Source organism: Hesperophylax consimilis, chromosome 18, assembly GCF_061612785.1.
Source record: "Hesperophylax consimilis isolate HC1 chromosome 18, BYU_Hcon_1.0, whole genome shotgun sequence".
Classification (NCBI taxonomy): domain Eukaryota; kingdom Metazoa; phylum Arthropoda; class Insecta; order Trichoptera; family Limnephilidae; genus Hesperophylax; species Hesperophylax consimilis.
In genome coordinates, this window is record NC_142853.1 from 20,820,804 (window position 1) to 20,892,892 (window position 72,089).

The 72,089-nt window shown below is 34.1% G+C and overlaps 1 protein-coding gene across 1 annotated transcript; it reads right to left on the reverse strand.

Moving 5' to 3' along the window:
- Positions 1 to 16,932: 16,932 nt before the first annotated feature.
- LOC149415477 (uncharacterized) lies at positions 16,933 to 46,753 on the reverse strand. Its single transcript, XM_089642407.1, has 2 exons — positions 46,195 to 46,753; positions 16,933 to 19,665 (listed from the first exon to the last, which is right to left on the reverse strand). Exons 1-2 carry the CDS (start codon positions 46,210 to 46,212, stop codon positions 17,356 to 17,358), a joined length of 2,328 nt encoding a protein of 775 aa, XP_089498533.1. The 5' UTR covers positions 46,213 to 46,753; the 3' UTR covers positions 16,933 to 17,355.
- Between the last annotated feature and the right edge of the window lie 25,336 nt (positions 46,754 to 72,089).

Here is a 72,089-nt window from a genome sequence, read left to right on the forward strand (position 1 = left end):
AGGAGGTCCTGTCCTCGTTTGTTGATGTCCGTACTCCCCCACACAGTGTGGTGCGAGTTAGCATCTGCTCCGAGTATCAGTTCCCTACCCTTCTCCCTGCAGTCCTGGACGAGTCTCGTTATTTCCCTTGAGGGTGGTGGTTCCACAGAGTCATAGGGCATGTATGCTGATGCCACAACTACTTCCCTGCTTCTTTGGTCCAGCGTGAGCTGTAGCTTCACAGCCACTAAGTCCCTACTGCAGTGTTCGGGTAGCAGTGTGCCAGGTATCCCTCTGATGAGAATACAGGCCCTGGGTCTGTCCCCCGACTCGTTATAATAGAGTAGACCTTGGTTCATGTTTAGTCCTCTGACCTTCCCCCTATAAGTCCAGGGTTCTTGGATCAGCGTAAGTTTTTAGCCATTACTGCCTAATCCTTAGGTCATTCCTCCTGTTTACGCTCCTCGGTATTAGGAGGGCGCACCGTGAAAGTGGCCTTCCTTATCCCGACATGCGCTATTTTCCAGGTCCCCTGATGGTCCCTGCATTTCCACGTCTGGATCCCCTGGGGGATCCCGCCGCGTTGCGTCCGTCGGAGGTCCTTCTTTACGGTTCCCAGAGGGCCCCTCAAGGGAAGAGTCCACCAGGGTGGTCCCATCTCTCCTCTCCACTTCCTCTTGGTTCCTCAAAGGCCCCAAGAGGGATGAGTCCACCGAGGCGGCCTCAACTCCTCCTTCCACTCCCCCTAGGTTCCTTAAAGGTCCCTCGTCAGTGTTGTCTTTGTTTTTGCAGTCCATATTTGGTCCCACGAGTATCTAGGGAAATAAAAGGTCCACCCCAGCAGAGCCCCAAATGCCGGGGTAAGGTCTGTATACTCCGAGATGCGACCTTGTGTCTCAGAGGAACCGTTCGTGACACTGTTCCCCAGTGTCATTCAGCCCTGGGCACGGTATCCCACACCTTAGCTTGGGATGGCTATTGCAGGTCGTGTTTCCACTCCCTGAGCGATGGGTTCGCCACACTCCCTACGACTTCTACTTAACTTCTTCCCATTCAAGTGAAACGATGCCTTTTTCGTTTTATTGCGCTTTACTTTCAATAATATCATTAAGTTGTAAATTTGTTTAGACAAGTAGTTTTTTATTAACAATTCAGTAGAGATTGCGGTTACAGAAATTTGCAAATTTCTGTAAGTAGGTACGAACTTTTGTTTTCTGATTAGATCTCGATTCAGTAAAAAAATATTTATGATGACTGTAAACGGGATTTTAACAGGAGTTGCTAAGATTAGATTAGAAAAGTAACGCAATAATATATCTTTGGTTTGTAATAAGTATAAAAAGTTTCGATTTATGGAGTATATTTTCAATTAAAATCGAATTGGCAATATGTACTAGAATTTAGTTGGTATCGTAGAAATCCGTTAATGCAAATGCATTTATTTAAAAACATATTTTTTCTAATTAATTAAACCATAAAAAATCCAGCGAGCAGCTCACCCATGACCGGCATTTTGTATGTGAGTACCGTACAAGAGTCCCAACTACTCCCAACCTTCTGGAACCAGTGAGACTATGGCATCCCCAATTTGGGTACGTTGTGAGGATGAAGGTAGTGGGGTAGGAAAGAAGATTTTTTTTTTTTTTTTAAAAAGAAAGACAAACATTCCCGGGTTACGAATAACCAAACAATGTTTGAAAATCTCCTACTACCACCACAGAAAGCCGAAAATGTTGCTTGTGTTGTGATGGAGGACTTAGCCAGCCGAGGAATCGAACACGCGACGCTCGGGTGAGACCCAAGCGCTATGCCCACTCAACCACTGACCGGTCCAGATGGTTGTGAAGTACCTGGCTAAAGATCTGGTGGCTAAAATAATTCTATGGTCTTTCATCACGACAATACTGATCTACGTTATATATACTACTCTGGAATCACACCAGGATTTTGAACCTGCGATCTCCGGATTCACACCAAGGATCATAACTACTAAGCCAAGGAGACCGTCATTGCAAGGTACGCGCACCTAACTAATCAGATGTACCAAATTAGCGTCCATACGAGAGTAAAGACGATTTCATTTCATTGTAATACTTACCTGAGTCCATATAAATGGGTTTTAGTCACGAAATCATTACACTGGGCACTAAAGAAATCTCATCAATTCACATTGCCACTTTTTTACACACTATTCGTGTGAAGCAATACGTACAGAATGTTTAATTGGTAATTGGTACACATGTCATTGAGAAGTTGTCACAAGGTGTCAAGTACTCGCAATAGCGTAATACAATCTGACAGTTACTGTAGACATGATGGGAAAATTAATTTATGGAAATACAATACTACATACAACCCAAATAATTTTTTTAAATTTTTTTTTAAAGAACCTTCTTATAACACTTATAGGATTCCATAAAGTAGAAATCTAATGCATGAGATAGATAAAATCTGGAACGGAAACATTGTTCCCTTGAAACAGGTACAAAAATCTAATGTGTAAACTTATATTACCCACGCACAGGCTGCGCCTTAGTAGGTTCCCTTTCCTATTATTATTAAACTGTAATGTCAAATATATAAATTGGGAAAAAATAAAGGAAATAAAAAAAATAAAATAAAAAAAAACTGGGTTAATTATTTTCAGCTAGCAACGTCATTTCTTTCAATATCAAGAATTATGGAGTTTCATATTTATGTAGTCAAAAAACAAACCGTCTATGGTTTGTTATTTAAGTTTATTTATTTTTATTTTTTTACTAAATACTTTTGACATTTAAAATGGTATGGTAATCTGTAAATATACAAACAGAAATTTTCTTATTTCTCCTCACTAGGAGATTCTGTTCTGAGGCGAAATAGATTTTGGACAGCAACGACTTGTGTGGTTCAACTTCAAAGGTTTGGGCAAGGTATTTTCAGTAAGTTTTATGACGAAATTTTTTAAATTACTACTTATTCTGATAATTCTTTAAGCCAAGATTTGTGGGACTTGTCTAAATTATTAATCGATTTAAAGTTTCTGATACTAGATGGGAGTTTGTTGCACAATTTTTCAATTTGAAATAAGTAAAAAAAAAAAAGTGAGTGTGTCAAGCCTACGCAAGACAGAAGTGAAACTTCTTTTGTTAAACCGTATGAACCACAATCAATTACGTATTTCACTCGTATTACACTCACGACGCAGTATACTAACCAAGCAGCTGATGCTTGGCGTGGCGCAGTTCGCTGGTGTCTGAGAGAGAGGAAAGAAGAGAAGAGAGAGAACGTTCGTGAGCGGCTCCCCCACCTCAACAAGCGCATATGGTGAGAGAGGGACAGTGAACGGTGAGCGGTGGTGCGGGTACCCGCATTTTCGTGTCGATCCTGACTCGGTTTTACTCCGTCCCCGAATTACGCGCCTAAAGAAGTTTCACTTCAAAAAAATAGCTGAACTCTCAACTCTCGAGCAGATATTATCGATTTTCTGAGAAATAACAGTGGTCCGAGAACCGTGCCTTGAGGGATTCCAAAATTTATTAGAGCTAGGTCAGTGTAATTTCAATTATTCATAGGCATTTTACCTTCAATTGGCAAAAAGTGCCTTCCCATATTGTAGGTTAACTAACATCAGGGCAATTCACCCTGCATGCTGCAGCTAGGAACAATTGCACTCGTACCAGTTGCGTACATTCTACACTTTCCATCCAATATTCCCGCGGATTATAAATTTCATAATTTTCTATCTTTTGTTCCTCGAAGAGTCATACCTCCTCTTTTTACTCTGACAATTGGAATTTCTTGGCGAATTTGGCTTTTCTTAAACCTCTATAGTCGACTAATTAGGTGAATCGTTTGATTTTCCTAACGAAATTCAAATTGTTTTATCGAACATCAATCACAGCGTAATATTATATCAAAACACTTAAAATCAGAAAGAGGAACACATTCGTTAATTCAATTTCGCTTTTATGAATTAAGATTCATTTTAATACCAAATTACTACTCACTACAGTTATTAGAAAATATTCATAAATTGAGAGAACCTTTCTGTGGTCTTTACAGCGTAACAAATGCGTGGGCATCTCGTGCTTTACTTTAATGTATTAAATTCTCTGATGGTCAGACCGTTATTTTTTTATGTTTAACGGAAGGGAATAATAACGAAGAAATGTAGAACTTTTTGCGTGTGAAATACTGGACAAAATCTAAAATATATCAACTATTCTTAATAAGGTTTTCTTACTCTTCAATGCCTTGAAGTTTCCTTTGAATTTTCGCCAAATTCAACTGCTGATCGAATAACTTCAGATACTTTACTGTAATGAAATCAAATACCCATGAAATTCAATGTTATTATCGGAATTTTCCATATCCAATTTATCAGTGATAGTACAAAAATATATGAGAAAGCATGCCTAGAAGTGTCGATAAACGATTTTTTCTGTTAGAATTGTAGTAATTTGAACAATGACTGTGACGAATCTCTGAACACCGATGTTTTAAATATTATTTTCTCTATTTTTTGTTTCCAGAGTGGTAAATTCTTTCAGTTTCGCCCCAGTGTGAAGGACCACCATTTATAATAATTCAGAAATGATTTTAACCCTATTCGGTGAATAGCTACACTCCCTACTGGCTCCAGAAGGTAGGAAGCAATTGGGACTCTTGAGCGGTATTCACATTTTTTTAAACAAATGAATGTGTCTTATCGACATTCAGCAAAAAATATTAAAAATTGTTTGTTGTCCAGAGATACAAGTACCGTCCAGCGTAACATTATCAGTATCAATTGGAAGGGTGTATTGTTTCTTTAGACGAAAAAGATTGTTTCGAGTTCGTAGATTTCTTAAACGGCAAAATAATATTTATATATCTAATAAAAATCAGAATGTAAAAGATCATTTTTCGGCGTTCCAAACAATATAAACAGACATTCAAGAATGTTTGCAGTATATTTTTAACTAAAAATAATTATTGTCACAGCTGTGAAGTGTCCAGAGAAACATAACCTGCCGCTAATATGTTTTTCTCCAACATTCCATAGTTTTAACCTTCCAAGGTTCTAACGACCTAATTCTAATGTGCCCAAGATTTAACTTTCCTTATTTGTTCTATCTTTACAAAGATCTATCAACTCAAAGATCTAACGTTTCAATGTTACAAAGTTCCAACGTTTGAAATTTTTTTCACTGTTCCAAGGTTTTAAATTCCAAAGAGTAATGTTTTAAATCTTAAGTACTAACATTTCAAAACCATTCCAAAGTTCTACTGAAAAATCTAAAATTTCAAAGTGCTAACATTCCAAATATCTAACATTCCTATCGTTTCAAAATTCTAGCATTCTACAGATTTAACATTCCATGTCTCTAACATTCTAATGTTCTACCGTTCCAAAGTTCCAACGTTTCAAAATCGTTTTACTGTTCCAAGATTTTTAGTTCCAAAGAGCTAACGTTCAAATAACTAACATTTCAAAGATCTAGATCTAAAGTACTAACATTCCAAAGTTCTACCATCCCAAAAATCTAACATTTCACAGATCGAACATTCCAAGTATCTAACATTCCTGCCGTTTCAAAATTCTAGCATTCCTCACATTTAACATTCCAAATGCCTAACATTCAAATGTTCTACCGTTCCAAAGTTCGAACGTTCTAAGGTGCCGATGTTTAACGTTTAAATAGTGGTAATTAGGCATATACTTTGTTGTAATTATGATAAACACATGGTATAAATCTAATACGATCGGCCTCTCAACCCTGCTATGCGAACACGACACAGCCGAGCGCAGCGTGCAGAGAAAGGAACACATGCAACGTATCAATTATCTCCGTTACTCTTCGTAGGTCTGCTAAACTATCTTCGATTTCTACACCATCATGTACCACAAGTAAATAATAAGAAGACTTATTATTATTTATTACTCTTCTTCTCAATCATTCAGAAATTTCAGTTTTGAGAAGTTTGTCGGAAAACCATCGATAATTAATAAATATTATATATATATTTTTTAAACATTCTTTTTAATAATTGAAAACGTAAACATATCAATAGCTTCATAAATAGGTTCTTAAACTATTCTCAATTTTCGACCTGGTCGCGCCATTTCTTGGGCCGGCTGGCAGCCAATTTTAAAGATGTATTTTTTTTTTGTTTTAGCTGAGAATTGAACCTTCCTCCCTAAGCCAAATCCTAATTGGATAAATATAATGCCAACCAATTTAAGAAAACGAAGATGTGTGCGGGCGTGTGTGTGTACGAGGGCAACCAACAGTTGATAGCCCTTCAGGTCGATCAGATGTCGGGAAGTGTGTTAATTTCCACTTCCAATTAATTTGTTAACCAATTCATTTAATCGAGAAAACAAAATTGAGATTCAAATAGAAGTGTTTAAAATAAGTGTGCTACTTATATAGCTACAAATATTTAATAACAAAACTAAACATAAGTAGGTAAGAAAATAAATATTATTAAGGAATACCTTGTTGAAGATATAGCATTACCAATGTCGGCGAAGGTTAGTACCAGTGATAACTCAGGTAACGGACCCGTTGTGCTATATCCGTAGAGTAAAGAATAAGAAGCCCGTTGTGGGTATATTTCATAACTGTGTTTGGGAAATTCAAATGGGATATAGACCTGCAATGTCAGGCGAATGTAAGTAAGACGGAGCGCTGGGCTATAGGGCTAAATAGAACATTTGTTTCCATTCAAATTTGTTTGGAAAGCACTTCTAGTGTTATTATTTATTCTATGTCCATCTCCCAATTGATCACAATTCTCTGAGTTTCTTTGCGGGTCCCGTGAGGGTCCCTGTTTTCCCATTAGAAGTTCCACTTTCTTTAGATTTCATGAAGGCCTCAAGAGGGAAGATTCCACCGAGTTGGTCTTAACAAATCTCTCTTCTCTACTCCCCATAAGTTCCCCAAAGCAAAGGCCCCCAGTTATTTTGTTCGAATGGTTCTTGGTCCTACGAGTATTTAGGGAAATAGAAAGTTCACGACGGCAGATCCCCGAGTGCTGAGATAGGGTATAAATCAGAGGTAACGCCTGCAAATTGCATACCTGAAGATGACGCTAGTACTTATTCCCTGAATACTACTTATTCCGTAATTAATTATATCGCAATGCAAAATATAGCTGTGTTTGAACTGGTTTTTTCCGGAAACAGGATGGCAAGACGAACAGGTGCTGGAAAAATAGCGACTTTTCACTTTCTTAGCGGTCACTGCCGCGGGTCACCTGCCCATCTTGGCTCGTGGGTTCCTTCACCGGAGGCCGTATAAAAATATAAACAGTAGACAAAATGGGGGGCGCTGCGATCATTTTAATAGTTTTAAATGTCAACACCGAGACGCTTTAAAGCTAAAATAATGTAACTTAACAAAAAACACATCAATATACTGTGTCCAGAAATTAGTAGATATGGTCTAAATTCTCAAAAAATCAGTTCCACTATTGAAAATAACACTTAAATTCAAAGCAAATTCGAGTTTATTGAACCAGAGTTACACAGACAGACATACAACCGTAATTAGTATGTTTGTATTTAGTATTCTATATCATATAATATATTGCTTCCATGATAACTCAACGCAGTGACAATTCAACACACTTTTAAAAAGTGATATAAAGTCATTAAACGTGAAAAAAAATTTAAACCTAACCTAACCTAATCTAACCTACTTAACCCAGTTAATAAAGTTTTCAGGTCATACTCCAAAAAAGCATGAAAACGATATACATAGAATGGTTCCATGATAACTCAACACAATGATTATTCAACACACATTTAAAAAGTGATATAAAGTCATTAAAAACGATGAAAAAAAATCTTTTTGTAACCTAACCTAACCCTAACCTACTTAACCCAGTTAATAAAGTTTTTGTTTCATCACTTTCCATGACTTTATATAACTTTTTAAAGATGTGATGATTGATCATTTTGATGAGTTTTTCGGTCACCAATATATTAAAGGTTAATTTAACTTTCTAACTTATTGTTATTTTTTAAAACCAAGCTAGACAATAATTGCACGCAAAAATTTTTTGTACTTTTTATTTACTTTATATATTACGCTTGTCAAGTGCTCGGCCCAGACAATCGCTTCGTTACTCGTCCGAGCAAATTATTGGAGAATAGAGGTGATCACATGTAGAAAATGTAAACAGTGGTATAGTCAGTCCATTGAGATTAGTTTAAGTTAGTTAAGAAAATAAAAAGATTTTTCTTGAAGAAAACAACAAACGTCAAACAATCATACAAGTCATGCATTTGCGCCCGTAAAAATGATCAATTTTTCACAAATGCCTTAATACCAAATTTTTTATACTGATTTCACTTCAGAAAATAATTTCTAGTACGAATCCGAAATTTCAGTCCGATCGGCACCATAGATCCCGAGAAAACGGCTTTCAAAGTTCGAACCCAAGTCTCGCATTTGCGCCCGTAAAACTGATGATTTTTTCACAAGTGCCTCAATACCGAAAAATACTAAATATTTAAATTTTAAATCTTTTCACTTTCAATGACTGACTCGGCTGATTGCACTTACCGAGTGGAGATCGAGATGATTATGCAGGTGGAGGGAGTACTTACTCGACCTAGTCATTCGGCCTTGCTTCTATACACTGTCTCGCCTGAATCACTCACCCGCTACTAGGCCGAGTACTGACTGCACCGATCACATCAGCCGAGCACTTGGCCGAATAAATTTCCTAAGCCGAGCACTGTGTGGCCGATTTGACGTAAAGCCAGCATAGTTATTATCAGTATTTTTATTAAAATCGGGTTATGTAATCTTTCTTGTCGTTTCAAGCACATTCAATCTCAAATTTTACACAATTTTCTTTTTAAGTTTATAAAAACGGTGTTTATTATAACATAAGTTATTGTTTTACTTTAAAATATAAATAAAAACTTATATTCTCAAATAAATTTTGCCATAATAAGGTTCTTATTTAAAGCGAGTTTAATACATTATCGCTGCACGCATATATCCTTCACACTGCACCATAGTAATGAAAGTTTTAATTTCCATTTTATTAAATTTCTAGATTTTGTTGACAGTCTGTACACGTACACTGCGATGTGTGCACCGTGCAGTGTGCAGTGTGTGCAGGTTAGGTACGCTGTCTTATTTGCAACGTGCAGATGCGCAGTCAGGAAGTAACCTCTCCATATTATATTATTTCCTATGTCAAGATGTGGTAAGCATCGGATGCGAGCCGCCATCATGGTCAGATGACGTAGTAAAAATATTAAGAAAGTTCTGACTGTTGTAAGAGTCGTTTTTAGGTAAGAGATTTGTTTTTTTATGTAATATTTATTTCGCCCCTTTTAAAGGAATGTCGTGAGGTTAAAAAAAATGAGGAGGTGAAGTTGATGTACAAAATGATTGGAAAGCACTAAACTATTTAATATCAACTAAAAAGAAAAACCAATGTTCCTGGGTTACGAATAACCTCGCAGTGTTCGAATTGCTCCTACTTCCATTATTATAAGCGGAAAATTTTGCAATGAGGACTTAGATGGCAAAGGATTAAAGGAGTGGGAACCTGACGTTTCTATCTAGTCAGCTACACCTAAGTATTTGTGCATAAAAGTTATACCAATTCTTATAAATTAATAACATGTAAAAATGAGAAAATACTGCAGCTACCTACGTTTAAATTGTTAACAAGAACGGATAACATAGGCATGAAATACATAGTTTAATATCTACTTGCGTAGATTACAGTGCTTTAAAATAGTACCATTTGAAAAAGCCACCCAAATGCCATGACACTAGTCGACAATTAGTCAAAAAAAAAAAAATTCCAATGTACATTTGTTACTTAAATTTTGTTTAGTTTTCTACCGGTTTCGACACAACCGTGTCATTAACTAGCAATCTTAAAACTATATAAGTTCATGATATAATTGGCTAGTTTTAATGACACGGTTTTGTCGAAACCAGTAGCAAAGTAAACAAAATTTAAGTAACAAATATACATTGGAAAATAAAACAAAAATGTTACATTTACCAAGAAATACAAAAAACCATATTATTTACGACATTGGACATGTGTTTTTAAACGAAAATTATAATGGGTTGGCGTTGCGATTTTTAATTGGTTATGGATGTAATTTTTTTTAAAATTATTACTTTAATTTTCTTTACATTGTTCTTCTTATATTGAAACTACACGCAGTTATGAATATGTTACAACGTTTATCTAAACTCAAGAAATATGCAAATAAATACAGTTGTTCTCAGAGTTCAACCCTTCACCTGCAACGTTACGACGTAGTAAGTTATTTACACGTAGTTGGTTAGAAGTGTAACCGACAATAAATATTGGATTTATAATTTGTTAAGGCTGTACCATTGCACATTTTCTTAAGTAAAGATTCATCGTATAACAAAACACGTTCATAATACTTTTAGCTAACTACCTATGGTTTATTTTTCTTTTCCATGATAATGAGGTGTACAGGAATAGGAAATATTTGATGCGATAATTTCTAAGGTCAATGTCATTCACAGATTGTACCGTAACGCTGAATTTGTGTTTTTTTTTTAATTGAGACCACTAAGACCTTTCTTCGCTCTTTATATGTTTATTTAAACACTAGATAAACATTAAACGTCAAAGTATTTTAGTATACTAGGGTGAGTCCGTGGGTCTTGTGTAAGATCAATTTTATCCTACTTTCTTCTCTGTTCTTTAACAGTTGATCAAATTCAAAGAACATGGCGACATCAGTTTTCATTAACACAGTGTAGATTGCACATGAAATTATTTATGTTTTGTTATTCCCACTGTAAATATGTAATGTACCATTTTTTTCCTTTTAATTTTATTAATATTTATTTTCTTTCATATTTTGTTAAAATTTTTGACGCATGACGTGCTAATATGGATGACATTGCATTGCACAATTCCTGCAGGTTTTTGGAGTAAAATTATTGTTTAATTTAAATAAATGTGTATTTTTTTTCGACTTTATGTCCGGGTTAAATCTTCCCCACAGGAAAAACTAAACCCTTCCACACACTTTTCCACAAATGATCATCTAGTCAATCCACATTATGCAAGTGCATTATATAAGCATAATAAATACAAAACAATACAAAAACAACACGTCAAGAAATCAAATGGGAAAATAATTCGCCGACTCCAGATATTTTCATATCACAGGGTTCGGCTCGGTAGAACTCCTTACTGGACCTATAAATCCTACTCATCCCTCAATATAAATATTTTAAAAAATCTTTCGTAAACCTACATGTATTTGAAATGACTGTCTTTTGCATTTTTATAGTAAATTAGTAAATATTATTGTATAATTATCATCAGAATAATTATTAATTATTACAATTATTATTTTTTTTTATATTTATAAATTGAGAAGATTGGCAAAAGCCGGTATTCAGTAATTATAAACGCGAGATCGGCGACACCTATCGACAAGTCGGACTAAAACAAGGCGCAGCTCAAAGCTTAGAACCAATAACAGATGTAGCTTGGTCAGGCCTTACTCCAGCAGGGAACAAACGACAACTCTGATGGTGATTGATGATGAAGGATAACCCCACATTTACGGCTTCATCAACTTCGATACCCTAAAAAAGTATAGTTTCCAGATCTGCTTAATAACCTTCAATACATTGCAAGGAATGGCGCCAGTCCATACATCGGAAGTATATATCCGACAAGACTTTAGCGATCGACAATTTAGCAGATCTAGTATTGCTAATCATAATTAAACTTTCTTGGTCAAATAAAGCCGTCTACTAAGATGAATAAACTTCCCTTAGCTCTTACTAATATCTGAAACTATTTAAGCGGGCCATAAAACCTAAATTGTTTCAAAAATCCTTTTGTATCCTGCTATTTTTTTAATACTTTCAGCTTCACAAATCCTAAAATCATAATATTCCGTGACTTTCTCGGGTCTGCGCTAGTAATACAATGAAACATAATAGTACCTATGTATGCAATATGCATCACCTCATCATTTTCATCATTATCTTAAGCCTTTGCATACCCAATTTCTAACTGTTTTAAAACAAGTTTCTCGTTAACTATTTCAGTTTTTACGTTCGAAAAAAATATATATTATTTTTGAAGACAATATCTATACATTTGTTATACCGAAACGTTAATTATATGGAATTCCCTCGAAAGAAAAAAATCGCTCCGAAAATTATTAAAAAGACATTTCTTCTGTTATTAAATATGTTATAGGAATGAAAAAATGACAGTATTTAAATTTAAATTTATTTTTAAATTTAAATACAACTAAAGCATCTGTGAAGAGATGTTTGCTCTATTTCAAACGAGTCAGTTTTATGATATATTTTTACCATTTTCGTATAATTATCATCATTTTTTGATATTAGCGTGCTCCCTCTAACATTCGTATTTAGATATCTCCCTTTCATACGAACCTTGAACGCTTACTACGGGGTCTTAAGCGTAGAATTATTGTATTTTTTTCTCGCCCTCGACTCTTGACATGACTTTTACTATCTATTATTTTTTCTCACCCTCGACTTTTGACATAACTTTAAGTATCTATTATTTTTTCTCACCCTCGACTCTTGACATGACTTTAACAATCTATTATTTTTGCTCACTTTCGACTCATGACATGACTTTTACAGTCTATTATTTTTTTTCACCCTCGACTTTGACACGACTTTTATTATCTATTATTTTTTCTCAACCTCGACTTTTGACATGACTTTTAAGGTCTATTATTTTTTTTCACTCAATTATATCTACGAATTCTCCCAACCATTTGGACATCACATACACTCCACGCTAAAGAAATTTAACTTTCATCAATGAGGTATTTTTTCCCTCTCCGTAAAATCCAGTCTTCCCATTATTTATAGCGTTGTAAACGATCGTGGATGTTTTCTTATTATTATTCTGTGACATGTATCACACAACTTGTGAGGCACTCTCCACCTCTCGTGGCTTCTGCTGAATAACTCGGAGGCTGTCATCCGTGATTTGATTATGACAGCATCTTCGGTTCGCACGCAATACTTTTTCTTATTCGCCGTGAACCTAAAAACGCGCAATTTTCTTTATTAACCACTTTTTTCGCAAGTTGTATAAATTTTTTGGTCTCTAGCGATTATCACACTAGGCTGAATGATAGTCGCAGTAATTTTGACATGTTTTTGCTGCGATGACCGCTTGAATTCTGTAAGTGTAAGTCGTTGATTTTTCAAACATTAAACAGCAGCATTTAGATTCTAGATAGGAAATCCACCGTTTGAGGTAGATATGTTGTGAGGCTGAACATAGTGGACAGGTGGTATAGAGAAGTAGCTGTCTGTTCAGATCTTGGAAATTACTAAACATCTCTAAATCCATTTATCATTTCGATTCTCAATTAAAACACATAATATTCTTTATATGAAAGTTTAAAAAATATTCTTTGTATCTCTAATTTAACCAACACCTCTGACAAAGGTCACTCCAAGTGGTTTGTATTTTTGGTGACAGCAGGGGTGGCCGGGTCATCGGGTGGAAGTTTGTCCGGCTCCGAACTGCTCTCCAATTGCGTGGCTAGCATGAACAAGAGAGACATTTAAGGGAGACTTATGACCTCTCCAGCAGGACTTTAAGGACATCGCCTTGCGCCGCAGTTGGAGGGATGGATTCATACATCCGTCACTCCTGGACCCCTTCCCCTTCCTTTCGTAAAAAGACCATCCACATCCCCAAAGACGTAGGCATAGGCGCTGAGGGGTATGTTAGAATCTATAATAACAATAATAATGCACGGAATCATCAAAATTGCCTGTAATCTTTTATTCTTTTGAGTTGATATTTAAGGTTAAACGCAACGCTCGTTGTATTCTACGTGTTCACAGATGGCGTTAATTAATTAATTTCGTTTAAATACGCTTTTGCAAGGTATTGCTTTACACTCTTTACAGTACTAAGACAAATTGTTTGTTTGCGCCCTCATATACACAATATGTATATGAATAAATAGTTTTGTCCATATAAAAACTCAATTCTATCGAGAAAGGCATACAAATACAATATTGGATTGAATCATCGGTAAAATATTGTATTTGTGTGCCTTTCTCGAAAGAATTAAGTCTTTAAACGAACAAAACTATTGATTCATATTCATATTGCGTATATACGGGCGCAAACAAATGATTTGTCTTAATATTGTAAAGATTTTAAGATGAATATTGTAAAGATGATTTATAAATCTTTTTTTTTTCAGTTGTTCTACTTTTGTTTCATTGTTTATAATGATCTACCTTTTTTCGGGGATGACCTGTATGTAATGCGACAGTATAAATCTATTTCGCAATTTTCTTGCAATTTTCTTCTTTTATTGTGTTTTGTATTATTGTTTTTACAGAGTTAAGTGCTTGCTGGTAGCGGTACTGAACTAATTTCTTTCTGTCCGGTGTACCCCGACTCTGGGGTGGCATAAGACCTAGTCCGTGCATACCCATCTTGGACGACCATTTCACGATAAGGGATTAGTACCGTCACCTGTCTTCAGCGCCTCCCCTGAGGTAAGGAACGGGACTGAGGATGGGCTGATCGTGAATTGGTCACCTTCCGCCCTGCCTCCAGGTACTCCGACACTTTCTCCTCACGGTCTTCGGGATCTTCCCAACCCCAACTTACATCTTTCGTCGAGGCACAACTGGTTTCCTGGCTTAGGGGCGTTAAACCTATCCAATGCTCTGCTTTCTCCCCCTAGGACTGCCTGGGAGCGGGTGACGACATCCCCCCACCACAATGAGCTGCACATTTCACCATTTTCTTTTGTCTCATGATTTTTCATTTTCGCAGGTGGCTGTAAATTATTATTTTTACCTGTTATTGTTGATACCTTGTACATATGACCTGTTAAACCAGGGGTTCCCAACCTTTTTTTACTCTAGAGCACATTCTAAAATATCGGTAGGGTGGCGGGCACCACCTATTTTTAATCGACAAACTCGGGGCAGCAATCGCAATCAAAATGATGACAAAGCGGTTCTAGGCGGGGAATGCTATTTGCACATCACTCCTTGTACACGCCGAAAACCCATGATGTGCAAATAGAACTCTCCGTTCCAGGCTAGCGTGAAGAGTGCAGTATGGCTCGCTGCTAGACAGGTTGCGACAAGTACTGTCAGCAAAGAAACCACTCATACATACAATATCGCAAACATACGAACGTATTTAATAAACCTAGGCACTCAAAAAAATTATAACTAACAAATAAATAAAAATAATTCACATTTTTAATTAATGTTTATGAAAAAATTATTTCACTGTCGAATAGTGGCGGGCACATATGAATCGGGGACCATAGCGCCCGCGGGCACGGGTTTGGGAACCCCTGTGTTAAACTAACCAAATATAATAGATCTTACTAACAAGTTACTAATACGCAGCACTTGCATACTGTGAATAACATTGTATGCATGGACATTTTGGATGTCTTGTTTTGAAACTTTAAATGTAGACTCGTTGTATCAAAAAAATTTGCGTCCTTGCGAGAACTCTGAAGGGGTACTATCAGTACCTAAAACAGGGCGGGGCCTTATTCAGAATGTACTATCCATAAAAAACCTTGACTTATAAACATTAGTTTATTATTAGAAAACTATTTTTTTACATTGTATCTTGTTTGGTTATTTTACATACCTGCTTATTGTTTTATTCTTACATATTATTTTGCACCGTTATTGGAGGTTAATATTTATTCCTTGTTTTTTCTTTGTAATTTTTTAATGCTAACTCTCTGTTTATTTCTTATAAATATATATATATATATATATATATATATATATATATATTTATATAAAAAAGAGAGGCTGGTTTGGGTTGTTTTTTATGAAAATCTACAGTTTATTGAGAGTTTGATGAAATATTGCAAACTTGACCTCCAAAAAATCATCCATCACCTTTTCCCATCCCTTAAATAAGGGTTTTGATTATTCTCGGTTAAATTTCACATTAGATATGACGTTTGGAAAAAGAGCAAATTATCTTAATTTGAAAAACTCTAAACAAAAGCCCAATCATAATAGTTTTCCATTCTTCTACCCCTCTCTGTTCTTTCTTCATCACAATTTAAACAAAATAGGATTGTCTTACCGGCTTCGGACGGTTTAAAATATTGTGTCATTTCAATTTGGTTTCATAAAATTCATACTTTTACCCCTAATTAATTTAATAACTAACTTGCAAAGATGACCTCTATTTTTTACTTTGCTACAAACGGACATTTTTACCATTAAAAATGAAGCTAGAGCAACAGTTACGGTGAATGGATTGCGCTATCGAGAGATGATTAATGATTTTTATGGCCGGAATTGGATGGTATTGATCTGGACAACGTTTACTTTCAATATGACGGCGCTACGTGCCACACAAGCAACGAAACCATTGATCTTTTACGATTGAATATCAAAATAACACCTCTTATTGTATTTTTCTTCCCAGAACATCCTCTTCCTTAAAAAGACCCTCAATAAATCATTTCCAGAGATGGCGTTTTCCTCAGGGCGTCCTGTGTGGAGTCAATGTAATAAATAGTGTTTTATGAAATTTTTATAAATATGCATTAAAATATATAGTAAATATTTAGTTAGTAAATTTCTCCTTTAAAATTTAAGTAAAACCCACAACATAAACGTGTCTCAGCGAGAGCGCGTACAGATGTCATCGACGTTCGTCTTCTTCCTTCTCACGCGTCTTGTTCGAAAACGAAACACACAGAAGATACTAGATCGATGACGTCATGTACGATCTCTCGCTGGGACTAATTCATCTTTAAAATTTAAAACGTTCCTGATAATAAAAAGCTATCTGCTAATACTTATCTACTATAAGCACCCATTATAATAAAAATTATTAAATCGAGTTATTTTTAAAACATTTTATTACGTTTTTTAAGTAAATAAGTAAAAAATAAAACATTAAAAATTTTAGGTTTGAAATATTGCACATCGATAAGTTCACGGGAATGAACAGTGTTTTTTTTACAAAATATACTATAATAACATAAACATAGTATTACAATATTTTACATTATTTGGTAATTTATTAGGTATTACGCATTTTTATTGTTCAGTAGCTGGTAAAGGATATTATTTAATAAAAAAATATGTTTTATGAGGAATACCTTAAACACGTTAGCTTACGAAATACTTAAAAATAATATTTACAATGGATTTTTTTAATATGTGATAATAGTAGCACGCTTCTTGATTGCTTTTGAAGTAATGGCTTATAGCCATATTTTATTTTCCATATCTTAATTTCTTGACCATCTCCATATAAATAAATTGTAAATAAGTTCAGAAAAGTTACAACAATTTTTAAATGCATGCGTTGACCTTACCATGTTAAAAACAAAGTTTAAATATTAGTGTCTTCTCCTGATCTCATTCTTCGACTACGACTAGCTACCTTCCTCGTGGCCAGTACTACCTTCCTGTCTCCATAATTTTGTCTACTTCTGCTGGTTGGAATGACGTCCTTTCTTGGCTTGTCGGACACTTTGATTTGTCTTTTAGGATAAGGGTGTGCGTGGTAATTGTAAAGGTTTTGAGGAGCTACCTTGGTTTGCTCTGGGGCATCATATTTGGCTTCAGCCTCTTCAACGGCAGCTGGAGTTTGTGGTGCGTGGGCATGAGCTTGAGCTTGAACCTGTGCTTGAGCTTGGGCATGAGCTTGAGCTTGAACGTGTGCTTGAGCTTGGGACTGAGCTTGCGCTTGGGCCTGAGCGTGTTGTTCTTGCTGAGCACGAGCTTCTTCGGAATATGAAGGTTCTTCATGGATTATCTGAACGGATTGTTGGGGCTGGGTAAAGTACCCATAAGGATTTTTTCTAACAAGAAGTTGGGACTGAGAAAGGGCTGCTGAGACGGGGGTGGCAGTTGCGTAATCGCTTTCACCTTGTCCACTCTTGATCGAATTTTGTTCTTGCTGCGCGATCTGTTGTTCGTGTTGATAACGAGGATTTACAATCACTCGAGTGTGAGCTGAATCCGGGTAATTTTCTGAGATCGCTAAGTTCTGAGAGCCATCGGAGGTGTCATAGCCATGTTCTTGTTGACCTTGAGAAATTCCACGGTATGCTTGGGAGAAGGTCATCTGCGAAGAAGGAACTCCGCCCCCGGTTTGAACGTATTGATAGGATTGTCCAGATTGATCATCGCTGAACTGCTGTTGTTCATAAGTGGAATGCCCTTGTTGGACATACTGCTCTTCAGGTGATTGGCTTACTGAGTATTGGGGTGCCGGTGTCACAGAGAATTGTAGACCCGCGTAACTTGATTCCTCAGGGGGAGCTTGTGTAACGGAATATTGCAGTCTTGAATCTTGTGGGGCTTGAGTGACATATTGAATCCGCCCTAAATTTGCGGGCTCCGGGGCCTGAGTAGAGTGAGAATATTGCAACCTTGCTAAATCAGCTTGAGAGTACTGCAGTCTACCTAAATCTGGATGTACTGAAGATTGTTGTGAAATATAATATTGCTGTCTTGCCAAGTACTGTTGCCTGGCTAAATCTGCTGCAGAATACTGAGGCCTCCTTGGTTGAACGTACGAAACGGTATGTTGAGGAGCCAAGTACTGCTGTTGAGTCTGAGGTGGTACGTACTGCTGCTGTTGATGTGGAGATGTCACATACTGTTGTTGGAAGTTGGCAAGGTACTGACTCACGAGAGATTGGAGGTTCATGTGATTCAAATTATTGGCGTAAGGGTTGCTATGCGGTAACTTGGGATATAATTCCGCTACAGGATTTTGGATTTGAGAACTTGGTATTCTCAAAATAATAACTGGAATAACCCTTCTTGGAGAGAATCGTTCCTCTTCTTGGTTTTGCTGTACACCAAATGACTGGTATTGCGGATGGTTCAAAAACTTTGATGGACTAACGTAGTAGTTTGGCATGACGCTGGGGAAGTTTCCACTGAACCCAGATAACTGTCCACCATTGTATGTGGAGTAGAGAACTTTCGGAGATTCAGATTGGGTTTGTTGGTAAAGGTCTTCGTTGGCATACTGCGGCGGTGGTGGTGTTTCAACAGATTGCACGTGTTCGTATTGAGATCGAATGTTAGAAACGACATCACTTGGAGAATAGCTACTCTGCGTTTCCTCCTGTTGTTCATTATCAATGGGAACCAACTGGTAGGCTTTCGATGGCTGTATTTCAACAAATGTTTTTTCTCCTTTTAGTTTATTGGTGTACACTCCCTTGGTGTGATAATTGACCCTATCAGCTGGCACGCCACCCGGTGCTGGTGGAATATCCTGCTGGGAATATGGGTAAATCATGAATTTTCCTGTATTGGCATTATTCTTCTTTCCGAACTGACTGTAGAAATAACCATTATTGGTTCTATATCCATACCCTAAATTAGCGTCGATTGTTCGTTTTTCTTTTCCATCGATCAGGGTATCGTTTACTATTTCGATTGCGATTACAGCCGGGAATGGAACTTCCACAATACTGTCGGAGGCATCTTTTTCAGTTTTCTCGTCACTCGCGGAAGTAATGTTGTACTTCTCTTCAATTGCCTTGATGAATTCTTTTTCTTCTTTGGTGATTGTAGTGCTGTTACTCTCCAGTTCCTGGACATCTTCTTTAACTTCCTTCGAAGAAAGGGCTGGTACACTCAACACGTTAACCGCTATGAGAAGTACCACCGAAGCAATCTGGAAAAAGAAAAAAAGGTTCTTTTAAAAATCGATCAACCAAGAAAAATAATTTTCATCCTTATCATCTCGGGGCGCGTAGTGGCGTATTCGCCGCGAATCATCATCAATAGCAGTAGAATTGCTTTGTATCACATTACAAGTTACATGTTTATTTATCTCCTTCTCTCTTACATTCTAACATATGATATAAGAAAGATAAAATACCAAACTTTCTCTTTGCATTTAAAAATTTGGCAGATTTTGTAACTAACATAATATTATATTATCTAGATACGAGGAGTTAAGAGATAAGCATTCTTTTGCAGTTTTATTTGATGTTTATTCTTAGAAAGAAGCCTCTTTATGAAATTTTACTACGCAATAACTCGTTGGACAAAATAAGGTCTAATAAATTTAAATATCTGTAGCCGTGATTTATTTCATAATAATCAAATATTAACAACTATAATGCATATTTCTAACTTTTGGAAACGTGTGAAACAATAAAATATTTAGTTTTATTTTTTTGGAATGCTAATAATTTATTGTAAACTCTAAAACTGAATGATTTGTATCATTAAAAATGTGAAAAACAGCTCAACTTGGGGAAATTTGATGAATCTTTGGTATATTTTTTAAAAACTAACAACGTATTTTTCATCATAAGTTATGGAGCTGCATAATATACAATTGTTAATCTTGAGATAAAAAAAATGTTCGATAAGTATGATGAGGAAATTTAAAATTGAATACTGTCGGAAAAATGTATGTTAGGGTAGCATATTATATGTACATCTTAGATCTACACTACACTTTACAAAAAAAATCTGTCTAGTTTGCATATAATATGCATACTTTTTTTAGTTCATTTCAAATTAACACCATCTATCGGACGCAGTGAAAACTATTATCATGGCTTTTGGAGCACTCTATTATTGAGATCGATAATGTTTTCACCTTTCACTCTGAGACGTTTTGTGATTATTTACTATTTAGTACCGCGCCAAGAGACAGATGTCGTTAGTAACAACAAAACGAGTTTAAAACATTAAGCAACATGAAACTCATTTTATCTGCCCATTTAAATCAATTTGCCTTGTGCAATCACAGAGAATTACAATATTTCCAACAATTTTATGTGCCGTAAGTGCCTATATAACGTGATTTTAATTTCTCGCGTTTTCATGGTGATCCACAACGTATAATAAAAGGTTAACAGGTCGAGGAGTGAGATCATATTGGATCGAAGATTTTATCATATATAATATAACAGGTTAAGTAAACCCACATTGATGATTACTAATTACATTGATAAATAATCCACAACAACTTTACCATGCTTTTACGATGTCAAATTAAATATTATATTTGCACCTTATCTCAGGTTAAGGCGAAGCTTAATGCCAAATCACAATTTTGATTAATCTTTATAACGAATTGGTGTACATTATGAATACCACAAAATATGCTTTAGATAAATTGAAGGTTTTCCTATCGTTTCGCTTGAGTAGAATACAAATAAAAAAATAAATTCGGCAATAAAAAATATAAACGCAAACTACTAAAAAAATATGTTTTCAATAGAAATGTATGAACGCATAAAGGAAACAACTTTTTTAAAATACAGTTTTATGGCTAAGATTATCTGTGACAGCTTCACTTGATCAACTTTTTTGATTTCTTTTAAAATTATTTACAAAATAAATAAAAACCAGTTTTTTGCTTGAAATCGAACGTTTCTAGACTCCGTTTGTCAAGCGATTTTGATGCATATTACATACGATATAAGGTATACCAAAAATGTTACATTTTTGGCCTGTAGCTTCCTCTAAAGCAATGTTTTTTTTTTACATAGCCCCACACAGAGGTTCTGAGTAAAATAATTTCCCCCTCAGGGCCTATGTGATCTTTGGGGATGTTATATGAACGGTTTTTTAAGAAAAGGGAGGAGAGGAAGATCTAGGAAATAAGAAGGTATGAAAGGTGGGTAAGAATCTGTGGCCAGGACGTTTGAATTCGTCCCTCCCACTGCGATACAAGGCGATGGGCCGAGAGAGTTCTGCTGGAGAGGTAAAAAGATCTCCCTCAACCAGTCTCTCCAAATCCGCCCCGCCATGAAGTAGGTGGGCTGTCACATCCGCCGACAAGACCTAGACAAATCTCACCCCATAAACTCGGGCACCCCTGCTAATTTACCAACCGTAGCAGACCACTTGGAGTGACCCATGGCAGAGGTGTTTTTTGATTCAATATTAATTAAAGCGGTGCTTAGATAGGTGACCATTTCGATTGAAATTTTTCTGAATCTGACTATTCAGGTTGTGAACCTGCATGGTGATCTCTCACCTGCTTTACATAATATTCTAGATTTGTATTCAATTGGTAGGTAATATTTTTGTGCATTACTATGGCAAAATTCACTTGGAATGTGTTCTTCACATTCGAGTTTGGCAGTAAACAAGGGAAACAACATAACTCGTTTTATCACATTTAAATTAATCCTTCTAAAAAAACAGCTCAATATTTTTTACAACAATATGTTTGAATTTAACTAGAAATCAACGAATTTGACAGTTATTTTCGAAGTGTCATTGATTTTATGCACGTTGCCCAAAAAAAACATTTTAAAAAAGCGAAATATTGGTATTGGCGAGTGGTAACGAGAACTTCGACGAACAAAGTCGTCCCCACCATTCAAAAGTCGCCCCATATTACGATAGTGTTTATCTTTTCCGGGTTATAACCATCGACTAAGTATTAACTATATATAGATGGGTATAACACTATCTTTATAATTACATGCCGTGCTGTAGAAAATGGACTGACACTTAGAAGAGACCTGTTTTCGAACTTTTGCACTAGGTTCAGCAGGGTACAGTACTAATCCCTGCTACCAACATATACTAACTATGCTACTATATGTACTAACACAGTGCAAATGTCGTAAAACAGTTGTCTTTATGGGCCGGAATTCCGATATTCTACCGATTTATATCATATTTCCCTTGAACACTTTAAGTTTCTAAGTTCTTAAAAAAATATATGCTATTTTTCAAGATATTATCTGAATATGTGTAGGGCCGAAACGTTAATTACATAAAATTCCCTCGATAGAAAAAAATTGCAAAGTATGCTCCAAAAATTATTATTTACACATTTGTTTCTGTTATATTACAAGTTACAGGTATGAAAAAATTCAAATTGCTTCTTTAAATGCTACTTAAGATATTTTTAAAGAAATTTTTGCTGTATTGTTAATAAGTCATGTTTAATTAAATATTTTCACAACTGTCGCTTACGCTTATTGCTTTTAAATCACATTTATTATAGCGCGCTCGCTCCGACATGAAGATTAACCTATCTTTCATTGCAAAATTTCATTCGCCAACTCGAGGGCTTTGGGGACAGATGTGTCGTTCAACGTTTTATGATATACAGACGTGCGATTACGTGCAAATATTTGAACCTATAAAGATAATTTAAAGCGTATATCAGTTCATAAATATTGTTTTTTCAAAGATGGGAAATAAGCGAAAGACATCTCGTATTCCAAAGAAAACAATATATCTCCAAAGGGTTCAACGCATGATAGGTGAGAAGAAAAAAGTACAATATTTGATTTACAAGCTTATATTTATTATAAACGATAATTTATTATAAACATTTGTAATTCATATTTTTATTTATGTATTGTGTAGTAAAAAGTTATAAAAATTATTATTTTATTTTTTTCAGAATACGATAAACGATAATTTGAGTCGTATAATTTCTATACCCGCTATATCAACTTTCATTGATTTGGAGAAAACCGCAAAAAACTGTCACATCTCTAGCGTACATAAGTAAATGCATTAAAAATTTTTATATAATTAATTGGAGTAATAAAATTTCGAAAAGCATTTATTTTTCTATATATGTCTAGCAATAATTAAGTAATTTCGATAAATAAAATGGATATAGCGGATTTTGATACTCACTTCGTGATTTTGAAAGTCAACTGAGGCGACATGGCGGGTTTAGAAACTCACGCGTAGATCATTTTGACACACAAGCGTGGCGTCAGAGCGGCGGCCATATTGTATTTTGGCAAAATAACTGCTTGTGATTCGTTGAATCCGATATAGCGGGTTTTGATAGTGACTTTCTGTATGATATAGCGGATTTGGTTTCTCACTCGCAGTTTTAACATGGTTTTTGGTCATGATAAGGAGGGTTTTGAAACTCAATTTTAGGCTCCTCTTGTTGCTCGCAAAAATGTGAACAAGATGTCATACTCAGATCATTTTGTCAAAAAATCGGATATAGCGGGTATAGAAATTATAGGATTCATTTATTATAAAAATTAATTATTATTTTTATTTATGTATTGTGTAGTAAAAAGTTATAAAAAATATTATTTTATTTTTTTCAGAATACGTACTTTGGGAAATAAAACTAATTCCAAAACATTAGAAATTACGGGGCAAGTTCTTATTAATTTAGTTTGCTTGTTGAGGATACTATATGATCGTGATTTATTTGTGAATTAACTTTCTACGTACACAAATACACACGTCACTTTACATCTGCTCCTTAGAGTAATATTACTCTAAGATCTGCTCTAATGATTCACAATGCAACGATGTCCGAAATATAATATAATATGTAATAATAATTTATGGGCCATCTGTTTCAAATAACAATACTCGAACGTGGAATCCAGAAAAATAATGAAGTGCGAGCGAAAAAAGCTATTGAAAGTTCTGAAACTGTGGGGAATATAATTTAATAAAATAAAATACTTTTTTGTTTTAAAACCACGATATTTATTAATTTAAGAACCGACCGGTTTCGCTTTACTTAAGCATCATCAGGGTACAAATTAATACTAAACAAGAAGTACATAATGTAGAAATAAACGTAGTATAACAAAATATAGAGGGAGACAACATGATACAAATATAAGCAACACAAAGACGGTCATAAAATACATTAACATAAGTGCACAAGTAATGGAAAAACCGCTAGATAATTATGTAGACTATGGGTTATACGAATAAATCGGGAGAAACAAAACATCAACTGGCAAGGTGGTAAGGAGGTAAGGAGAACTGGGAATTTTTTATGGGTTTATTGGAAACAGACTTAATATTGGACTACTTGATATGTCTAATTGATTATTAAGTATCTGACTTTTGGTTTTTACAGCTTTTTTTAATTTCTAGTGCCTCTAAATTGTTTAGTCTGTTACCATGCCCGTTTTTATGTAAGATGTTAGCACCGGTGCTATGACAGAATGTATGATCTTTATCGATCAAATGATTTGCGAATTCGGAAAAACCGTTATTATTGAGGTTTTATTGATGTTTTGTTCAGTGATGTTATTTTTTATGTCGGAAGGAGGCCTTGAAGAAAATAATTTCTCTCAGAGCCTGTGTCATCTTTGAGAATGCTGTATAGAGGGTCTTTTTTGAGGAGGAGGGAGTGAACCTGTCCTGAATGTCAACTGTACAATTTCTACCCAGAATTAACTTTATTGTACGTTTTTTGATTAACCGTACCTTGGTGTTCTATTTTCAATAAACTCTTTAATTATGTTTCAGATGTGAAATCTATACTCCGCTACAGAATGTTTTGCCCAAGTCTTGTAAAGATGCAAAGGCACGGAGGTAATAATAAAATCATTTGAGCCCTTTACTGTTATTTAAAAGGTCACTTGAAGTGCAGTTATAATCAATGATTTTATTTTTTTCTAGCTTCCACGAATAATCTGAAAAGGCATTATCTAAGGATTATACTCTTAACGAGAATATAGAAAATGTAGAAAGGTGAAACGGATTTAAGATTTTCGATGAAATTATTGTGTTGTGAAATATTTATTTTGTTATTTATTACTTTATTTTTTTACAGTTTTACCGTACGCGGTCTTGTTGTAGAGTGGTATATCTAACTGTCATGGAAAGTTTTTTTCTGAGCTTTAAGAGAAAGGTTTCTTAAAGATACTGGAGTTATTCTAGGGCTATGTTAGATTTTTAACATCGATCACCGTAATGCTTGCCTTCCTGAATAAATCTAATTTTATTTAATCATTTACGGCCAAGATATTTTTGACAATGGTGTGTTTTTATCTTTCTGTATTCCAATCATTTAGCTTTGCTTCTAGGGTTGTGCCCCAGTATTGCTTTTTGGAGACTGTAAACGGATCTCTCGGCATTTAATGAAACTGCAGCAGAACAAAGGCTGTTGCTATATTGACGTTCATGGTATGTTTTGCTCAGATTGACGATAAGATTTCCAGATCCGCATTTCGCTCGAAGCATGTTTAGGGTAATAAGTTTATAGTTTAGGGTTCTTTCACCGTATTTATGGGAACATTTCGGAACCACCAATCCTTCATTTTGAGTGAATCTTGTGTTTGTGATTAAATTATATTTGACAATTTAAACAAATAATATTTAGAGAAGTTAAAAATAAAATTGAAAGTTCACTGAAAGCTTAAACTATTAAAAGTAGTAATTTCATAAAAATGTAAATAAATAGAGCCCCTTTCACATTTTAGAATGTAATTTTATGTTGCTTACATGTTTTATTACTCTTTATTGAATTGTTTAAATGAATAAATAAATAATTACAAAAAAGTCTTCTGATTTGTAAGTCCTCAGGAAGCACTAAGGATCTTTCTATCTATCTTTATAATATAATAAATTTGATGAGCATAAAAATGTAAACGTGTATATAATTTATATAAATGTACAAAAGTAGATATTACACGTGTATAAATATTATATTGCGCATATTATACAAGATGTCGGGGGTAAAGTGCACAAACTTCGGGAGGTGATTATAATTGATAGTACAAGTAAAAAAGAAAAAAAACTTTTTTTGGAATTCCAACGTTTTAAGATAGTTTTCGAGTAAAAAAGTTTAATTTTTTGAATACAAAAAAAAAACAATTTCTTCTACGGAAAATAAATTTTTGTGGAAAAAATTTGGAAATTCGAATAATTTCCATTTCTTTTTTACTTCTTCTAGCATTTAGAATAACCTCCTGAAGTTTGAGCACTTTACCCCCGGACACCCTATAAAGATAACCATATAAGAAAAACCTTATTGATGTAAAAATATATTTATTGATTTTATAAAAGTTATAAATTACTTTTATAAAAGTGATAATAGTATTTTAGTAAAGTAAAGTAATTTGTATACCTATACAAATAACTTTCGTAAATGTTTTTTGTAAAATTAAAAAAAAAATTAATTAATTAAATCCGTAATAAAACCCATATTTTGAGAACCATCTTCATTTCGACTTCGTTGTAATTTGCTCGGTGCTAACTAAAAATGGGTCTGTTTTTCTAAAATTGCAATAGATGTCGGTAATTTAATTTCGTTATTTAAATTATTAAATAATCCCCAAAATTATTCCTAATACGAATTCAGACACCTCTGTCGGATTCTTTTAACACTAAATATTGTTTATTTTGTGGGTGTTGCCCAAATCTAAATTCTTTACGCGGAAAGCTGGCCCTTGCGGTGTTATAACAGAACGTCTAAAGAAGAATGTGAAGACGAATTGACCAAAATTACACGGCTGTTTTTTTTGTTGTTGATCTCTCGTCGATGGTATTTCGAGGCATATAAAACTGGACAGTATTGGAAATTTCCTTTAGAAAGTATATATTGATTCATCCATCCGATGATGAATCGTTTTCGACGTAATCAAAAGTTAAAAATATAATCTATCATATTATGCAATGACAGGGTGTAATTATTCCGGTTTTGCGGACAATCATCTTGTCGTACATGGTCAAGGAAAGCGTAGTGTGCAGTAAAAGTCGTGCGTCAGAGATCAGATAAAAATAAACAAATAACTAATGAAAAATTAATAAAATACTTCGTTTTAACCACTTTTATTGTTTATTACCAACATGTTTCATGAGCAACGCTCACTTCTTCAGGGTTTTTGATAAAACTAATTATAAATAATTATTTATAATTAGTTTTATCAAAAACCCTGAAGAAGTGAGCGTTGCTCATGAAACATGTTGGTAATAAACAATAAAAGTGGTTAAAACGAAGTATTTTATTAATTTTTAATTAAAATGGTGCCACAAAATAAGTTTGCTGAGTTAGAAGAAGAAATAACTAATGATTTAAAAAATATTTTTTATTAAAATTATTTACTGAGAGAAGCATGTTTTCACTCGTCCAACTTAAGCGTTTTGCGTTTCGTCTTTCTGTAAACATATTTGTTACCATCCAGTTCCGGTTAAAGATGGTGGCCGTTTGGATGATTCAAAGCATATTCCTTATTCAAAAGATCGTCGAATCGTCGTATTGATGAATTAAATGGGACGGTATTTAAGTAGTTAACTACAAATCATATGATTTTAGAGGAAATTTTAGTTTTGACTGTCTACTATTCTCGGAATTACTATTTGTACGACAGATTGATCATAAATTTACGGTACAATATTTCGTATATAAAAAAATTTTAAACTTGGATTACACAAAAGTTAAAATTATTCAAAGAGTGATCTACTGTTTTTAAAATAACATTCAATATAACCATTCCTCTTGTAATGCTATGTTGTTCTAAAAAATCTGTTCCGCCGTGTGGTATCTTCAACAAGTCTTGGCGACAACTACGGATGAAATTTTCAGGCACGTATAAGCCATAAAATTCCAAGATGCAATCAATAAAGTTTACACTATATTAAAACTAAGCATTGCAATATTTTCATAACGTCTGGTTTATTATCTAATTCTTTAAGTTCCCTTAAGTAAGTTCATATGGTGCTTGACCCTCAGATAAGTTCCATTCGTCGGCATGTTTATATTACACCTATCTGGGGATTTATTTTTCTTGATTTGTTTAAGCATATTATTTTATTTTTGGACATGATTTTTTTCTTTGTCAAAGTTTATTAAATGCTCCCGTGAGAAACGTATATGATTCTCAAGCTAAAACAAGAATTAGCAAATAAAGACAATTCAATTAAGTAGTATGCCTGTTCTCGCAAAAAATAATAATCTAATAATTCGCATCCAGAAACAAAAACGAATATTTTGTTACTGAAAAAGGTTCCTAAATATTCTGAAAATCTGTAGGTGGCATAGCTAACACTATAGAGACGCTTTCATCTTCGTAAAATTACCACAATAATCTGGAGATAAATTTGGAAATAGAAATAGCCAGGAAATCAAGCATTGAAGCAAATGACCCAATTTTACAACAACTCGAGATTTTGTAGTAACTACCTAATAAAGATAAACAAACGACAACTTATTATTGAAGACGAAGATAATACTAATAAATTCTAAACGAAACATTAAAAAGAACAAGACACAGAAAAAAGGTAACTGTCACAACTAGGAATCGAAACCAGGCTCTCTGTTCTTTCCGGGACAGGCGTCTTAACCACTCGAGCATTGAGACCTATTTATTAAACGTCATTTTAATTATCACTGTCATCAGAATTAACAATATCATTTTGCAAATAATTTTTCCCATGTTTTTAGCATCTACCACTTAAAATTATTATTATTATTATTATTAGATTGAGACAAATAATTGAGGTTTCTCATAACCTGTCGCACTAGGCTAGCGGCTAGCCCGTGTTGAGGCAGTCATTTTAGGTTATTTAAATACATACGTTTATACCTACATTATTATAATATAATTGCTCAATATTTTTGTTGGATCTTTGGGTGAGGGCACCCAATTGTCCCGGTAAGACAATAAATCCTGGGTTCGATTCCGAGTTGTTAACGTTATCTTTTTTTCTTTTCTTTTTCTGTGTCTTGTTCTTTTTCATGTTTCGTTTAGATGTATTAGTTTTGTCTCCTTATTATTAGTATTATATTACATTAATGGGTATAACCATCAAATAAGTAAAAGAAAAAATTTGTGCTGGTTGTTTTTTCCCAGGTTCAAAGAAAGGCAAAGATCACTATCAATACTTATGAGAAATTTAGTTTCACTTCAAGTTTTCTGATTAATACTATTGATTTAATTAATATATTATTATGACTGATGTTACGCAATTCTCCACCTGTGTCCATCCCGACAGTGAAAACAAAATCGTTAAAAAGACGTAACTAAAAGAAAATTTCACTCGCCATTGAATGACAACATATTTACCGTCATTAAATATAATATGGATGAAAGTTACATTATGTTTTTCTGCTAGTTGGATACAAACAAAAATTAAGAGGTGAATTTAATTAACTCTTGTTTACGGTGGTGATTTCTCTCAAAAAAGCAAACGATATATGTACATATTGTTCTAATATAATCCTAATTAATATTTTATTTAAAAATAATAATAATATAAATCATAAAATCTCAGTGTGTTGCGACTTTTAGTCAATAAAAATAAAATGTTACCAGATTATACATTAAAGGTGTTAGTATTAAACTGTAACTTCTCCTTTATCACGTTCATAAAACAAAAAAAAAGAAAGAATTTTTAAATTTAACTCGATTTTTACGATAGCGATGCGAAATAAAAATTATTCATTTTGGCTACTTTTATGATATTATTAATGGCATCCAATATAAATATTTGAGACAATCTGGAAGAATTATTATTTTTTCTTTCTAACGTCAAATAAATTATTTTTTTGCATGATAGAAAAAATAATACAAATACTTTTATAAAATATGGACCCCCGGTCATATATGACCCTAGACGCTGGAGGGGTTAAATAAAAAAAGTCGTGTGTTTTTTTCTGAAGGAGGGTCTTATTTCATTTCGTTTCATCGTTTGATATGTTGTGTTTGTGCTGCAGGTTTTCAACTTTTCTTAAACATCAATTGATGTATGGCAATTAATTATTTTGTAGATTAAAAGTAAAGTGTTGAAGTAATTTTTTTTTAAATTACAAGTTATTTAGGTTCTTCAACATTTCCTTGTTTTTTATATCTATTTTTCTTCAGTAAAATTTCTTAGCTCTATTATGTAGTGTTGTCATTTGTTTCATTGTTCAATCTCCAATCCATCGTTGGCTAAGAATATAATGCTGCTACAATAATGAACGTGTGGTACAATGATTGCGTTGTAAAAATTATTGTTATCTTTGGAGATGTTGTTTGGAGGGACTTGACAAACGAAGTGTACTAAAATTTTAACCGTCTACAAAAGTTGGGCAAGTGAGGGCAACTCAAAAACCTTAAGGGGAACATAACACAAAAATATTTACTTCAAAGATGATTAACGCATTTTTTTAATCTGACGCTTGAATATCTACGATGGCATTTTTTTTAAATTTAAAAAGTTCTGTGAGGGTTCTATTATTATATCATTGTTGGCCAGTTGTTTCACAAAAGTGAAATAATAGCGGAACGTAGATAGTACCTACACAGAACGTGAAAATCAACTTTGAAGTTTGATGAATTGTTCAAATTCTGTGGAACAACCCGTCCTAAGTATTTTGATGGTAGTGTTTGCCTTAGTTTATTTTTTTTAGAAGTAATACAAATATTATTAATACTAAAAGATATTATTAAATAAATCGGAAAATTTACTATGATTTTCTCTGAACCAATCAGGTCGAGATAACATATTTTTTAGGAAGAAAAATGCACGATGCTGCTTTGACAAAATAAAATCTCTAGTAGCAAGTCTGTCGTCATCTAAAATTTGTGTCATATATACTTGCGCATTATTTATTAATACTTATTGTGATTCCTGGCGCGTGGCGTACCTACTTAGAAAAATAATACACAACACAAAAATATACTGCCAGCTGAAATCGTCCATTGTTGAAATTCGTGGTAGGTACATAAATATTATTATGTGAAATGCAAAAAAAGTGGGATGAATGTAAAATGTGCAACTAGTTTCTATGTGAGAGAGATCTCTGGGTCCGATTAGGTACTAAAATACATTACGTACTATAAAATAATAATTATTCATGGTTATAAATACTATGAGATAGGCCAAAGGCACTTGATTATTATATTTTTGCGTCGTTTATTAACACACTATGAGATATATAGGCCAAAGGCACTAGATTATTATATTTTTGCGTCGTTTATTAACACACTATGAGATATATAGGCCAAAGGCACTAGATCATTATATTTTTGCGTCGCTTAGTAACTTACAATGAAATAGGCAAAGGAACTAGATTATTATATTTTTGCGTCATTTATTAACATACTATGAGATATATAGGCCAAAGGCACTAGATTATTATATTTTTGCGTCGTTTATTAACATACTATGAGATATATAGGCCAAGGCACTAATTATTATATTTTTGCGTCGCTTAGTAACTTACAATGAAATAGGCAAAGGTACTAGATTATTATATTTTTGCGTGGCTTGGTAACTTACAATGAAATAGGCAAGGGCACTAGATTATTATATTTTTGCGTCGCTTAGTAACTTACAATGAAATAGGCAAAGGCACTAGATTATTATATCTTTGCGTCGTTTAGTAACATACTATGAGATAGGCCAAAGTCACTAGATTATTATTTTTTGCATCGTTTAGTAACATACTGTGAAATATTCCAAAGCCACTAGTTTATTTAATTTTTGCGTCGGTTAGTAACTAGATGATTATTATTTCTTAACGTTAAAATACCGCAAAATACCGAGTCCCGGGTACTGTCTGGAGCCAGTGAGACTATGACAAATTTTATGTAGATTTTTCTAATACCTAATTGTCTGGTGTAGTCTCTTCAGGTTCCGCTCCTCACTGTCTTACATGCCTTACCAGCTCTCCATTGAAGACTGCTAGCTTTTTACTTATTACCAAGTCTGTGTAGCCTTATACCGCTACAATAAAATCTTACATACATCCGTGTAATCTACACAACATGTTGTGTGTGATTTGTATACAAGTACCATTTGTATACAAGTGTAATAAGAATATGCAGTTCTTTAATGAAAGCGGAAGAAAGTGGTCAGATTTTCCCATATCTCATAATTCCTACTTTGTTGCAGTTTGTTAGCGCGTACAAAGCATAATCATTAAATAACAAGCCATTCTGTTCTTCATTGTGTCGTAATTAAGTGATGGTCTGTCTTATTTGATTTGATTTTAATTATTTAAGAAATCCCAGTAATATTAGAAACCTGGGAAGTGATTAATGAATTTGCAGATGTGTCTGAGACTTGATTAAATTCTGCAACTAATGAAACATTATAGTGAATCGCTATTTTTTATAAATTTAACTTTCTCGAATCTTTTCATTTAATTAATTAAAGACTGAATGCGGCAGTCAATAATAAATCGTCATAGGAAGCGAGACTTACTATCCATAACCACCGAATCGTACCAAATAAGTTTTTTTTTTAATAATATTAAATAATTATTTTTATATTTAAAATATTATTTTTAAAAAATACTGTTTAATTGGTATAAAATAAACTAAAATTATCTTCGTAAGTACTATTTTATGTGAATACTGCACAAGTGCATCAACTGCTTCCAACCGTCTGGAGCCAGTGAGACTATGTCATCCCTAATTGTTGTGAGGCAGAAGTTAGTGGAGACGGGAAGGAGATGGGGAAGAGGTAGGTGATCTTGTCATCAAACACAGCAAAAAGATCTGGTCATCAAGCAACGTTTCAATTCCGATTTGTGGTCTTACACTAGGGCGATACTGAGAGTATCTTGAACTCTGGAACGTTCCACAAGAATACTATATACCTATTGTGTTAAGTGAATAAATTGTGAAATAACACAAATTTATCAAATTAAAATTAATTGATTTGATAGCGCAACCTCCGAATTATCGACATATTCGTATCATAGTATTTGTCACATATGTAGCACATATCCCATATTAAGGCTTTAAGATTAGTATAAAGTTTTTGTCGTTTATTTAACACGCGGTTTTGTTTGCAGTTTTGGGAAGCCTCAAATCTCTACAACTCTTCGTAGAATAATTGTGAACATTTTAATTGAACATAAAATTAGTTTGCAGATATTTAAGGATTGTGTGGGGGTCTTTATTCCCTGAGTGAGCTCAATTTTAAAATTATTGTAATATTAGAGGGTGTATTACATAATGTAGGTGTTAATTGAAACTAGGAGTGTATACCATAACAGCATAGTCGTCACCTCTCATACCTAACATGACCGAAGATTCGTTTTGGCTGGATCATGGCGTGTTCGGGGAACCTGTTCCGTTGTCCCGAAGAAAAACGTCGTGAAGCAAAAATTTATTTTCGGAAGGTCAGAAAGTGGGCAACCTGTGACGTGTCAAATTGAGACCAAAATATTGTCAAAACTTTTAAATATCGTGAAAGAAAAATTAATTGTCTTATAAATAGTGATGAATACCAATTTGAAAGATAACTGATGTCGCCAATAAGATAAACCGTAAGACGTATGTATTGCCTGTATTTCGATATTTGTAAATGTTGGAACAATTATTCCCTTGGAATTAATATACAAATAATGTAGAATTTTAGAACGAATCAGATACTAAGTACTACTAAGATACTACAGTTGAATCAATTAACAGATAAACCCTAGCAGAGTGATCTACGCTGCTAGGGTTTATCTGTTAAAATGATTGTCCCAAGATAACAAAAAACCATTACTCCTAGGCTTCAGGCACGCGAACGAAAATTGATTGCTTGCTCAAAGAACAATATCGATATTTGATCAATTTCATCAGAAGTATGGTATAATTGAGCTTACTTTTGGCACACACCCACAAAAGACTTCACCTATTCAATAAGTTGCAGTAAAAAGATTCCAGCATTCTGAATTACCGGATTGTTAAATTACCGGAAACCGAACATGCAAACTTCGAGTCCAGAGTCGAGCAAAACCACGGGGACTGTTAAATTGTTACACTAATTTCGAAATAAATCTTTACTTACTTCCTGAGAACTGCAACACCTTATCGTTTATCAAACATCCGATTGTACAAAATCGAGTCTAAAAACGTTTATAAATGCAACATAACAATTGAAAGCCACTTCTGTGAGAAAATAGACCACGGATGTAGGCTTAAATCCGTGTGGAAGTTCCGTAAAAACTTTTCCCATGGACGTTAAATATACCATGGTAATAGTCAGGCAGTCCTTATTTACGGGCCATAAGTAAGGAGGCTTGCGGCACTTTTCCTTTGTTGCGGTTCGTTGGGTTCAATACACTTTTAAATATCTACTTATATAGATTTGTTCATTTGGATCATTGTACGTAACATTGGACAATGAACTAGATGTAAGAAAAACCATTTTTAACTGCTTTCATGATTCAGTATTTATTTATTTAACGCCCAGAGGGCTTTTACATGGTTGATAGTATAATTTTAATTTGACAGATACTTTGAAGCATTGCAACAATAACATTTGGCTGTCATCAGTTGTTTTGTTTTGCTCTATCTAAAATTAATTTTTTACCATTCTTTTTTGTTTTCTGGCAAAAAAAAAGTGTAGTGTGTTGTGCCTTGAGGTTTCTTCTCCCTCCTGATCTTCCAGGAGTCACTTTTCGCTGCTGATTTCCAGATATTTATAAACTTTTTTACTTCTGTCATTTTTCATACTATTATTGTAGTTGTTTACTGTTGTGAATAATGGAGGAAGATTTCCCTCCTGGACCCCCTACAAAGCCCCCAGATCCCTCTCCAGACCCCCCAGACGGGGAAAATGTAGAAATTTCTGACAGTGATTCTGTCATCTTGACTTCTACCAAAAAAAGGAAATTTACTCCTTCTTCCCCAATAAAACTTGACTCGCCTTCGACTTCACTGTCCCCACCAGCACTTTCTCAACTTCCTCCAACAAACTTTTATTCTCCTCATTCCCGTGGCCCATTCATAGCATACGCCCAAAAAACTGAGCAAGGAAAAACCATCCACCCTCTTGAATTTGGCAAATTCCTATCAAATAGCAAGAATCTTTCAATCAAACCTGGAGGTGTAAAAGCCGAGGGTCGCTTCCGAATCTCCGTCGAATTCCTCTCAGGGCCAGCTGCCAACAGTTTCATCAAAAATATCTTCATTTCATCTAATTCAAAGTTCAAGGCATATATCCCTACTTTCAATGTCACTCGCATGGGCCTGGTCAGAGGTATCTCGACCGATCTGTCCATCGAAGAAATTCTGTCTTCACTTTCAACCCCCCAACACATTGGCAATCCCATAAAAGCCAGGAGGCTAAATTACAAGGACTCCTCTGAGGGTATAATTACCTGGAAGCCCTCCCAATCTGTTGTTATCACCTTTGAAGGTCAATCTCTTCCCTCCCATATATATTTATTCTTCAACTCATTACCAGTTGAAATGTATACATATCCCACCACTCAATGTTTCAATTGCTGCCGTTTTGGTCATACCAAAGCTGCATGCAGATCTCAACCCAGATGTTTTAAATGTGGAGAAAACCACGCAGCTGACCAATGTCTTTCTTCCTCCTCACCTAAATGTTTTAACTGCTCAGGCTCACATACAGCTATCAACACATCTTGCCCAGAACAATCTCGCCAAAAAAATATTAAAATTTCTATGGCCTCTCAGAACTTGTCTTTTCTGCAGGCTTCTAAATTATTCCCGCCTGTCAAAAAATCATTTGCTGAGGCTTTATCCAGCAACTCCTCATCCAACCCTCTTCCCTCCACTACAACAACTTCTTCTCGTTCAACTAAATTCACATACAAAAACGCTATCTCTAAACCGGCTCCTGGATACGATCAGCAACAACACAACTCACTGCTCTTAAATCCCAATGGTTCACCTCTTTCAAATGCCACAAATGGGTGTGCAAATAATTATAATCCGTCCTCAATGAACTCTCTTAAACTTTCTGAAAACTCTCCCAAGACAATTCTTCATTTATCCAAACTCTTTTTATTCTTCTAATTGACCTTATTTCTTCTCAAACTAATCTACCGTCCAACGCTGCTACTATTATTTCCACATTAAAATCATTTATTCAAAATGGCTCTTCAGGATGTCAGAATACTTCAGTGGAATAGCCGAAGTGCTATTTCTAACAAATCTGATCTCCTTAACCTATTAAATTCCAACTTTATTTCTTTGGCTGCTATCTCGGAGACTTGGTTTACTCCATCCACCCACTTTAATGTGGGAGGGTATTCCTGTCTCCGCGACGATCGCCCGGAAGGTTCGGGCGGCGGTGCTGCCCTTTTTATTAAAAAATCCATATCATTTTCCCCAATAAATAATATCAAACCCCCCAATGCTGACTTCCAAATGGTTGCAGCTAAAATAAAGGACACATCCTTTATTTCAGTCTATCTTCCCCCAACAGCCCACTTCAATAAACAAACTTGGTTGCAAATTGTAAGTCAACTAAGCCCTCCTTTCTTTATATTAGGCGATTTTAATGCCCATTCCCCCGTCTGGGGTTCTGCTTTCTCCGACCGAGATGGTTGAAGTGTGATGGATTTCCTAGATCAATCCAACCTTTTCCTTTTGAATGACGGATCTCCTACTAGGATCTCACGCCCCTGCACAAACCCCAGTGCAGTGGATCTCTCGATATGTTCTACTAGTCTGGCTTCTCTCTCCTCGTGGGTGGTGTCCCCCGACCCTTGCTCCAGTGATCATTTCCCGATCATCATTACTTATCAAACTTCTTTCCAATCGGACAAGTCTCATATTTCGACAAAGATTAAAACGAAACACACCAAATGGGATGAATTTAACTCTCATATGGACAAGTTCCTACTAAATTCACCCGCCACCGATATATTTTCCGTCAAAGATGATTATAATAACTTCAAATCAATGCTCATAACTGCAATAAATAAATCAAATCCTCCCCCTAAAACTAAATCTCTCAAAAAACTCCCTCCAACTCCCTGGTGGGATGAGGAATGTTCCAAAGTAGTAAGAATTCGGAAAGCTAAATCTCTTTCCTATCGTTACAATATGACTATGGAGAACTATCTTATATACAAAAACGCTGAATCCAACGCCAAAAGGGTATTGAGGTCAAAAAAAAGATCCGGGTGGTACAACTTTTGCAGTTCAGTATCTCCGAACACTCCAATTTCGGAAGTTTGGTCTATGATCCGAAGATTTCGATCCTCCTTCAGTTCACCATCTCCTCGAGCGTCCCATTCTAAATGGATAGATGAATTCTTGGACAAAATTGCCCCCCCTTCTGTTCCTAACTTAGATGAAATAACGCCCATCTATAATACTCCCATGTCTAATCATTGGCTAGACTCTCCATTCACCTTAATTGAGCTAAAAAATGGTTTATCAACCGTCAAGGACTCATCTCCAGGCAGAGATGGTATACCTTACAGCATAATCAAAAATAGTAATGATAATGTTCTAAACCACTTCTTAAGCATCTTAAATAAAATCTTCCAGACTGGTATAATGCCTGATGACTGGAGTTCTCAAATAATCATCCCTATTTTAAAAACAAACAAATCTCCAAATTTTGGATCCAACTACAGGCCAATCGCTCTTTCATCCACCCTCAGTAAACTTTATGAAAATTTTTTTTTTTTTTTTTTACAGTAATACCGCACAAGAGTCCCAACTGCTCCCGTCTGGAGCCAGTGAGACTATGGCATCCCCAATTGGGGTATGTTGTGAGGCTGAGGGTATTGGGGAGGGGAGGGAGATGGGGAAGAGGAAGGTGGGGAAGTACCTGGCTATTCAGATCTGGTCACCAAACACGGCTAAAGCCATTTCAAGCAACGTTTCAATTCTGAATGGTGGTCTTACACCAGGGCGATACTGAGAGTATCTTCCACTCTGGAACGTGCCGCAAATATACTATATATTATTTTAAATTAATTAATTGTGAAATAACACAAATTAATCAAATAAAATTTATTTGCGCACGCCGGGTTCGAACCCGCGACCTTCGGATCTGTAGTCAAAAGCGTATACCACTAGACCACGCCGGCCGTCATTAAAAACCGATTAGAATTTTTTGTCGAGAGTAAACAGCTTCTCTCTCCATCTCAATTTGGATTTAGGAAAAAAAAATCCACTCAGGATAACCTTGCCATCATCAGCACTGATATTAATTTATCAATTTCTAAACAGGAAGTTTGTCTTGCCGTCTTTATAGATATAGATGGCGCCTTTGACAATGTTTCCATCCCAATCCTGAAAAAAAACTTCTAGGCCTTGGCCTTCCCCCCATGTTTGTCCAATCAATTATTAATCTATTTCTAGATAGAAAAATTTTCATTGAACTTCCAGATATTTCTCCTCAAAGTAGGTCTATTTGGAAGGGTTTACCACAAGGCGATGTATTGTCCCCCTTACTGTATAATATATACACATATGATATGCATGTCACTATTCCCCCACAAATAAAAATTATCGAGTTCGCAGATGACATAGCTTTCTTCTTATCATCCAAAATCATCCCTCTTGCCGTCAAATATCTTAACGAAGCCATGAATGCCCTTTGCACATGGCTCACGTTACATGGTCTTGAACTTTCAATCCAAAAGACTCAGTGTGTCACCTTCTCAAACCGCCATAAAAACCCCCCCGTTCAAATTTTATTTAAAAATTCTCCAATCTCCAACGCTTCTGAAGTAAAATTTTTGGGAGTAACATTTGATAGGAAACTTAAATGGTCTTCCCATATTAATAATTTAGTTACTAAATGCGAAAAAAATTTAAATATCATCAGATCATTATCTGGCGTTTGGTGGGGAGCTCACCCTACTTGCATTAAGTTGCTTTACAATGCACTTATTCGAAGCCATCTCGACTATGCCTGCCCACTTTTTAGTACTGCCTCAAAAAATGTACTTAATAAATTAGACAAAATTCAATCTAAATCTTTGCGAATAATAACTGGAGCGATGCAATCGTCACCCATCAATTCCCTTCAAGTAGAATGTTCTGATCCTCCTCTTTATTTAAGGCGTCAACTATTTGCTGACAAATTTGTTCTTAAATGTTTAAATTCTAAATGTCATCAGGTTATCCCCAGCGTCTCATTGTTCATTGACTCAACCCATTCATCTACAATCAGAGCTTCAACTAAACCTCTTCCTGACATCTGTAAAAATTTTAAGTCTCTTTCAGAGCTCCACATCATCCAAAATGATCTACTTCCCTTATACAAACTAAAATATAGTCACGTCACCCTATCCCCAACAATATTAGAAGGGATCGGAATCTTTAAAAGTCATTCCAATCTCCCGGCCCGAACTGTCAATAATATGTTCAATGACATTATTTTATCTAAATGGCCCAACTTTTCTCTTTTATTTACTGATGGATCCAAATCTACCGACTCTCCTAACTGTGGTATAGGTATTAACGTTTACCACAATAATTCTAATGATAGAATATTTCATTCAATTTCAAATCAATTTTCAATATTTTCAGCTGAGTGCATTGCAATAATAGAATCTCTCAAATATATAATCAAAAATAATTTTGAACATTCCCTCGTTCTCTCTGACTCTCTCAGTTCCCTCCAAAAACTTAAATCCAGTCCTCTTCTTCATCCTGATGATCATTTTGTATGCCTTATTCGAGTGATGATAGCATCCATTCAAAGCTCTGGTAAATCTGTAACTCTGATTTGGATTCCTGGACATGTTGGTATCATGGGTAATGATATTGCGGATGCCTTGGCAAAACAAGGAGCGTCCAACCCTGTTGTTACCCTCGTAAACCACATTCCCTTATCTGACATTTTTTCCATCATCAAAGAAAGATCCCGCAATGTTTGGTCAGAGTATTGGCACATTGCTAGTCAATCCAAGGGAGCCTGCTATGCCTCAATACAAAGGACTATTCCATCAAAACCGTGGTTTCAGCAATTCCCTCATTTTTCCAAAAAAGAAAATTCTTCACTCATTCGAATGAGGATCGGTCATTGTTCCGTTCCTTCCCATCTTTTTAAAATTCACGTCCTTGACTCCCCAGATTGTACATTCTGTGGTCTAGAAGTGGGAACTTTAGATCACATATTTTTTGGTTGTCCCTCTCTAAACAAATATCCTCTCTTCTATCAAGCCTTAACTAAAATTGCCTCCCCTCCATTCAACATTTCATCTCTTTTAAGTCTGAACTCGACTCCAATTTTCATTATAATTTTAAAAAAAAAGATACTTTGAAACATAAAAAATAAGAATAAAATTACATTTGATAAAAGCTATGCAACAAGTCATACAAACACAAGAAACAAAAACAGAAAATTACAGCTATTTGTAGGTTTACATGATGTGTTTAGGAGTATTGTTGAAATAAATGTTTTAAATGATCCACAAAACTTGCCAAGTTGGTATTGAATATGTCAACATCACCCAAGTAATGATTTCCCATGGTGTGAAGTCGTTGTATCGGAGAGTGGGCAATGTAGTTACGCTTATGTGTGCTGCTGTAGAATATTGTATTTTGTCGTGTTGTTACTGTGGGTGTATGTATGTTTATAAGTTGCAGGAGTTCACAACAGTCGAATTTAGAGTTAAGTATTTTGAATAAGAACGTTAAATCGTTTATTTTACGTCTATCTTCTAATGTATGTATTTTTAGAGTATTTAATAAGAAATTGTATTTTAAGTCTTCGACAGGGATATTTAATTTAAAATTTATTAAACGTAGAAATTTTTTTTGTATATTTTTAAATAAGTTAAGGTTAATATCAATTTTATAAATTTTGTTTTTTTTTATTTAATACAAAAAAAAAGATTGTATTTAAATTCTTTTGTTTAAATCAGTTTTAAACTCCCTGCCTAAATTTATAATGTGCAATTTTATTGCATGGTTGAAACGTTGATCATAGTATGTGTAATTAATTCACATCTAATACCGTGTGTGGATTGGGCCATGATTGTTTAAAAACATTTAATCAAATGGACTAAATCATTTTAAATATTTTTTTCCGGGTTTATTAAGAAAAGCGTGCGTACTAACAAATGTTGATTTGAGAAAAACGTTTTTCCTTGGAAATGCTGACAAAGAGCAGAAAATCTCAGATATCATAGATCAACTTAATTGGTTTTCATATTTTCGTTCTTTGAACTTTGAAATAACAAATGAAGACAATATTTAGCTTTTTCAATAGTGTTCTGCAGCTCTGGCAGAAGAGTAAAACCAGAATTTAAAACAGTAAATTCATCAAATTAACTTTTTAAACTACTTTCTTTAAAGAAACCGCTCGAAAACCACTTTCGCCTGTATGTAATAATTATGTCACTTGTAAGGATATGTTTTACAACCTTCTTACTGATACTTAAAGGTTCTTGTTTCTTAATGACGTTGATTTAGCTCTACGTCTTCAAGATACATACGGTAATGCTCTGGAACATACTTAAATGACGGAGGAAATTATTATGGAACGGACGCTATGAGTTGACTGACTGAGCAAACACAGTGAATTACCATATTTTATGAGAGTAACATTTTTTATGGTAAGATTGTAAGTTCTAAGTTATATTATGTGAAACATATCCTGTATTTTTTCCGTCACAAACCTAAAAGTTTGCTTACCAATAATGGGGTATTTTCGTAAACTAGGAATACCGTTAAAAATGTGTGAAAGATTTCAAGTGTTTTTTTCTGACTCTGATCGTTGTACTAAATATATGTTATAGTTATTGATTTTAAAAATCTGCAATTCCGAAACTGTTCCAACTGGCTAAACCGTCATTATGACATAGACATCGTCACTGGCTGGTAAGACGGCCGTTACCAACGTCGCTCGGCGTGACGTCAACGCCGCCGAATTCACGAATAAAAACAAACATGTTGTTTTGGCGGCAAATCGAAAATTACATATTTTAAAGCGTCATAGAAAATTTATTCGTTGAAAAATATTTTCGAGAGTAAAAAAAACTATGAAAAGGGTATTTTGACAAAATTCAGGCGTTCAGTTGTATTATAAACACCTAAATTGTTTTATCACATACTCGTTTGCTTTTAAATCTTCAAACTAATTAAAGGTAGAAATCCCTTAAAATTTGTCTTTAATCGTTTCGACACGAATGTGTACTTTTTAAGAATTAAAAAAAAATGTATGGTTTAATAATAAGGTTCTTCTTTTGGCCGCCTGCAAAGTTGAATCTATCATCGGCATTATACATGTATTCATCGGCATTTTCTTCAATTTTCTATGAAATACACGTATTTTTCTAGTAACAATGTGAAAATTTGTAATTTTCCATGCAACCAGGTTACAAATCATTATATTATTATGTCTGTGACTAATTATATCTTTTAAATTTGGTTAAAAATAGTTTTACTGACGATTCACCCTTCCTAACTTTCCTACTGGAGTCAACAACTATACCAACCTCGTCAAATACCGAAATAGTGCTGACATTAATTTCGAAAATTAACTGCTGTAATATCGTCCGATTTCAGAGAAATGCGTATATCTTTGAGTGTGTGTGATTACTACAAAATTCTCGTTATTGATGAACTGCATTTTTCTTATTTTTATTATTGTTCTTAAACGTTCTTCCCGTTAAACCACAATTAAGCAGTTTGTCAGCGGGATGTACACGTTCAATTACACTGAAAATGTGTACATAATATTATTACTAATTATAAATATACATAATGTTGTTACTACTTATTAGATATTTAGATTATTATTATTGGCACACGGTCAATTGTCATCAATAACGAGTCTATCTCGAGTTTCAGCATGATCGGATGACGGGAAGTGTGTTAATTTAAACTTCATTCCGAAAACAAAAGTGAAATTTAAATTGATGAATGTGTTTCGCGTTTTACCCATCGTTAGATATTTCACGCAAGAATATATGTAGTTTAGCTGTGATTATTTGCTTTTGCGACATCAGGTAAGCTAATGTCATAACATGTTCAGTTTTAGCATTTATGTTGCGACGCAATTTTCTCTGCCTGAGGTAAATACCTGCACTTCATATGAGGAAACTTTGACGCGGTAATGTAAGTATATTTAAAGGTAACTCCACGCAAACATTAACGAGATGAGTACACCTCTATGACCTTAACAGTTCAACGTCCGATCAAACTACTTACCCGTGTGGAAATGAGCTAGAAAATGTTCAACAATATTTTTTTAAACTTTTAAACATCACGCATTTAGACACGGAATATATAATACACACTGGAAATGCCTTACACGAAAATTTGAATGGAAACTAATGTCGTCACCCTTTGGTTCTAGCCCGTGTAAAATGCGAAATGAAAATTTCATAATATCACTTTTAGAAACACGCCCACATCGAATTTCCTATGTTCTTCTTTATTCTATGCACAGATAGGATAGAATGCAACTCTATAGTTAATAACTATACAACAATTGATTTATTCTCGTTTATACTCCGTTTCATTAACACTTTTCTGTAATTCCGTCTCTTGACATGACTCGAGTCCCTATTTGTATCGTATTCGGCTTACATGTTTGTGCCCAGGGCCGACGCTGAACAAAACGGCGGCAGGCGCTAGTAAAATCCCCAAAGGCGCTGTGTTAGGTACTATCAACGCTTTGACCTATTGGCTACTTGGCACCTTGACAAGTCGGCACCCATAGCGGACTGCACCAAATACACAGGGGTTGCCCTGATGTACTTCCCGAGGCAAAGCGAATTCGATGAAATGCAACTGTTGTATTTCGTATATTTATTATTATTATTTTGAAGGAATATTTACACAATTTGTTTGCATTATATTATTTACCCATCAAAGATCGTCTTCAATAATCGTTGAATATTTATATAAATGTAGAGGAATTTGCAATTATATAAGAATTGTAAAGATGTATATAGAACTCATTAAATCTGATATGTGTTATTGCTTTGGTAGATAACATTATTACCGGATTATCGTTTTAATTAGTTACGAGTAAAAGTGCAGACGGTATTTTGAAATAAATATGATAATAAAATATTTTTCTCGTGGGAAACATTACGAAAAGAGAAAGAATGTCAAGTTGTTATAATTACGAATGGAAACAGAAAGGTCAAGCGTAAAAACACAAAGTCAACGGACGAAAAACAATGGAAGAAAAGCTCCCAATCAAAGAGAAAGTAGACTGTAACTTTGTTATTATTTATATAACTACAGTAAAATTTCAATAATGTCATGTCTTCAAAATCGGGGCACATTTTATAAAAGCACGTACTAGGAAAACGTCATTTTAAACTTCAACTTTCAATTTAGAGCTCTTTTAAACATTTACCGCAAAACAAAAATTCTAATCATCATGAAGCTTTAACAACCTTTATATCTGCAATTTCTAAGTTATCGCAACTACTTTCTGCTTTCAAAATCACTTCTATTTTAAGCTAAGCAGCTTTGAAATAATTTAAAAACTGTTAAAGTTCAATATGAAAAAATTGGCTCACAAAAAATTAGACAAATTATAAAAATTAAACATTAATGACGTCTTCTTCAGGGCGATGTCGGTTGTCAAATGTATTTGTATATAAAAGCATAACCAGAATATTAAAACTATTGCTCTCCTTTATAGTCATATAAAGCAGCTCATATGATATGTTTTGTCGGTCCAGAAATACGTTTCGCACATAGAAATTCTTTTCAGAAGCTGCGAGTTGTTTTAACTGATACTCTTTAATATTATACAATGCAAATTTATATCTAGTGAAATCTTGGTCAATCTATCTAATCTATAACCTTGGTCAAAGCTTTGGTAATCAAATATATGCCTGATATCAGTAGTCAACATGAAATAAAAACAAATTTATGTACAACACACGTTATATAACATTATCATAATTTTTTGAATATGTTTGTATATAAAAAAAAAAAACAAGTTTATGTAATTTGATTGATAACATTTAACATGGTGTGAAGCACAAAAACGTGGTAAGCTATATTTTGTGAAATATCTCACCACGAGCTCATATTTATCTGGGGTAAAGTTGAATGTAACTAAATCAATAACACGTTATTAAGTTGTTCCTAAAGAGATTCCTAAATATGTTTATTAGTAATTAGTATTCAACGCTTCGTTCGAGCTTGCTCAACAATCACGCAAAGTTTATCCACATGTTGTGTCATGCGTAGCTTGCATTTCCTGTTGCCAGAATCAATTGACAAAATTTCTCAAACATAATGCAAAATCAAAAGTAAATGACCTTTTCACACCGAAAAAACGGAGAAAAATTAAAAAAAAAACCTCGCATATTCCAATCAAACCTGCGTAATACGAAAAAATTATTTATAATTTTTATTATTTTTGAGATTTTTTGCTACGCACATTTTAAACAATCAAACAATCAATCAATGGATTATCATTAAAAATAAACGTCTAAAAAGAAAACTTTAAAATGAGAAAAGAATTTATGAAATATCTTAATTAAAACATTATTTTATTTTATTTTATTTTTTATATTATTTTCATTCATAAAATGATTTTCTAAAATATTGTTGGTAAATGATTCCAGCAAATTTTTAACACAAAACCGAAAATAAACTGAACAAAGAAAAATTAATGTATATATGAAGATTAGATCAATATGCAAAATTTAATAAGCGCTTAGACCTGCATCTGTTATCAATTACGATGATCAGTAATCTAAGCGTAGTGTATTTTAATAGCTCAAAACCCATCATTTGATTAATCTGTGAATACTAATTTGAATCTATTAATAAAACTTAACAATTTAAATACGTACCATAATTAATCGCGTCATTTTTCAGCCGAATCTCGTCCACTGCACCACTTATATCAGATGAGGTTACTCCTCGTAATGCAGATCACAGAGCACTACTGGGTTATAACCACGCAAGTTCACAAGAGTCGTTAACCATACGTACACCTTTCACTTATGGGGATTGACTCGATTCTACAACGCCATGTCACATCCGGCTACAATGAGAACGCTTCCGATATCCCGAAAGCAAATAAATAATCGAACCTATTTTACATTTAGTTTAAGTCCCGATTGGAACGATCGAACGCTATTTAAATATTGTTTAAGTCCTGAAAGAATTGTTCGAACGATTTTTAAATTTGGTCGTAGTCCCGAATAAAACGTTCGATTTTTATTTAAATTTGGTGATAGTCCCGATCGACACGATCGAACGTTATTTAAAATTGAATATAGTCCTAGACGAAGCGATCGAACTGTATTAAGAATTTAATTTTTATTGTTGTTTGCGATTTACGCGGGCGTTCATAGGTCTGTTTTAGGCGCCGTATGCGCTCCGTAGCGTTGTTAGCAAAACGTGTTAGAGATGATACTGTGAGATTTGGATGAGGAAGAGAGTGTATTTATAGCGGTACAGAGATGTGAGATACTGGGGGGCGTCAGACAGCGGGATGAGCCTGACATTATAACTGAGCGGGTGCTTTCTTGCGCGTTTCTTCTTGGCCGTCGTGGGAAGTTCAGATGAAGAAGTATTTATTTTATGCTATACGTACAATGCGTGGAAGTTACGTTTGATTTTCTGAAAGATTGTGATTTGATATAATTTATTGGTCATTAATGTAGACTCCTACTTATAATTGCTATATTACTATTATTTTCCAGAATAAATAACAATCATCTCTAGAATTGTTTTGCTTATTAAGGAAAATTAATTGTATTTTTTTTCATTGTAAGTATATTCTTTATCTTACAGAAAATATTAAAATTTATTTGATTTTTGAAAAAAGTTTTTTTCTTTCGTATGAAGCAATTACTTTGTGGTTAGATATTATACAGGGTGTATCGGCACTAACCCGACAAACTTTAACCAGCTATTCCTTAGCACATTTGGAGTAAAAAATGTTATGGGCACTTTGCTGTCCGGTAGCATTTTTTTTTCAATTAAAAACAACAAAAAAATAAAATTTCCACAACTACATCACTGTCATTGGCATTGCGTTTCGTGTTCAACAGCTGTTATAAGAAAGTATGTCAAAAAGCGTCTTCGCTCTTTCGTACACACTAAATAATAATAGTTAAAAATAAGACGAATGGTGTCGTACCATTTCGTTGTGATTGTAAAAGTTCGCCAATATAGGTACACACGTGCATTATACAACGGAATTCGAATAAAATATTTTCCAGATGGGTTTTCAAACTTTGACAAAGGATAAAACAGTGGTGACATGTGGTGAAAATATGAATAGTAAATTTTTTATTAAAAAAAACGTTACCGGACAGCAAAGTGCACATAAGATTTTTTACTCCAAATATGCTAAGGAATAGCTGGTTAAAGTTTGTCGGGTACGTGCCGATATACCCTGTATTTATAATTATTCTAACAATTTGTTTTTAACCACGAGTTTTTATTTTATTATTATAATAACTAGTATTTATATCCCGATGAAGCTTTATCTAAGCGAAGCCGGTCGATGTAAAAAATAATAAAAATTCGTGATTAAAAATAATGTGTTTGATTTAATTACAAAAAAAAGTTATAACTTATTTTTAAATTTATTTTTTGTAAGAGTTCCAACTGCACATACTTGTAGTTGGAGAGGATGCACACGTAAGGTCATTAGATAGCAAATGGGAAGCAGAAAGTTGTAAACTACCTTTCTATTCAGATCTGGTCAATATAGGTCTTAATTTAGCGATAATCATTTATTCTTCTGAATGATGATCTTTTAAGGTTTTTTTGCAGCTGAGACAATAAAAAAACTAAAATATCATGATAATAGACCTAAAAAACTCTTAATTTTGCTGTAGTTACAAACCCTATTCAGAATCGTGTTTCGCGCTTAATATATCAATAAATGTGTCTTCCATAAGCCCACTGGCTTCAGGTTGTTAAAACACATTGTTTTTTTTTCATATTGAATATAAACTACATTTCAATGTGTTAAAAAAAACTAGCTCGACTAGAAAAGATTCAATTTTATTGCCCTGAACGCAATACCAGATCGAGTACCTTATTTTACATACAAAAATTTAAATCAAAATACGCCCAAAACTCTTTACTCGGACGTATCTGCAAAACTAAGAATTCCCTAAGAGATATTGATATTTTCCACCATACCCTTAATTTTTTTAAATAAAATTTACCTAACAGTGTACTTAAACCAAAACAATAATTTTTTATTGTTCGTCTATTCTTTTGATATTTTTTTTACTTATAACTTAAAATATCTACTTTCTTCCTAACCTGTAACCATAAAAAAGATTGTAAATGATACTTAACTGGTTTATTTTATAATCAACATCTTAAATGCAAAATTAATTCACATTTACAACCGTATGTTTTCTAACTATACTCAAATAAACAAACAAATAACAAAAGCTAAACTCTATAAAATAAAATAAAATTATTTTCATTCAGTCAAAAAATAAAACAAAATGTGGATTTGAACCACCTTTCTTAAAATTAAAAACGAGTTTTTTATGGTTATAAATATTTTAAAAAAACGAACCTTTCAACGGAATATTCCTCTAGCGAGCACGGTTTTTCGTCATACAAATCCAACAAATCCAAAAATAATCGACTATAATTTTTTCCGTTCATATTTTTTGGTGCAACGAATTTACCCATATGAGTTTCTCCGCCATTACGATAATGACTACTGCAAAATAAAAGAAGATCATCTTGATTGATTAGACTTTACTCAAATAATTATAAATCACCCATTTTAATTACAAAAAAATTTCAACAAATCTGCATTCAGATGCGAAACGGTGCGATCTATTGGAGTAAAGAATAAGTAATTAAGATTAAATTGTATTGTTTTTTTTATTTTTTATTAATTCACAAGTGCTTTTCTCTAATTTATTTTATACTAATGAAGAAGATGATAACAACAACTCTTAATAGACAAATACGTACACAATATAAGGTAACAGTCACAACTGGGGTTCCTTACCGGGACGCGTCTTTATAAAGCCTATAACTATTCAGTCCATAGAATTTACTTTATTTGAAATTGAAAGACACATTATGTTACCAAAGTCTGGTCTAATGCAGTCTACAGGTTAAGTTAGGTGAGGTTTTTTTAGGTTCAAAAGTTTTTGGCTAATGAAGTAAAATATGCATGTTGCATCCTAACATTACAAGCAATAAGATTTGAATCATATTAATAAATTAAGATTTGATTATAATTTATGAGTTTGCCTAACTATCCATTAGAAATCTGTTGCTAATTAGCTGTCAATGGAATGATGATTGTAAATTAAAATTTTCTATATTACAATACATCGCATCAGAAATTTTATAAAAACGGCTAATGTTTCACTCTCGCGTTCTCTAGTTTAATAATGATTATGGTTAATTCAAATACGTCTAAAATATTAATAATAATTAAAAGAATTTAATAATTATTTTTAATTTTTTTTATTGGAACAACTTTTCTTCTATAGCTATTAAAGGTTATACCCATCAATGTAATTTATCATTGAAGAAGAAGATAATATTAAAAAATCGAAAATAAAGTTGAAACAGAACAACACAAAGAATAAAAAAAAGATAACGGTCAATACTGTGAATCGAACCAAGGGTCTTACCGGGGGATTGGGACCTAATTGCTATACGTCATTCTTGTCGATCTCATATATAATAATAATTATTATTATTATTATATCTGCACTCTCCAATCCCTGAAATCCAGGCGAACGGTAGCTGACATGACATTTCTCCATAAAATAATACACAACGAAATAGACTGCTCAGAACTTCTATCTCAAATAAATTTTAACACCCCATCTAAAAGAACTCGACACACCAACCTTTTTTACACAACTAGTAATAATACAAACGCTGCAGCCAATTCCCCTATTTCTCGTATCCTTCAAACATTCAACTCAATTCAAACAAGCACAAGTACCGATATATTTTTTGATTCTCTCCCTCTATTTAAGAAAAACTTTTTTAGCACACTAAATTCGCCAATATAACACATACAACCACACACAGACACACACGCACACGTACACACACACAAACACTCACACACACCTCTCTCCTTCCCCAGCACACTAATTAACTTAACTTGAAAATGTAACTTAACCGTAAATGTATAATATACCTCCTATGTATATATGTCAGCGACATGTCATTGGTACCAATTATTATACTAACTTTTATAACTTTGTAACTATTGTCATCTATGTAATTATGTACTGTTTGTTTCTGCAATAAACAAAAATAAAATAAATAAAATAAAATAAGGTCTCAATGGTCGAGTGGTTAAAAACGTTGTCCCGGTAAGACAGAAATCCTGGGTTCCATTCCCAGTTGAGACTATAATCTTTTATATTTTTCGGTGTCTTGATCTGTTTTATGTTTCGTTTATTTTATATTTTATTATCTGCTTCTTCAATAATTATGTATTTATTCCGGAATGTGGGGAGGTTAGTGCGATACCGCACATCCTATAATACATACGTACACGTACAAGTAAGAAAGTACAAGCAAAAAGTATATAATATTATATATAAAGGAAAACTAAGATGTTAATGATTATTTGAGATTGATGAATCCGTTAACTTTCTTCAGAGTGCTTCAATGCTGCAATCTGGACTCTTGCGGGATTCCAAAATGAGCACATTTCCTATCTGGGTTCTTATGATGGCTGCAAAACTGGGAACTTACACTTGGAGTATCTGGAAACGCCGAATATTATACGGTTGGTGTTATTATTTTACTGCATGCAACGCTCTCACCTAAATGCATATGAAGGTTAATTTTGACTTACGATATTTAGGTATATTGGCTTGATAAATAATTTCTACTTTAATACATATTTTAGGTAATGTGCCAAGTATTTGGCATACGATTCCGTGCCAGTGTATCATTGAAAATTAGATGTATTAATGCTTTGCTCATTATGATCATTTAATTATATGAATTGGCATACTTCCGTAGATACGATCATAGATTAGCCGTATCTATCTACATTATTGCAGATTTTACTGCAATTATCGTCATTGGCTATGCCCCCAACTGCACACGTGAAATTTTAAGCCTAATGATGCAATGTCCATAAGTGCAAATTCTAAATGAAATTGTTTTACGTACCCTAGTTTAGGTTTGACTGTAGGTACACGAACATTTTTCCACTTTTCTATGACTAGAGCTTTATAGTTGGAGTAAAGCGCAGATGAATACATTTGATTTTATGTTACAAGGGGACAAACATTTTATTGGAGAGAAGACGTCCAGTGGGCCACCACAGGCAATGTTGGGAGAAACAACTACGGAGACCGTGCGAAGACACCTGGGCCTCGATTATCGACGAAGTCATTCCACTCGAACAACGAGTGGTTCGACACACTCGTTTTTCGGGTAGGATGACTTTAGACGTTTGGCGTATGTAAGTATGTTCCTTTGATGAGACTCAAGAATAATAACTTCGACCAATGTATGTACTTTTTACGGCAATTGCGAGCGCCCTATATTGGAGAATCAATACCCTAGAGGCACCTTGTCGAGGCGATGGGTCCTCCACCTGATTTGGATAAGGGGAACAAGATAAGTTGAGATGAGACCTTTTATTCACCCTGACAATACGTATAATAGTAAGCTCTTTCTACTAGATTCGTGATGACATTTAGACACTCGTCTGAACCGAAAATAGATTTAGCGAAAAAATGCCAAGATACGAAAAAACGCGCTTCAACAAAGTTGATAGCTGTTTTAACTACCTCCGTTGACATTTCCATATTCTGAGAGCATGTGTCATTGTCCATGAGAGAAAACCACATTGATTAGTCAGAAGAGCAACTATCTATTTCCTTACTAAAAAGCTTGTTTCAAATACTATTGGCTATGTGTTTGTTATAAATGCAGAAAAACTTAACGAGTATTTTTTTAAAAGACACATAGATTGGTTGAAGCATTACGTCGGGGATTTTTTAATAATTTTTCAAATCTGGTCAATTTACATCTGATATTTCTTCAATCCATAGAATAATAGATCCAAAAGTCTGACCATTATTTGCTTAAATTTCATACGTATGATTTTGTTTCATTATTAAAGAGAAAATCTACTTAGAAGGACTGAAATTATCTTTTGGGGAACTTAAAGAATTGGCCAGTAGTATGTCGTTGTTAGACATCGCTAGTAATTCGGTAAAGTCGTAGATTAACATCGTTAATAAAGATTCCAATTAGCCAGCTTCTAGTTAGGTCGACTCTCGAGTCACCATTATTATTCACAGAGTAATAATAAATCCCTGATTAATCTAAAAGAACCAATTATTTATAAACTCCTTCCACGACGAGTTGGAGACCTGTTTGTACGAACACAACAATTATCATTATGAAATTTTCATTTCGATCATCTACTATTCTGCTTTACGATGTCGGACATGCTAAATGGACTAGAACTAAAACTATTAAGTCAGTGGTGACATTAGTTTCTATTCAGATAAACGTGCACGGATTGTATCTGTAGTGTATATTATCTAATCAGTGTTTCAATATTAGTTGTCACAAAAAAATTTCACCGAAAAAGCTAGATGTCCATAATGGAGTTAAAATAAGGTAAATGAAGTATCAGATGCACTGAGAAGAAGACTTAGATCATTTGCAAGAGAAACTCACCAATATGGATTATTCGATTATTTAATTACGCATTATTCGTGCAAGCAGAATGAACCTGATTTCCGTACATTTCAAATGTCACCGGAAATCGATGGATTTGTGGTCAACATTCACACCAAGATAGAAAAGCACAAACAGCATTTTAAAGTTGATTTTGAAACACTGGGTATGGAGTTCTTTCTAATTCTACTAGAAAATCGTTGAACCACTTCACGACGTTGTTATTTTTTGGTTTGAATTGACCATCAGGTAAGTTCAGCTGACCTAACCGCCGGAATCCTGATATTGGAGGATTTAGGACGGAAAAAATATGGGATAGGTATAGGAGAAGAACAATTAGATAGATGCACCCAGAATAGTCATACAAAGAAGATTATCAGTGAATGAAATATGTGAAAATCGAAACTCGAGTAGGTACACATTATTGTTGTCTTTCATTCCAGAGTTTAAATTTAAATTTTACGCAGCTAATAAACAACCATTTACTAAACATTGATTGTTACTGACAGTTGTGTAAAATTAACTTACTTCGTGACAAAATACACATTGAAAATGTTTAGTAGTAGTTTTCCCGTTTAAAGACACAATTTTTTTTAAATTTTAGTTAACTGTTATCTTTGTGAACTTTCACGAAGACACTACAATAAATGGTATACATTATTTTAGTTAACTTTGTGAATTTTCACAAGACACTACAATAAATGGAATGCATTATTTTAGTTAACTGTTTGTTATATTTGTGAACTTTCACAAAGACACTACAATAAATGGAATGCATTATTTTATTTAACTGTTATCTTTGTGAACTTTCACGAAGACACTACAATAAATGGTATACATTATTTTAGTTAACTTTGTGAATTTTCACAAGACACTACAATAAATGGAATGCATTATTTTAGTTAACTGTTTGTTATATTTATGAACTTTCACAAAGACACTACAATAAATGGAATGCATTATTTTATTTAACTGTTATCTTTGTGAACTTTCACGAAGACACTACAATAAATGGTATGCATTATTTTAGTGAACTTTGTGAATTTTCACAAGACACTACAATAAATGGAATGCATTATTTTAGTTAACTGTTATATTTGTGAACTTTCACAAAGACACTACAATAAATGGAATGCATTATTTTATTTAACTGTTATCTTTGTGAACTTTCACGAAGACACTACAATAAATGGTATGCATTATTTTAGTGAACTTTGTGAATTTTCACAAGACACTACAATAAATGGAATGCATTATTTTAGTTAACTGTTATATTTGTGAACTTTCACAAAGACACTACAATAAATGGAATGCATTATTTTATTTAACTGTTATCTTTGTGAACTTTCACGAAGACACTACAATAAATGGTATACATTATTTTAGTTAACTTTGTGAACTTTCACAAAGACACTACAATAAATGGAATGCATTATTTTAGTTAACTGTTATATTTGTGAACTTTCACAAAGACACTACAATAAATGGAATGCATTATTTTATTTAACTGCTATCTTTGTGAACTATCACAAGACACTACAATAAATGGAATGCATTATTTTAGTTAACTGTTATATTTGTGAACTTTCACAAAGACACTACAATAAATGGTATGCATTATTTTAGTTAACTGTTATCTTTGTGAACTTTCACAAAGGCTCTACAATAAATGCTATGCATAATTTTAGTTAACTGTTTTCTTTGTGAACTTTCACAAAGGCTCTACAATAAATGCTATGCATAATTTTAGTTGATGCTTATCTTTGTGAACTTTCACAAAGACACTACAATGAATGGTATGCATTATTTTAGTTAACTGTTATCTTTGTGAACTTTCACAAAGACACTACAATAAATGGCATGCATTATTTAAGATAAATGTTATATTTTTGAACTTTCACAAAGGCACTTCAATAAATGCTATGCATTATTTTAAGCCCAAATCTATTATTGCACTGCCATGGAACTCGTCGATAGCATAAAAGATATTTCCTAAAAAATTTTTCAAATGCGTATTTGTATAATTAATTTTATAACAATCTTTTACTACGCATCGCAATATCTATTTGAATAGCTCCCATACCGCGTGGGTCCCGTACGCTCGCTCCAAGAATCGAATCTGACCCAACCGGTCCGCGAAGATGAAACGCGAGAAGAAAGTGAAATAATGTAGTACTATTACGTGAGGCCGCCACAATCATTACTATTACTACATTAACGTATTTGCCATTAAATGCCACAGAGTTATAATGTAGTTCAAATTACGAAATCATTGATTGGAATTATTATTTTAGGTATTACTGAATTAGCCCTGAGAAAACGACGAAGATGACTGTGTTTATTGGAAGGTTTAACGCTAAGATATTATGAAAGTGTAGAGATTGGAAAGACGTATCGGGGGTATATTATATGACGTGGAAGTGGCTACCGGTGAAGAAATCGGTGACGACACAGGAAGATGAAGCACAATCAAACGAATGAAGACAAATGATAAAATATTAGTCATTAGATTAGAATATGTCGAGAACACGTGTTATTTTCCAAATAGATTTCATGACGGCGTGCTACAATATAAGTATGTCAGTATCAATAACAGTATTTGTATGAATACGTTTTCCGCTGTCTGCATAAAACATCTGCTTTTGACTGATACGTTGTTACTAACTCTTTCAATATATTCCTTATAGGCCCGCAGTCCTATTTTTAACAGGAAAACGAATAATTTGACTACATTTTTAATAAATTAACTGTATTTCTTATCAGTTTCCCCGTGTGAAAGATCCGATCTGTGTCGTGGGTCATCCTGTCATGAGTCGATACAGACGACAATAGTGCTATTCCTGTCATGAGTCAATACGTACGACAATACTGCTATTCCTGTCATGAGTCAATACATACGACAATACTGCTATTCCTGTCATGAGTCAATACATACGACAATACTGCTATTTTTTTCATGAGTCGATACAGACGACAATAGTGCTATTCCTGTCATGAGTCAATACAGACGACAATAGTGCTATTCCTGTCATGAGTCAATACATACGACAATAGTGCTATTCCTGTCATGAGTGGATACAGACGACAATAGTGCTATTCCTGTCATGAGTCAATACAGACGACAATAGTGCTATTCCTGTCATGAGTCAATACAGACGACAATAGTGCTATTCCTGTCATGAGTCAGTACAGACGACAGCAGTGTTATTTTTGTCATGAGTGAATACAGACAACAATAGTGCTTTGTGGCGGTACAATGTCTCTTCACACTCCTCCGATAGAAATGCGATGATGATTCGTTGGTAGGTTAGACAAGCCATTATTCTTCAAAACTTGAATGCTTACGCATGATTGTATCTGGAAACAAACGTTTTTGTGTAAAAGTTCATGCGTAAGCATGATTGTATCTGGAAACAAAAGTTTTTGGTCAATGCTGACAGGCTTCGCAGTACTTCGCACCTTTGGATGTGATCAAATTTAGGTTAATGCAGGTGGTCCAATAACTGACTATATCGTGGAATGAAATGATTCATCAACTGCGTCAGTAGAATCTATCTGGAAAGATATTGGTGGTGTAGGAAGAAAACATAAGTAAACGACATAATCGAGTACTCCAAAACGACCACAAAGATCAATACACCATCATTTGTTGGAGGACTGCCAAATCATGTTATTCAGCCAAGAGAACTCAAAGCCGCTTTAAACCCGCTGTATCGACTAGGTGAACAAGTTACGTGGATTCACAATATTATTACACAGTGCATCGCAATGTATAGAAACGAGACGAGATAAAGTGGACAAGTAAACTTACATATCAATGGATATACAATATTGCTGATGATAACTATTCTACTTGACAAGATACTTCCCCACCTTCCTTTGCCCATTTCCTTCCTCTTCCTACTTCCTTCAACCTCACAACATAACCCAATTAGGGTTGCCATAATCTCACTGGCTCCTGAAGATTAGGAGCAGTTGAGACTCAAATTATAAAAAAAATAATACACCATAATAAGTATTGTAGCAGAATTGTTTAGAATGGTGTCTTTAAAATGGAAAAAGAACTCAATTCAAAATTATAATATCTTGTATTTTATGAGGTTTTTTCTATTTTTAAAATATTATTACAGTTTCAGAACATGGATAAAATAAAAAAACATACTACAAAAACGTACTAATAATCGAAGCGCTTGTCCTTTATACTTGTTAAAATGTGAATTCATGATTAAAATATTTCTTATTAATTTCCACAATAGATCAATATTTTTTAATGTAATTACTAGCACTCACTGACCGAGTTCGACACAACCATAATATGCTAACTGAGAAACTGGGGAGTAAATGAAAAGGATTTCAACACAAACTTTGCTTGGTAAAGGGGTGTCTCCTGATATCGCAAAGATTTTTTTATGATTGCAATAATGATATATCATTATTTTCTCTTATTAGCGGCCTTCCACATTAACGAACAAATTCTTGTAAAAATTTTACGAAATTACTTACCAAAATTTCTAGCAAAATTACATAATGTTACAATATAATAAAATATACTGGTACTGCTTGTTTGCATCATGTTCATGATCGTGTATTTATTACTTTTATATGTAAACATATTTACTATGTGTTAATTTCCCGCCTAAGAACGGACTTCGTCTAATGAGACGGGCAAAGAAAATCTTGTAAGTAATAGTTTTAAAAATGTAAAAAAAAAATAAACGCCCGGGTTAAAAATAAACACAAGAGAGAATAATATGTTTTTAGACGCTGATATTTTCCATTTGTCCTTTGTTCAGTTTGCTAAATGCATAGTGGAGAAAATTTAACAAACTGTTAATTACGTACTCTCTCCCCCTGCTGTGTGTAAGATATATAAGATATTTCAGTTATTTTCATTATGGTGTGTAAGATATCTAAGAATTCTCAGTTATTTTCAATTAGGTATGTAAGATATCTCAGTTATTTTGATTAGTTTGTTTTAATGTTTTATCGGTATGTAACATGAATTGTATATGGAAAATTAACTGGTTAATGCAAAACTTGTAAAATGTAATTATTTATATAAAATTTTAAAGCTGTTTATTTCCCGAATAAACTAAAATAAATGATATTGAGCGTATTTTAATAAGGTGAGAAAGTACCATTTTCCCACCATTATTAACTCTCTTGTGATGTTGTATAATCGTAATAATAAATGATTAACGTCTTCTTTGTAATCGGTTTAACGGATGTCGTTAAATCTGAAATATATGTTTACCCTTTTAAACGTATAAATATTCCATTCAACAAGTTAACCATTATTTATATTACAAAACTAGCATCCATTGCGTTTTACCTTTTACGATACTTAAAAGAGTAATAATTTCTGCAATATCTCGACTAGCACCTATTGTTGAGTACGTAAATAAAGAGAAATTCAATTCGAATTAGATCATCTCCGACATTACGACAAAGAGCACATAAACTAAAAGCTGCGTTAGAAAAACGTACATGAAGTTTTGCTTACTGACAAGGCTCATTATTTGAGGTATTAGCACTTTATCTGCAGTGGCAAGAAATACGGAATATCATGTGGTTTCACCACCGAACGAGAAATCCCTAGAAGTGATACCTATATCAATTTGAAAAAAAATTTAAGTCATCTATTTAGTAGTTGAATATGAACATGAACAATGAAATCGCGTAATGACTGAGCTTAGCTTAGTTTTAACTCGACCGCTTGGCATTTTGTCTATCTGTAAATTTGTTTGCTGAAAATCTGCTGCGTCCACTTTTTATTCAAGTCTTCGATTAGAGGGCGAACTTTCATTATGGTTCAGTAAAGATTCATTTTTACAAATGTAAAATTGTCGTGTTTATTTAGACTTTCTTATTCGCATTTTTTCAATATCTGTACTTACCCGCCTGAAGAAAGTTTGAAAATTAAATGTCATCGAGATAGTTACGTTTCTTTTGACAAATTATTGTATAAATCCTTATTCAAAAAAGAAAAATGAAAGTTGCATAAAATATATGTTTTATAATTTAGTTGGTAGGTATTTAAGTACCTACTTACAAATCTTGTGATTTCAGACTTTCAGTCTTTTCTCTACTTTCTATAAATATAATATGAATGTATTATGTATTGGCACTACAGGGCAGCAAAATGGGACGGCATGCGGTCTTTCTTTGGCGCCTTTCCTTGGAGTACTGTATGCTTTAGCTCCGAGGACCCATCAATTTGTGCACGCGAGGTAGAAGAAGTAATCACATCAGCAATGGATTGCTACATTCCCTTCTCCGTCAAATCCTCTGGAGCGGGCACAAAACCGTGGTTTGACCATCGCTGTGCTGAAGCTGTCAGACTCAAAAATACGGCTTTTAATGCACTCCGGAAGATTAGCTCCATGAATAACCTTTCGGAATACCGAAAACGGGCAAGGGATTGTAAGAGAGTTCTAAATAGAGCTAAGAGCGATCACGACCAGAGAATTGCGAAAAAGCTGTCTGACTGCCCCACTGGTAGCCGTGCTTTCTGGTCACTCGCTAGCTCAATCGGAAGAAATTTCTGCAGAACCACTTTCCCACCTCTGACCAAGCCTGATGGTCGGCTGGCTAACTCGGCCCGCGAGAAAGCTGAATTATTAGGCAAAATTTTCGCGGAAAACTCAACTCTTCAAGATAACGGAGAGACTCCCCCTTCCATTCCGCACTGCGGTTTTCAAATGGAGGAACCGAAGATCCGAAACAGAGAGGTTCTCCGAGTCTTGAACGAGCTGAAAGTCGACAAAGCCAGTGGGCCGGACGGAATACCTGCCTTGGTCCTCAAGAGGTGTTCTGCAGAAATGACTCCAGTGCTCGCGAAATTATTTAGGCTCTCTCTCAAAGGTGGAAAGGTGCCAGATCTTTGGAAAAAGGCAATCGTCCACCCAATCCCAAAAAAGGGGGACCGTTCCGACCCTTCTAACTACCGCCCCATAGCCATCACTTCCATACTCTCGAAGGTATTAGAAAGGGTGGTTAACAACAAATTGCTCACATATCTCGAGAATAACAATATCCTAAGCGATCGGCAATATGGATTTCGTCGAAACCGATCGTGTGGCGATCTACTCGGATATGTAACGCATATTTGGGGGCGGTACATGGAACGTTTTGGTGAAACCCAAACCGTTGGGTTGGATATCTCCAAAGCCTTTGACAGAGTCTGGCACCGGGCGCTTATCGGGAAATTACCATCGTATGGGATCCACCCAACCCTGCATAGTTGGATTGCGGACTTTCTGAGGGGAAGAACAATTCAAACCGTGGTTGACGGCTCTTCTTCCTCACCGCACCAAATCAATGCGGGGGTGCCACAAGGATCTGTGCTGTCTCCGACGCTGTTTTTATTGCACATCAACGATCTCGTTGAATGTGCACCAATTCACTGCTACGCTGATGACAGCACCGTTCACGAGGGTTATCTTTTTGACAGGCCCCCTTCCACCTATGATGTCCGAACAGCTCGGGAAGTTTTGAAGCGAAAAATTGACCACCACCTAGAGATGGTTCGTGCCTGGGGTAAGGCCAACTTGGTCAGTTTCAACGTCTCAAAAACCCAAGCGTGTCTGATTTCGGCAAAGAGGGAGATCAATGACTGTCTGGTGCAATTTGATGGGAGCACTCTCCCCAATAAAGACTCCATTGAAATGCTTGGAGTTACTATATCAGACCAGCTCAAGTATCGGGGATCCATAGAAGCCCGAGTAAATCAGGCCTCCAAAAAGTTGGGCGTCTTGTACAGGGCTAGGAGATTCTTCAACAGTGACCAGCTGCTGACCCTGTACAAGTCTCAAGTCCGCCCAACTATTGAATTTGGGAGCCACCTTTGGGCTGGTGCCCCAAAATACTTGATAAACCTGCTTGAGTATGTGCAAAGGAGAGCGATCCGTCTGATTGACAATCCGTTGTTAACAGACCGATTGCCTTCTCTGATGCATAGACGCAATGTAGGCATGCTGTGTCTGTTCTACAGGTATTTCAATGGAGCCTGCTCCAAGGAACTAGCAGCATTGATTCCTGATGCACCGGTGCACGTGCGCGAAACTCGACGGACACGAACTGAACACCCGTTCACGGTTGACGTTGGCTTCATGAGAACGGGCCGTTTTTACGACTCGTTTTTGTGTAAGTCGGCTCGTATGTGGAACGAGCTACCGGCATCTGTTTTTCCTCCCTCCTATAATCCGAGCCTCTTCAAGGCCCGCATTAACAAATCCCTTCCTACAGCCCCTACCTTACTCCGCCTCACAACGCCACCCAACCGGGTGGTGACATAGTTCCCCTGTCTGTGCAGTGCACAGGCAGGGACACTCTTGTGAGGTGTCACATAAAAAAAAAATAAAAAAAAAAAATTATATATACGAACCGTATGGAAGCAATTCTCTAACTATATGATAGTGAAAACCCTACCAAAATCTGTTGGGTAGTTTAGAAGAACTAAGCGCGCAAACAGACAATTTGTTTTATACTTTTAAATATACAATTAAAATTTAAAAAGAAAATTAGAAATCTACTTTTGGACGCGAGGTCTACTGTTCACGAAACTACTACTCTGTTCAAAAAAGTGTTTTAATTTTTGAAAAAGTTGCATTTATTTCACTTGAAGTAAGTTGTAATTGATCTTACTTCGGGCACACTGACACGCACACAACACACTCCTATCGGTTAATCTGTTCAGTTGGACTCACGATGTTAGCTCGATGTGTTTGCATGTAGCATTTATAGTTCCAAGTCAGGTATCAACTGATTATCTGCTCAATCTTCCGACAAGTTGGTTTGTGTTTTTAGAAATCTCATACATTGCAACGTCATCAGTTAAGAAGAATCAGTAGTAAAAGTTCACCGTGGCTACTCAGAACTAAAGTATTTTTAAACCTTAAATAAGTCTTAATGCAATTAATGTAACGTCAAAAAGATTTCCAGTGAAATATAAAAAAAAATACTTAGGTATAAATATCCACAAGAATTAGCATTATTATATTAATCTATTCAAATAAATTATAAATAATGGATAATAAATCTTTTTTTTTATTTTTTTTTATTTTTTTTTTATTTTAGCGACTATATAAAATAATTGTTACATACAAAATATAATGGTGAAATTAAGTATAAAATATTGTATTTCTTAGTCCTCCTCACTAGGGGGTCCTGTGCCGAGGCGGACTAAAGTTACTTAAATATGGTTTATTTGTCTTCTATGTCGTTTTTAGTGTCTTCTATGTCTTTTTTAGTGTCTTCTATATCGTTTTTAGTGTTTTCATTAGGGTTTTTTCATTGACCTCTTTCAGCCATGTTTTTATTAATGATTTGTATTCATTAGGATTTTTTATTAGTTTTATGTCTTGGGGAAGGATGTTATGGAGTTTTGTTGCAAAGTATGTATAGTTTCTTTGTCCGAATGTGGTTTTATAACTTGGAATATTTTTTATATCATTTTTGTTCGATCTAGTGTTATGCATACACAGTCTAGTAGAGGATTTGTTATTTTTGAAGAGCTTCAATAATATATTTTTGGCATATATTTGCTGTACATTTGGTACGTCAAAGGAATTGAATATTTCAATTGAAGGCGTTCTAATTGGTACTTTCAATATGGTCTTTATGATTCCTTTTTGAATCGTATTCAGGTTGTGTAGGTACGTATGTGTAGCAGATCCCCATCCTATGATTCCATATTCAATTCGAGAATGACATAATGCGTAGTAGACCTTTTTCATATCCTTTTTATTTAATACGTTTCTTAGATTTTTAAAGAAATATATAAGGCTTGTGAGTTTTTCCGTAATACCTTTGATGTGTAGGTCCCATCTAAGATTTTCGTCGATTATTACTCCGAGATATTTTATGTTTTGTGTTTTTTCGATGACGGGGCAGTAACATTGTATATTATTTCCATGGCATTCGTGTAGTTTTAGTTCTAGTGATTTTATTGGTTGGCTCCTTGCGTTTATTGAAAATGTTATATATTTTGTTTTGCTTAAGCCAATTTTGAAGTGCACTAAGCCCCTTTTCAGCCTCATTAAATGTATCCGTCCAATTTTCTTCTTGAAATAATAAAACAGTACCATCAGCAAAACTGATTATGTTTCCTTTAATGGTAAGGTTAGTTAAATCGTTTATATAGATAATGAATAGGATCGGTCCCAGTACACTTCCTTGAGGGACGCCATAGTTTAAAGATAGTAGTTTGCTCTTTTGTTTGCCAATTTGTACTTGTTGTTCTCGCCCTGTTATATATGACTCTAATAAGTTCATTGTTGTTTCGGCCATTCCTATTTTTTTAGCTTAGTTAGTAATATTTTATGGTCTATTGTGTCAAAAGCTTTTTGAAGATCTATGAATAAAGCCAAACACTTTTTCCCTTCATCTATGTTTTTTATGGCTATGCTTGTTAGATTTTCTATGGCATCATTGGTGCTTAGATTTTCCCTAAAGCCATATTGGGATGGTGATAATAATTTGTTTTGTTCAAGAAAAAGAACAATTTGCTTCTTCATTACAGTTTCCAAGATTTTTGAAAAGGAGCTTAAGAGACTTATGGGTTAGATCACCCCCAAGAGAATTGCTACTTTTGGTGTCTTAGCAGGTGTGCCCGGGTTCATTTTCCATTTGTCTTTAGGACAATTTACTAAATTTTCACTGTAAAAATTAAATCCAATTGTTACTTACGAACCCTCTACCCCTGTCGTGTGTAAGATCTTTAAGTTTTTTTTCTCATTTGCATTGTGTTGTTGTTCTTTCTTTATTTCGTTTATTTATTAAACATTGTTATATAATTTCAATCTGTGTTTTTTTTTAAATTTTCTTTTTCTAGCAACTCTACTTTTCTTGAATTATTTATATTTTTCTGTACACAGAAATAACTTTTAATAATTACATTGATAACGATGATAACTTTTTTCGAAATTCCTATGTTGGTTTTCCCATACAAAAAAAATATTCAAACAATTTTACTTTTTAACCAAAAACTACCATAAAACATTGAAATTTCGAAAAAAAATATTTATCTTTTTTACTTCTAAAATCATGAAGAACCAACCCCCAAAAATAGCACGCTTCACCCTCGGACACCCTGTATAATATGATTTTTTGCGGAAGCTTCACTGGTTCATGCAACCATGTAATTACTTCAATAAAATGTTGATATTTTCACTAACAAAGTAAAATTAAAAAATATATGTTTAGCATCCAAAAATCGATTTTCTGGAAGAAAAAATAATTACTTTTTTTTTTAATATACTATTTTTTGTTTGGTTTTACGCCCAGTCGGGCTTGTACACTAATTTAAAGAACAGAATATACCTAGTGAGCTATTTAATACTATAGAGAAAGTTTTTTAAGCATTTACTATCTTACATGAGCTCCACACAGAAGACAAATAATAAATGTATTTAATATTTGTGGATACTGTATTGTTGAGCTTTAAGGAATGTAAAATAGAGGAATTTCTAGGAAGAAAAAAGGTATGAGGGGTGAGAAATTCTGGGGATCAGGATGTGCAGGAGTGACTGACGAATGAATTAATCCTCCCCATTGCGGTGCAAGTCAAAGTGCATTAAGTAAAGATTTAAATCATTTTATTAAAACAAGAATTTATCCCATTAAAAAAAAACATCTACAAAAATAACTATGATTAACCGTAGCACCTTTTCTGATGCATCTATAATAGCTATGTAAAAAATAAATGCGCAACACCTTAAATATAACATCGAAATTCCAAGAGAAGCCACTGATCGTAAATAATAATGATCCCATTAATTTAAGAATTACATAACTTAAACAAAATAAAAGTCGTTACTTATCATAATAGTTCATTGCATAATGAAAACACTTTCTTATTCATAATATTCAGTCCACTTCTCATATAGAGAGTGATAACGAACAACGCCTCACGTTTTTTTTAATGTTATAATAATATTTATTAAGAGCGGTTTATTAAACGTTCTTATCGAATAGTTAGAGCACGAAACAGAGAGCATTATTAATAGGAGGCTGATATTTAATTACACGAGGCCGAGCATCGCAAGCGAAATTAATGTGTTTTGTTCGATTGTCGCTTCGAGCAGCCGATCGAACATACGAGAGTTTACTGAAAGTATGAAGATGAATGTACGTGGTACATAATATGAATAATGGTCTGTTTTTTTTTTTAAATTACAACATGCAATACTTTACAGTATTTTAACTGGTATCGCTGAAAAATAGTGCACTTTTATCGTTGATACGAGTATATTTATGATTAAATTTCATCAAATAATTTAGATATACAATTTTTATGGATAATTTTTTTTAATAATTACCATTATGTAACATAAAATTGTAAAAGTTGCATCTTAAATTGTGAAAAAATACAATACAACATATCTCTAAACAGTATAAAATAAAGTCATTTTCCGACTCTGTCTGTTTGTGCGCTTAGTTCTTCTAAACCATGCAATGAATTTCGATAGATTTTTAACCATCATTTAGAGAATTTCTTCCAGAAGGTTTATGTAATCTATTGTATGTATGTTTATCTATTAAAAAAAATAATTCTTCAGTTTGGTCAAGTATTTTGGCCTATAATCCAAATTAAAGTTCTGTTTGAAAAAGACAGCGCAGCCGTTCCTCTTAAGTAATGATAAAAATGACGTTGCAGGCTAAGAATAGATGCATTAACTTAGATATTTTTCAAAGAAAAAACACTGAAAATTTCATCGCGCCTGAGATTACCGTTTGATAGTTTTTGCCGGATGAGAATCCTGCTTTTTGGTTTAAGCCCCCGCATACCCAATTTCTACCGATTTTTAACAAGTTTCTCGTTAACCCTTTAAGTGTTTATGTTCAAAAAAAATATTTGTTATTTTTTAAGATAATCTATATATTTGCTACGCCGAAAAGTTAATTATTTGAAATCCCCTCCATAAAAAAAATTCTAATGAAAATGATCAAAAACACATTTTGTTCTGTTATTTAATATGTTATAGGCACAGACATAGGAATTAATAGACGAGAAGATAATGGCGAGGGGTAAAATCAACTGTTGAAGAACGAAGGGAGTAAGGCTGATTGTGATTCGTCAATAAATCAATCTGACAGTAAATAGGCATCTCGCATTATAATATCACCATTTACTTCTTAAAAGTAAAATCTGCTTTTGAATGAATAGACATTTTTACATGGGAGCGCAAACTACTCGCCACGTTATGAACAAATTTGCGAAGTCCAAATTCGGCAAAAAAATTCGGTTTTATTTTCAGAGTCGAATATTTCGTTTAAGTATTTAGTTAAGACACTTTTATAAATGTTCATAATTTACTTCCCAGCAACCAACCAGCTTTGTGTTTCGCGTCCAGACGTTTCTCGATGTGATAGTATATGTTTCTAAAACTGATCTATATTATACGATGTGAATATGCTTAAAATAAAGTAAAATAATGCTTATATATGGAATGTAATACGACAATTGGGTTTATTCTCTTTTTCACATCTATTTTTACAAGTTTTCATAGTACAAGTCAACATTTTGCCGTGTTATTTCGTAAAATGAACCGATGATGCCTCGACCATAGTTCGCACAAGAATGATGACGTCACGTTTTCAAATTTCACTTGAGGCCATACGCGAGCACAGCCGGCTCCAATGGAATCGGTATGGGGAGTGGGGATAATACACTTTTAATCACTTAGGGCAGGTCTACTAATATTCATATGTCTATGGTTATAGGAATGAAAAATTCACAGTGTATCTTTAAATACAACTAAAGTATTTGTGTAGAGATTTTGCTCTGTTTCAAACGAGTAAGCGCGCTCTCTTTAGCATTCGTATTTATACATCACCCTTTCAAATCATCTTTCAAAGCTTACTATAGGGCCTTAATAAAAGTCACCTATTAAGATTTTTACCATCTTAGTTGAGATAATATTTCAAGTTCTAGAATCAGTACTTGGTCACGTAAAACTTGCCTACATAAGAGAAGAAAAATATCGTTCATGCCTACAATAAATATTCGTCATATTTCTATAAAGCTTTTATAAAGTAGGTTTATTATATCATTATTATATGTGTGTTGGCACAATAATACCATTATTGTTAAGTTTTATTATAATGGCTGTAACCAAATTATTGTGTATCTATTGACTCATTTAAAAAAACGATTAACAATAAATAATAATGTCATTATGAAACATTTTGATGTAATAAGTGTGGAAATAATATATTATATTGTGTGTCCCTCATTGATGTTTTATTAATCGTATATAAAGTAAATGAAGTTGACATTTAGTGAGGTAGAATACAATTCACGCGAAATAATGCTAAATCATGTGTTTTTCGTTTGAAAATTTGACCGCCTGGAAATATTGCTTACAATCGCTTACAGATGCTTCGCTTAAATTTTGCGAGTAAAACACACCTTGACCTTTGATAAGTCTTTTTATAAGACTAGAATAAAATAAAGCTTCGTGCATATAAAAAATTTTTTGAAGGGTAAAATCTCCTTTTTACAAACCGTTTACGGTTGTGGTTTATTGTACATTGTGGCAAGTTAAGTTTTTTAGATCATGATAGTCTTTCGATATTTGTGGATAAACTTTGCAAAATAAAATAAAACATCCAATTTGGTGATTTTTTTCATTATAAATCAATACAGACGACTGGTGTTAAGTGGTAATTTCAAACTTAATTATTTATTTCACTCTTTGTCATTAGGGCGCTGTGTCGGGTGTAAGGTATTGTCAGCGCCTTGGCAAGTCGGCACCCGGAGCGGACTGTTCCAACTGTTGACTGGCTTCTGCAGGAGACTGGCCCTGATAGTACGACCAGCTTCTGTATTACATCGTCATAACTCTTTTGCTAACTACTGCAGTACGGCAGTTATGACGTTGTTATCGGTGTCGATGTGCTGATCTCCAATGTGCTTTTAGGTACACTGGGTGTTAGGTCAGGGCTATACCAGGGGTGATTAAGCTGTTCCCAGCCATATTCAAAGATCTTGGATTCGATGAACTATGTGTGGACCTTCTGCACCAGGCATCGACCAATAAATTAGGCATAATTATGGCCCACGATTATCATCGGTGCCCAGTTGGTCTTGGTCATCTTGAACATTTACACGGCCATTTTTAAATGATTTAAACCCTTATATTTTCAATTTTCATTATCTTATTTCTTGCTATATTGCAATCCCGATTAGTTATCAAACTCATTTTAAGACTGGAGGAATTTACAAAACATGTTGTAAAGAGTTTTGTATATTTAAATATTAAGTTTCTGAAAAAAAAAATTATCGGTTATCTCTTATTGTAAAAAAATATAATTACAATCAAACTGAACAATAATTTATTGAAAATAATTTTTTCAAATTAAAAAAAGAAAAATAATTTTAAAACTTACATGCACTGGTAGTACAAAAATTAAAAAGAGAAGTAACGAATTTAACCAAGAATTACAAACTTAAGTAGCAATACTAGTAGAACAAAAGGTTACCATTAGTAGCCGATTAAAAAAACCTAAATGTTTACAGACGTGTTGGTGAAAATGCATTTACATAAGCAGTTCTACTAATTAGGCTGACCGCATACATACGTTTTTCGTATTCGATTTCCGAATTCGTTTTCCGTATTTGGACATCCGAATGCACGGAATCAGTAGAAAATACATTAACTGCCGCACACGTTCGTTTTAGTTCCGAACGGAACAAATTCCTTACGCACGTTCCGAATGCGAGCCGGCGCGTTCGGAGAAAACGAATGGAAAAAACCTAATGACGTCATGTGGAACGCAGCTATTGCATACAGTTTGTTTGTGCCGACGCAAACGTACGGAACTTTCCGTTCGTAATACAGTGTTGCCAACGGATCTTGACCTAATATCGCCGTTTCTCATACATAAGGTAGCGTAAAGTAGCTGAATTTGCTGTTAGGTGGGACATGTTTAAAATTGATGTTTTTACGTGAAAATAAAAATTTCGTGGGGGGGGGGGGCTAGAGAATTTCAAAAAAATAAAATTTGTCCCCAGAAAAATAAATTTCATGGGAGGGGGGGGGGGTGGCTAGAGAATTTCGGGACATGTTTAAAATTGATGTTTTTGAAGTAGCTTAATTGGCGACCAGTCGCCTTTTAGATTTTTTCGGCGCCGATTCTCGCTCTGAGTAGCCTAAATGGCGATATATCGCCCTTGTTGGCAACACTTGTACTGACGTTTATACATTCCGAATGAAGAAAAACGAACGTTTGCGCTAGTCTCACGGAATTCCGAATACGGAAAACGAATTCGAAAATCGAATACGGAAAACGTATGTATGCGGCCAGCCTTATACTTAAAGAGAAAGACAAGAAGAGAAAAAACAACAAATAATAAATGATGAAATAGTAAACTAGTAGGTGAAAAGGTTATTATGTTGTAAAATAGGCGAGAATCAGCAAAACTAAGCTTTCTACTCAAGCTTAACCTTTGGTGTACCTTTTCTTTTTCTTTTTACACATCATACATCATACTGTACACAAAAAAAATTATTAAATTGAAAAATAAAAATTTCTCCAAAACTTACAAAATAACATTGGAGATTAAACAAAAAAATTACATTTCAAAATTAAAACCTGACTACTTCTTGAACGAGAAGCTAAAACCCATTTTTAAAAAAAGCCGCCAATTTTTATTCGGCAGAGATGAAAGAATTCTAAAGTCTATGTATTTTCAAACATACATAGACTTTAGTCAGTACGTTTGAAAATACATAGACTTTAGAAAGAATCCTAAAGTCTATGTATTTTCAAACATACGTACGTGAGTACAAAAGGGTTTATTCACCTCTTCTAAAATGTGCCCACAACACAGGTTAGCTAGCTTAGAGGGCGTTGCGCCTATAAATATGCATAGTTGAAATAAATATACATACATGTGGGAAGTAAATTAATAAATCAAACTAGAGTAGAATCGTAAAAAAATCACGGGGCAATATGAAATCTTGACAAATCAGTTCCAGTTTTCAAAATGACACTTGAATTGAAAGCAAATTCGAGTTCAATGAACCAGAGTTACACAGACAGACGCAAAACTAAAATCAGCATTTTTTATGTGAAGACTTTAAGAACGGTGCATTAATCGGACAGGAATAAAATATAATTAGGCAAATTGAATGCGATTTCTCATCGCAGACTTGCGCACGATCACGGATTAATGTCTGACAAAGTTGATAATTCAACAGTAGTTTTTCTGAGGTGATGTATTGATTACTGGTTTGTTGGTTCTAGTTTTTTTCCTGATTAACTTCTTTATAGATCATCTGATACGTAAGAGAAACTTGGTTTTAGTGTTGAGCGGGGCATCAGACACGAGTCACTTACGATTTCTATCTCTAGTAACATACTTATTCGTAAAATGTTACAGTATTATTTATTTAAATATGCATAAGCAAGATTTTTCCTTCCTTGTCAGAATTATTTTGACACTTGGATAGTTCTCTCTAGTATTTGTCGTAAACCGACGATTTGACGGCCTCGGGTAAGGTTCTCGACTAGCAAGCTGAATGTGGCGGGTTTAAATCCCGGCGTGCGCAAGTAAATTTTATTTCATTGATTTGTGTTCTTTCACAAATGAATCATCTAAAATAATGTAAAGTATATTTGTTGTACTTGCCAGAGTAGAACATATTCTCAGTATCGCCCTAGTGTGTGACCAAATTTCAGAATTGAAACGTTACATAAAATGGCATTGCCCGTTTTAAGTGACCAGATCTGAATAGCCAGGCACATCTACACATTCCTCTTCCCCATATCTTTCTCCTCCCCACTACTTTCAGCCTCACAAGATACCCCAATTGGGGATGCCATAGTCTTACTAGACGGTTGAGAGCAGTTGGGACTCTTGTGCGGTTTCACTTTTTTTTAACTACTTGTACCATGGTTTTTGGTCAAATTAACATCACCATCTTCCTCATCTCCACTTCATGAACTTATTGATTTTTATTTTTATAAGATACAATAACTTATTTTTTTTAAACATTATTTGTCAATTTGGTCCTCACTGGGTGCTTTACCTGTACTAAGGCTCCCCTTTTACCAATTAAAAATATTCAATAAAAAGATAATATGAAATAATAAATTGAAATTAAATTAAATACAAACATAAAGTCTGAATTTAAAAAAAAACGTTGAAATGCTGTTGCGTATTTATCTATTCATTTTCGGGAAATCGACAGTTTACATTTAATCAGTTTGTACACAAGTATATAGTAAAATAAAACCAATTATGGATTTCCTCCTTGTGACTTTACCTCTACTGAGACAGCATAACAAGGAATACGTTATTTTAATTTGTGAGAAAGGAATATGAATTAAAAAATTTATACAAAACAAAAGATTATATAAAACGAAAAATTTACAAAACAATACATTTATAGCCATAGAGAGATTGTATAAACATTATTCACAAACCATCAGAGAAATATTATTTTATGGATCTCTTGTATTTGGTAAGTTCGCAACTGAATATATCAACTTTGGATAATATGCTGTTGTAATTATTGCATAGTCTCTTCAGGCAAGAATTCTGTTTAGAGTTCGTTTTGCTTTGATCAACCCTGAACAGGACACAAGAGCGTGTTGAAGGCGCAGGTACATTGAACGGAATCTTGTTTATATGTTATACTATTTTTGTAATATAGCCTATTTTGTTCTTTAATTCATCTTTTCATTTTGTATCGGAAAAGTTTTATATTTTCCTCACATTTTATATCGAGTGAAAGATTATTGAATGTTATTATTGCTTGCAAGTGTTTTTGTCCAACGCTTTTGTTTACCGTTGGTGTTTTTTTGTAAACGGATGTAAATTGTCTCACCTAACATCAAACACCAAATCGGGGAAGCATTAGTCTCACTGGCTTCGGGCAGTAGAGATTCTTGTTAATTGAACACATAAATTAAAAAAAGGCATCCATAACACGGCCGTACACCTCAACGATCATCAAAATTATTTTATTTTCGAATGAAACAGTAGATTTTTATGTCTTCATTTAGAATCAAATTTAATCTGTAGATTTGCATTTAATCTACATCACTCAAAATA